The sequence below is a fragment of the Ruditapes philippinarum genome, unplaced genomic scaffold, assembly GCF_026571515.1.
Source record: "Ruditapes philippinarum isolate M1 unplaced genomic scaffold, ASM2657151v2 ctg5415_1_1_1_1, whole genome shotgun sequence".
NCBI lineage: Eukaryota > Metazoa > Mollusca > Bivalvia > Venerida > Veneridae > Ruditapes > Ruditapes philippinarum.
Genome location: NW_026853415.1, coordinates 75,832 through 140,602, shown reverse-complemented (window position 1 = coordinate 140,602; position 64,771 = coordinate 75,832). Strand labels below are relative to the sequence as shown.

General features: G+C 32.3%; 1 protein-coding gene across 1 annotated transcript; it reads right to left on the bottom strand.

Annotated features, from left to right (window-relative positions):
- Positions 1-14,870: 14,870 nt before the first annotated feature.
- Positions 14,871-53,730, bottom strand: LOC132736818 (uncharacterized). The gene is made up of 5 exons (XM_060724033.1): positions 53,709-53,730; positions 25,301-25,875; positions 22,685-22,843; positions 21,908-21,983; positions 14,871-17,997 (listed from the first exon to the last, which is right to left on the bottom strand). Exons 2-5 carry the CDS (start codon positions 25,865-25,867, stop codon positions 15,071-15,073), a joined length of 3,729 nt encoding a protein of 1,242 aa, XP_060580016.1. The 5' UTR covers positions 25,868-25,875; positions 53,709-53,730; the 3' UTR covers positions 14,871-15,070.
- Between the last annotated feature and the right edge of the window lie 11,041 nt (positions 53,731-64,771).

Sequence of the window (64,771 nt, the reverse complement as noted above, 5' to 3'; positions counted from 1 at the left end):
GAAATAAACAATAAATAAGCCTATCTTTTTTTTCCCCCGGGGGAAGCTTGGAAATTAGTCTTTTATGAGGGGGCCAGGGTTTGTTTGGCCTGGCGTTGTTTAATTTAGTTAATTTTTTAAATTAAATAAGCAACTTATAGAATAAAAAAATTTTTGTTTGGTTTGGGCCCCGGGGAAAAAATTTAAGGCCCACATAAAAAGGAATGATGTTTTTCGCTGTTTTCAAGTTAAAAAACTCAAAATGGTTTTTTTAAATAGGGGACAGAAAACGTTTTTAAAAAGGTAAGGTGACTTGAACCTCGTCCCCTTTAAACCCAAAAATACCATTGGGGTCTTTTTACTAAAAGAAATGCATCTGAATTTTTAAATCAAGCCCCCAATGGGGGTTTAATTTTTCTTAATAGGAAACCGTTTTTTGGGTTTACCGGGATAAGGGGGCCCTGAATTTTTGCCAAAAAAGGGTAAAAAGGGGTTATATATTTTGGGAAAAAGAACAATCATGACGAAGTTTGGGGCCAAAGGCCCATGGTTTAGTCTTTTAATTGGATCAGAAACGTTTTTTACTAAAAGGTCAAAGACATGACAAATACCAGTGACTTCAAAAAAATTTCATTTTTGGGGGCCATTTTTTTGGCCAAGCCCAAAAAATTGCCCTTTACAAAGTTTGAGTGTCAAAAGCCTATGGCTTGTAAAATTTAATGATCGGCCCCAAAATTTTTTCCTACAAGGTCTATAAACCTTCCCCCCTTGACCCAAAAAATAAAAAAGGGTCACTCCCTAAAAAAGTACAATGCCCCTTTAAAAAGTTTGAGGGCTAAGCCAATTTTTGTAAGGTAATTGATGGGAAAAGTTTTGAAAAATTTTACTTTACCAAAAAAAATCAATGGGGGGTTTCATCAAACAAGTCATGAGCAATTTTAAAATTTTTTAAACCATCAAGCGTTTTTTTTAAGTTAAAAATCAAAACCCGGTTTTTTACCTACAATGTAAATATGACCTGGGACCTTTGACCCCCTTGACAAGGGCCCAAAAAATCAACGGGGGCCCACCCAATGGTCATAAAAAAAAATCTTTAATAATCTTTTTTGGAAGGTATCCAAATCCTTTAGGGGGTTTTTTAGTTATTGATCAGAAAACAAAAAATTTACCCAAATTAAAATCAAATGGGGGACCTTGCCCATTTTGACTGCCAAAATATTTTTTGGAGTCATATACGGTCAAAAAACAATAAATTAAATTCCCAAATTTTTAAAAGGGGTTCCCTTTGGGAAAAAAGGGTTTTAAAAGTAAATTGTTTCGAAAAACCCGTTTTTACCTAACAAGGTAAATGTGACCTTGGGGCCCTTTTGATCCCATTCCCAAAAAATTGGGGTCATCTATTTGGTCAATAAAACAGTCTAAATTAACAAATTTTTTGATTTTTCCTATCCTAAAAGGGTTCCCTTTAAATTTTTGGGGACCCAGAAAAAATTTTTTTAAACCTAAAAGGGGTAAAATTTGACCGGGAAACCCAAAAATTTAAATTTAGGGCTCATTTTTCTGGTCTTTAAAACAATCATAAAACCAGTTGGGAAGTTTTCTAACCAAAAAGTTCTTAAGTTATAAATTAGAAAAGGGTTTTTACCTTCAAGGTAAAATGAAACCCTTTGCGTTTTGCCCTCCCAAAATTTAAATAGGGTAAGGGTCTTTTGAAAAACCCAATATCCCCCTTTGTTTGAAGTTTCAAAAATCAAAAGAAAAATTTTAAAGGAATTTTTTAAATTTTTGCCCTTATTTGGGTTTGTGGGAAAGGGGGAAAAAAATAATTAAAAAAATGCAGTTCTGTAAAAATTTTTTTTTAAACAAAAAGCCCAAAAAAAAACCCAAACCCAAACTTTCCCAATCCTTAATCAAAAGAAAGCAAACAAATAACCTTTTTTTAAAAAATTTAAAAAGGGAAATTTGGGGAAAATTAAAAATTAAATTTAACATAACCCTTTTGCTTTTTTAAAAGTTTTTTGGTGCCCGGGTCAAATATTAAATATTGTAACAATTTTCTCTAAACCTGATATGATCCCACTTTTTAAAAAAACATTTTAAGTTTAACCTTTAAAATTAATAAAAAAAATTTAAACTTTCTTTACAAATTATGCCAAAAAAACTTACGTTTTATTTTTGGGTTTTCTTTTAAACTCTAAATACAGTGGGGGAAATTTTTAAAAAGTCAAAAATTAAAAAATACCTAAAATTTTTTGGGTTGCCAAGGACATGATACAAAAAATAATCTTTTAAGCCCAATTTCAATGGCTAAAAGGGAAGGGGGGTTTTTTTGGCTAAATTAAAACCCAATATTTCTCCATAACCCTTTATAAATTATCAATTAAAAAGGAAAAACAAATCAAGACACCCCGGTTAAACCCAAATTTAAATTAAAAAATACTTTGAAAATCCCAAAAATGGGGAACTGTTTAATTTCGGGTTTTTAATCAATCTTGTTTTTTGACAAAATTAAACATTTTATAAATTTTTTCTTCCCAAATTCTTCTTTAAAAACAAACTTTTTCTAATAAAAAAACCCAAAGTTCTAAAAAATAAAGAGAAAAAATTTGTGAAACATTTAAAATTTAAAAGTGCTCTCAGACAAGTTTAAAATTTTTGGGAAAAACCAAATTTGTCAAACTTGTCTGGGATATTTTTTAAAAAGTTTATGATTCATTTTTAAACCCAATACACCTCCATTTTTCCCATGGCTAAAAAATTCATGAATTTATTTTTAAGTCTATTTAAATTTAAAAAATTGTTAAATTTTTAAAAACAAGGGAATTTTAATCTTTCATTGACAGGGGGCACCCGAAATTGGGAAAAATAGGGATATCTTTACTAAAAAAAAGTGGCCCTTAAAATTTGGGGCAAAAATTCATTTTTTAATTGCTGAATTTTTTTCTACTTTTTTTTTTTAAGTCTTGGGAAAAAATTTTCCTCAAGGGGTTTGATTTTTTTATAATAATTTGGCCCCATTGGAGTGCGTGAAAGTTTTTTTAAAATTTTAATATTTTGGTGTACTTAAACCCGGAAAAAGTATTCCTTTTAAATTGAACTTATTTTTACCTGTTATATAGAATTGTTTAAGCAAAAAATATGGAAAAATATAGATTATTTTTTAAAAATTAAACTTTGTGAATAAAGGTTAAAAAATTTTTAAAAATAATTTAATCAAATTTCTAAGTAAAAAAAAAAAAACATGTTTGACCCCATTTTGCCAAAATTATTAACATTATCTAAACTAAAAACACCAAAAATATTAAATATAAAAAGTAAAAAAATTTCCCAAAAAATTTAAATTTTCATTTTAAATAAATTTTTTATTTTAACTTAATACTAAAAAAATGAATTTATCCAATATATCCCTTTTAAAGTTTAAAGGCACTTTAAAACCTAAAGAAATGGGGAGAATTTTTGTAAAAAGGAAAAATATATTTTTTTAAAAAAATTAAATTTTTGTTGTAATAATAATTTTTTAAAACATGTTTGGAATTTTAAAAAATATTAAACATGGAAAACCCCCGGGAAAAAATAAATTTGGGCAAAAAAAAAATTGATTAAGGGTATTTTAAAAAAATGAAAAAACAAAAATGGTTTTTTTTAAAAACATCCTTTTAAAATTTTTTTATTCTTTCAAAAACTGTACTAGTTGCTAAAATGCAAAAGAAACAAAAGGATGGTTTCGGGAATTTTAAGGCCCAAAATTTTTAGAAAATTTTTTGCCCAAAAAAATTGATTATTTTTTAAGAAAAAAAAAGGGTAAATTGCTTTTCCCCTTAAAAAGGCTTAATGGGCCTTTTAAAAACCCAAAATTTTAAACAGAAATAAAATTTAAATGTCTATTACATCCACAAAACCCATTTCTTGTTTAAAAAATAAAATTATCTTAATTAAAAATAAAATTTTTGTAAAAAAGCTTGTAATTTTTTCAAAAAAAACCCCATTTTTTTTCATGTAATAAAAAGGGTTTAAACATAGGGTACTAAAATTAAAAAAATTTAAATTCGGGACTTTCAGGGTAACAAAAAAGGACATGGTGTAACATATATTTATATAATAACATTTTATCTAATCCTTGGTATATATTTTTGAGTAAATTTAAATGTAAATATGCTTTTACAATAAAAAATGTAAAATAGCATATCATAGTTAATGTTAACCATCAGCAGAAATATAACTTATGTATGCCTATAATGTTAAATGTTTGGTACTAAATGTGGTACGAATTGGTTTAATTTAAAAAAATCTTATTCCCAACAGTTACAAAAAATATCAACCCCCATCCAATCATGTTCAAAAATCAGAAAATATAATAATTCCAACATGTCAAAAATTCTCAGTGGAGTGCCTTTAACTTACACTTAGAGTATTACTGAACTAACATTAAATTTGTTAACTTTTACCGTTTTTGCATAATTGTAATATTTTATCACTTTTTTAAATCTTAACAATATAAAAACAATCAAAGAAGGAATCTCTTAAATATAACATGTAAATGGTCCTCATCTCAATGAAACAATTTACTTGTCCTCTATATCATCTAACAGGTATTCATATATGAAATTTACCATTCCTCTATAGCATATAATCCTATATATCATATAACAAATAAAAAAAAAATTATTCCACTATACTATAGCTCATATAACTGGTATTCATATACATGTATAAGCAATTCCCTTGTCCTATATATCATATAACTGGTATTTATATATACCAGTTCCTTTGCGTGTTTAACATATAACTGGTATTGATATACTGATAACTTGATATTGCTATGAAACTATACAAAAGGCTTAAATACTCATTACTGATCAAACTTCGCACAAATGTTGACTGGACCATAGCCTTTGTAACGGCATGCTGACTCTTAATTTTCCTGTTACAATGGCAACGATGGGACATCTCAAAATTGCCAAACTGATATTCGAAGTGCTGGCAACTTCTCAATAATAATAATAATAATAATAATAATAATAATAATAATAATATAATAATAATAATAGTAACAATAATAAACATTTTATTTCATGAAGGTAACATAATAAGAAATACCAATGGATTGAAATAAAGTCAAAGGCGTTTCAACGTTGGTAACACATTACCTAAAATCGACCTCAGACCATTTTTAGCCTCTAACAAGTCGAAAAGTTTCTTGATGGGGCGGCGCCGAAAAATGTGATTTTTATAAAACATTCTCAAACGAAAACAAGTGTTTAAGGCAGATATAGAGTATTTTTTTTCACTGAAATGGGGTGACAAAGGGGTGAAAACAACGCGTGTATATGAGTTAATTGGTTAACTAAATAAATCTGTATGATTTTATAGTATCAATTGTTTGTGTTTCAGTCTCAAATAGTATAGCTTGTTATTGGTAAGTTACAGAAATAACAGTAATTATTGGTTGTATATTGAACTTTTTTTATCTTATACTGTAATGCGCATGTCCATATTATCTTCCCGCCACTCATATATACATTGAACAGTCAGTGGTCATAAAACTGTAATAGTGGTCAGGGTCTAATGAGAGTCAATGCTTTTACACGGAGACCAAACGATCACAAATTATAATTGGAGTAAATTATCAGGGCTCAGTAGATTTATAAATAAGTGTCACTATATAAAGATGCAACTAGGAGCCTTGGAGTAGTGGTTTAATTTTTTACCTATATAAATAAAGAAATGTTTTTATAACTTTTCAAATCACATGTCAGATCCCACCATTGAATGCACTCTCACAATATAGACACCTGGATTTAAAAAATGTATTCACCATTGAAATGATCTCTTATCTTCTTTATATGAAACTCCCAATCACACTTGCAACTTCCCGCGTTAATAGGTTTACAAAACTCTTTCTGTTTTTAGTCCGTTTGTATGGCATTTTCTTCGTAAAAATACAGGGTTTAACGCCACGTCAGGACCCCGCCGGAAAAATATGTCCATCTGTGTGGAAAATCATAAAATGGAGAATACAGAGGAAAATCAGAAAGGATATAATTGAATTTCCGATGCTTTTTCTAAAGTGAATTTCACCCAGTTTTTTTAAAAAAAGTTAAAACCTTACCTTACATTTGGGGAGTGTACACATCTGGGATCCAAACAAAATTAAAAAATATTTTCCCTACGAATGTTATTCAATTTTATGATTTCCATCAGATTATGTATTAAAATCTTTATTAATAATTCTAATATCCACATCAATCTGAATCTTCATTGTCTTTCGGATATCTTTCATTGTTATTTCTGATATTTCATTTATCATTCTGCATATTTCAATTCGCATTCTGATATCTTCATTGTCATTCTGATATCTTCATTATCTTCTGATATCTTCAATACTTCTAATATCTTCCATTTCACCATTTCTGATATCTTCATTGTCTTCTTATATATTCCGTTTTGTCATTCTGAATTCTTATTGTCATTCTTGATTATCTTCCTTTTTCTTGATATCATTTAATTGACATTTCTGATATCTTCATTCACATTCTGGGTATCTTCATTGTCACCTATGATATCTTCATTCACCAATCTGAATATCTTCTTTCATTCTGATATCTTCATTGTATTTCTGATATCTTCATTGTCATTCTGATATTCTTTCATTGTTCATTCTGATAATCCATTTTTCATTCCCTGATATCTTCCTTTTGTCAGTTTCAGCAAAATAAAGATATCAGAAGAAATTAGAGATTCAGTTTTAAAGCGGTGAAAATATCAGAAATAACAAAAAATTATTTAGAATGAAATGAATATATCAGATAACAAAAAAGATACTAGAATGGAAAATGAAAAATACAGCCAGATAAGAAAAAAAGATATCATTAAATGACAACTAAGGATATCAAGTTTTAGCAGGAAAATATAGAAAAAACAAAAAAAAATATAATTAGAAATAAAAAAATGATTATAGAATGAAAATTAAATTAATTACAATGATATTCTTTCAGAATGAAAAAGGATGATAAAAGAAGATAAAAACATACCAGAAAAACAATGAAGATTTTCAAAATTGATAATTGAAAGATATTTGTTTTCAAGTTCTGTGTTAGAAACCTACTTTTGTAATATGGTGTTGTTTAAGTTTTTATCCTTCGAGATTATTAAAAATTCAAACATTTTTTTGTGTGTTTGAAAAATTAAAAGTACCGCTAAAGCCGGTGCCAATGGGGGTGAGAGATTTTGGTATTTTCATCATTTCTTGTGTACAACTCAATAAAGACAAACAAAAGGGCCATGAATGGCCATTTGAAATCCTACCTGTAATATTTGCCCCCAGAGGGCCAAATTTTAACCTAGGGCCCCTTATTTGAACCCCAAAAAATTGTAGACACTCATTAGAAATGTTTTCAATGCTAAATATCCTTTAGCTCTAGCCTCTTGATGGTTTTTAAAAGAATCGTTTTTAAGTTTTACATATACTTAAAGGGAAAACCAATCACCCCATGGGGCGGGGCCAATTTTTTTGAAACCCCGAGGGCTTTTATTTGAATAGACGGTAGAACCACTAGAAGATGTTTCATTTTAAGCTAAGCTTTAGCTATTTGGGTTCTTCAAAAGAAGATTTTAAGTTTTTACATACAAATAAAGAAAAAAACTATAAATGACCCACCCTCCCGGCCCGGCGGGGCCAATTTTGAACCCCAGGGGTTTAATTTGAACAAACTTGGTTTAGACACTGGTTCAAATTTGCAAAATATCAATCTCTAGCTCTTTCGGTTTACTAAAAAGAAGAACATTTAAAGTTTTTTCTTTCCCAGTTGCAATTTCAAAAACAAGAAGTTCTGCTGGAATTAAATTCTTTGGATGACTACCTTCGAAATGGAATATTTCATAGTTGAAGTTTGGGATGAAAATTGACTTAGCCAGTTTATGAAAGATGTCGTTTCGTTCTATTTAGTTAGAAGTTTACCGACCTGTCGGACGGGAAAAGCCGATCAACTAAAAGCTTTCAACCATGCATTTGTGACTAAAAATGAGAAACAAAGATCAAGGCAAGGTGACATCCACAGAAACGCAGGCCCCGAACGATTCATACCAGCAAAACCGAGTAAAATTTTCAATTGTTAATTTTTATTTGTTATTTTATGCAAGATTGTCTCAGACTAATTATAAGCACCCGGATCATAGAAAATCAATTTCACCTTTTGTGAATATATACTAATAAGGAGAAAACTAGGATCAATATTTCACATGCAATAACACACGTTTCTACAAAATTGAAATAAATTTGTGTATAAAGTATAAATGTGACATACTTAAATTACTGTAACACCTTGTATATATCAATTTGTTAATTTGCAATTTTTGGTAGACTTGTCGATTGGGGTTTTATTTTACAACGTTATTTCACGAACGTCAATTGTCCCTCTATTCCTAAAGTAACAGTTGCTATATTTTACAAACGGTATTTATCACCAGTCCAATGTCTCTTTCCCTAGTTACAAGTGCATATATTTTTACAAACGTTATTTCACCAACCAATTTGTCTCATTCCCCGTACGCAATAATTTTACAAAACGTTTATTTCAGGTCAATGTTTCTTCCTTAGTTCACAGGTGCCATAATTTTTTACAAAGTTATATCACCAGTCAATGCTCATTTCCTAGTACAGTCAATATATTTTACAAATGTTAATCACCAGTTAATGTCCTCTATTCCCCTAGTTACAGGTGGCAATTATTATTTTACAAACGTTTTATTTCTTCCAGTCTGCAAATGTCTTTCCTAGTACAGTCAATATATTTTACAAACGTTTATCACACAATTCAATGTCTCATTCCCTTAGTACAGTCAATATTTTAAAAACAAACTTATTTATGTACTGGCAGCTTAGTCTTTGCTGGTATAAGGGGAAAGTAAGTGGGAAGTAAATTTTTTAAAAAAAAGTTTTATAAACCGCTCAACTTGTTCTGTAAGAGAGGAAAAACAAATGAATACACAATCAATTTTGTACAATCTTTTATTAAGAAAAAGTCACACCGTTCATGCTATCAAAACCATTCAAAAAACATGTTATCTATTTTAGTACTACATTAATAACAAAAACAGTATAATAACAATTCTGTCTAGAAGCTTCCCATTCGATTCAAGGGATAATTACTGAATATTGTTTTCCAAAAAACATTTCAAGTTTTTAAAACCAGTCGCATGTTTTATTAATGTATATGTCCAAAATTGACATAGTACGGCCCATGAATTAATTTCATTATAATTGTTTCAGGCATTAACCTTGTATCAAAATATAAGTGTTTACATTTCAAGTCATTTAAATTTTAAGAGGTGTTTACAAATGTACTAGACGGATTTAAATCCCATAACAATATTTCATTAAAAACGACATATTTAATATATAGATGTATAATTGACATAAAATCATCTACGCAATGAACTTAAATCTTTAACTTTCATATAGAATTCGATTTAAACATAAACCTTGACAATATAATTTTGTTAATAGTACATTGTAAAATTAATATATGTTTTACAAATATACCGTAGAATATAAAAATCTATATTCCAAGTCACAAACAAACATGTTTGAATTGCATTGTGCCATAAGACAAAAATAACTAAAACAAACAATAAACATAAACTTCAATATATCTAGGTTAACAATTAAAATAAACATCTTAAATGTAATTTATGTTTACTTATATACCAGATGAATTTACCTAATATTAACATTTAAAAATAGTTTAAAGGCACATTTGGCCCCCAGAAAGAATAGATTTTTATTTTTGTGTAAAAGGGGCCAATATGGTGTTTTATTAAAAAAATGTTTAATAAGATATTTTAGAAAAAGAGTACTATTCTTATCACCTGCTAAAAAAAAGTTTGTTAAATAGAGAATTGCAAAATGTAAAAAAAAAATGAATTTGCTGCCTTCCATATATAATTTTACTTATTCACGCAAACTAGTTGCTAAAATGCAAAAGAAACAATCAAAGTTGGCCTTTTAGATATATGCCAATGAAAAAAGTTAAGACAACCAAAAAATATAAAACTTTTGAAAAAAATAAAACATTACTGCATTTTCTAAGCTTAATGGGCCTTTTAATTCAAACATGAATAAATGCAAAGGAAACAAATGATGGCTGTGCTATATGAACAATGACCCTAATCTCTTTGGATACAAAATCAATTAAAAGCTTTTTTGAAAAAATAAAAGGATTGTATTTTTTTCAGGCTTAATGGGGCCTCTAAAAACAAAAAAGTGATAACTGTTTAACTGATTACATTGTCCCAAAATATTTCTTTATATAAAATTAATTGTTATCTTAATTTTCATAAAAAGCATTGCCAAATAGCCAAGTCAACTTAAACAACAAACATGTATATATATGTGATAACATGCTTTACATTATGCACTTGAATTGATTCATTCATTCATTCAGAAAAAAGGCACAAAACATGTGTAACATATGTTTATATATGACATATCTTTAAATCCTGGTACATGTATATATTTACCATATGTACTAGATACATTACATTCATTCATTCAGAATAAGGCACAGACATGTGTAACATATGTTTATATATAATGAAACATATCTTAATCCTGGTACATTGTATATTATTTTACATATGTACTAGATACATTCAATTCATTCAGCTTCATTTCAATTCAGAATAAAGGCACAGACATGTGTAACATATGTTTATATATATGACATATCTTAATCCTGGTACATGTATATATTTACATATGTACTAGATACATTCATTCATTCATTCATTCATTCATTCATTCATTCAGTATAAAGGCACAGACGAGTGTAACATATGTTTATATATGACATATCTTAATCCTGGTACATGTATTTTCTAACATTCAGAAAGCAATAAAAAACTAACTTAGCTTTTTATAAAATGTAGTTATATCTTTACTGTCTGAAAACTTTTAATTTTCAAGTCTTAAACATCATATGAACCCAGAGGTACTGTGCATCACAGAATGAAGTGTTTTTGGTTTATATGCATGGGTTGAAATAAAATACATTTTCTCAGTGCACAATATTTTCAAAAGCTAGGCAATCCTTTGATTGTAAATTTTATGTCAAATTAACAGTACTTAAAATGTCCAAAAATCAAGAAAAAAAAAGAAGACAACATTTAATGCAACATTTTACTAAAGCAATTGAAATAAGCTGAGTAATTATAGTGACTGACAGATATTTCTGTCATAATTGCTTTAATAACACCTTAAAATTTTATCGTAAACATTTACTTAACCATGGTGATAATTAAATTTATAACATGAAACTTTAATTTAAGAGGAAATTGAAATCAGGAGCACTGGTATATCCCCAAGGGGCAGTCATGAACTGGTATATATTTCCTAAGTGTAACCAAAAACTGGTATATATACCCGAGGTGCCACTGAGAACTGGCATATTTCTTCAAAAGGCAGCCGAGTACTGGTACACATGTTGATAACGAAGGGGCTGGTATTTGCCCATGGGGCAGACGAGAACTGGTATATTTCCCACAAGGGTGAGTGAGAAGAAAGACTGGTGAGTGTATATATCCTCCAGAGGGCAGCAACAACCGATACATATCCCAAAAGGCCAATAGCTGAGAATTGCTATATATCCTCAACTTGCAGCATGTAACTGGTAATATATCCTATCCCCAGGATGCACCTTGCTGCAAAATTGTATATATACCAAAGGGGGCGACTGCAGAGATCTGGTAAACATATCCACTATGGGACAAGCAGAGAGGCAAAAAAAGTTTGAAGAGTTTGCAATATGCACTTGCACCTGACAACCATGCGTTAAATTCATTGTAAATATATTTTTTTATTTAAGGATATATAATGGGTAAGTTATAAAAGGATACATAATATTGTATAACAGTATATACTAGTACATCCAAATTAACAGTTTATTCTTTCCTCTAAGGGTTATCTTTACAATTTACAAATAATACACATTTAAAGTTCTGTTAAAGGAGCTCCACTGAGGTCTAAAAGAATAAAAATAGAAAATCTAAAACAGATGAAATTGGGTATTTAACACAAAAACAAAACGGCCATGGTGGCCCTGAAAACGCTCACCTGTATATAGGCCCACGGGCGGGGCCAATTTTACCCCAGGGGCTATTAATTGAGCAAACTTGGTAGACACCCATTTAAAGATGTTTCATGATAAATATGTTAGCTCTAGCACTAAGAATTTTTTTTAAGTTTTTACTATACACATATAGGGGAAATCAATGAGCCTCCCCCCCCCCCCTCTTGGGCAGGACCAAGTTTGTCCCAAGGGCTTTTATTTGAACAAACTTGGTAGACACTCACTAGAAGATATTTTTTAAGTTTTTACTATACATGTACACGTATAAGGAAAATCAATGACCCCCAGGAGAATGCCAATTTTAACCCCATGATCCTTATTTGAACAAAAATGGTAGACACCCATTAGAAAATGTTTCATGCTTAATATCTTAACTCTAGCAATTTGGTTTTTTAAAGAAGATTATTTAAGTTTTTACTTTATACAAATAAGGAAAATCAATGACCCCGGACGGGACCAATATTGACAGCAGGGCTTTCATTTGTACAAACATGGTAGACACTGACTAGACAATTGTTTCGTGCCAAATATTGAAGCTCTAGCTCTTTCGGGTATTTTAAAGAAGATCTTTTCAGTTTTTTTATTTTTTGTTGTCATGGCAACCAGAGTTCTGCATGGAATTAAATTCTTTGAACAGTTTTTAAAATTGACTACCAAAGGAACATTCCTTGTGAAGTTTGGATGAAATATGGGCTCAGCAGTTTATGAGGATATGTCGTTTAAAGTAAAATTTTTACTGACGGACAGACGCCAGACGTAAAGCGATCAACAAATGCTCACCATGTCACTATAAGACAGGTGAGCTAAAAATATAAAAATAATACTAAAGAAAACAATACTCAGAATAAATTGAAATCGATATTCATTAAGCATAATTTTCAAAACAAAGTTAACCTACAAAGATTTTAAACAAAGTTTTTGAACAACAAGAGCTGTCGACAGCAAAGTTGCACTCAAACTATCCACAGTGATGGATATTGCAGAATTTTTAAGCTATAAAAGGGAAATAATTCTGTCAAATATCTATGTGCTCGGACAGTGACTTCCTATTACTCTCATATAGTTTGTGAATCCACTTTTAATACGTTAAGAACTAAACCAAGAATTTCATAATTCGAAAAAGGTGCCATAATTTAAACGAGAAAAAAAATATCAGAGACATGGGATTTGTGTTAGTCCATGTTAAATAATCAAAGTGAACAAGCATGTCATTTTTGCCTTCAGTAGTTTTCAGATACCAACTTGCACACATAAAAGAAACCAAAGTTTGTCGCCAATGCTAAACTTGGGTAAGTACTATAATAGCATTCACTGAATAGTTGAGCTAAAAATGAGTATATTAAAGAACAAGAATGTCAATTGAAATTTTCATTCAGTTGTTTTTTAGATACCAACTTGCACACATAAAAGTAACCTAAGTTTGACGCCAATACGGTAAGTACTATTATAGCATTTTTAAAATATTCATTGAATAGTCGAGCTAAAATGATTACTAGTATTTTGGAAAAACAAAGTGAGCAAATAATATACAAATTTTATACATGAAAAATAATAAATCTTCTACAAATAGTATGAAACCTCAAAAACATAACTCCCATTCTATCATGTCAAAAAAAAAACCAAGAAAATATAATCCTTAGTGGAGTCCCTTTAACTTTACACTTTGAGTAAATACTGACTAACAGTATTAACTTGTACACATTTATTGTTTTCCATAATTACAATTTGTAAATTTTTACAATCTCTACTACTATATAAAACAATCAAAGAAGGATACCATGTATAAAAATATAACATGTAAATGGTCCTCATCTCAATGAAACAATTTACTTGTCCTATATATCATCTAACAGGTATTTATATATACCATTCCATTGTCCTATATATCATATAACTGGTGTTAATATAAATAATTCCATTGTCTAAATATTGTATAACAGGAATTTACATATAACATTCCTTTGCTTTATAGAACATACAACTGGTATTCATTTATACCATTCCATTTTCCTTTACATCTTATAACTGGTATTGATATATACCATTTCCTTTGCATACTTAACATATAATATACATATATGGTATTTTTTATATACCAAACACTTGTCCTATATATCATATAATTGGTATTCATATATATCATTCCATTGTCCCAAATATCATATAACTGGTATTTATATAAACCATTCACTTGTCCTATATACCTAATAACTGGTATTTATATGTACCATTCATATAACTGGTATTGATATATACCATTCTCTTGACATATTTCTCATATAACCGGTATTTACATAGACCATTCCTTTATCCTATCATATATTATATTATTAGTTTTATATAACTGGTATTTATATATACCCGATTCCCTTGTCCTTTATATCATATTACTGGTATTTATATATACTATTCCCCACTTGTCCTTTATATCATATAAATGGTATCAATATATAACATTCCATTGCCATACATATTTATATGACTGGTATTAGCATGTTATCTTATACTTCTTCTAACTTTCCTGACCATGTAAACCATGTAAAAAATAACCTTTACCTTTATCCAGATTAATATATTTTTTTAAATATTACTCTGCATTTATTTCATTTTTTTTTATTGAAATACACATTTGATTATTACTTTCATCAATTTCAATATTACTACAATGATCAGAAATTGATATTTAATGAACTGTTTTTGATGATTGTTATTTATCATATTGTATTATATTCATTAATATGTAACTTTAGTATTTTTATTTCCATGTTTTGCTTATAATGAAAAGTCTAATTTTATATCTTTTATCATGAAATAATTTAGATTCAGCACTATGTTAACTGCATGTATTTTCTCTCACTAAGTTAAAAAATTCGATCTTTTTTATGTCGAAAATGAAAAGCCAAATTCATCATCTCTTTTAACATAAAATAATTTAGTTTAAACACTATGTTTTAACTTCATGTAACCTATATCAATTTTTTTGTTGAAAAGCCAAACTCATAATAACCATCACATTTAACATGAAATAACTCATCCTGGTCTTTTACATATAGTTTAGCATCATTTCCCTTCTCTCCTCTAAGTCCTTGAAATGTAAACATACCATCAGTAAACTCCTTACCATCTTCTGTTATATCACAGCCCCTTACACTCACATCTACAGTATGAGGAACGTGAGGAAGACTATCAACAAACTTCCGCCATGTTGTCAAACTCATTTTGACTTCACCAAGCGTAATGTTCTTTAAACTCTTCATCTCTAAAGGTGACTGTATTATATTGTCAGTTAAACTACAACCCCATAACACAAGCTTTCTGAGATTGTGTAACAATGGTAATACTGTGACAAGTCTATTTGTTATGTTGTTATGATACAATTGAGATTTATTGTAAATATCTCCATGCAATTCCAGTTCTTTTAATTTGTAAGATTTTCTAATACTATCAAATATTTTCCCGTAATTACTATTTTTCAAATAATAAAGTGATAATATTTCAAGGTTTGTAGTATCAACATCTATCACACTAACAGTATAAACCAAATGAAGGTACTGAAGTTGTTGATGTTTTGATAAATTTACATCATGCTGGTTCTCACACTCACATTCAACATTAACAAGATGTATTTGTTCAAGATGACTGGTTCTCTCAAGAAAATTATAAAATGTAGTAGTATCACCATGACTCATTGTTATACCACTCATTCTTATTGCTACAAGATTGATCATACTAGGTAGGTTACTAACAACTGTTTTACACACTGGGTAATACTTGTCATTGTAAGAGACATGAAGAGACAGAGATTTTAATGTTAAAGTGTTTACTTTAATTGTCTCACAAATACAATTGTGTATCTCATCAATCAACTGTTCATTACTCTGTGTACTACTAGTATCACTTTGTGTACTCCTAGTATCCATTTGTGTACTACTAGTATCCATTTGTGTACTTTGTGTACTACTAGTATCCATTTGTGTACTCTGTGTACTACTAGTATCCATTTGTGTACTCTGTGTACTACTAGTATCCATTTGTGTACTCTGTGTACTACTAGTATTCCTTTGTGTACTATGTGTACTACTAGTATCACTTTCATATTCATATTCATATTCATATCTTATTACAATTTTTTCAAGATGGTGAAAAATTGGTAAATATTTTGTAAATTCAACATTTGCCGTGTTGATGCCATCTACATAAATAGACAGAACAGTGTCAGGAACAATTTGATGCTGATCAATACCTGAACAAACAATATCACGAGACTGACCCCGTCTTTCAATGACCAAATCTCCTATATGAAATACAGGATTATTTCCTATACTACATGATGCATTGAATTCTTCCATTGACTCTAACAAAAGCTTTTGAATATCAGTAATACAACGATGGTCCTTATAAATGTCACTCCTGTATTCTTCAACACGAGAGTCTTCTGACACAGTATCATATATGTATTTTGAAACATGTGTTGCTAATCTAGGTTCAAGACCACATAGCATAATGATAACATTTGACTGCTCTAATATGTCATTTACTGTTGAACATTTCTGAAAAACCTCATTAATAAACTTTTTGACTAATTCAACATTTCCTGTACTATCTGACAGACCATTTTTTGCATTGAAATTGATACAAATATTTACTGCAGCCAGAAATTCTTGCATTGATTTGTGAATAAAAGAGAACAATGAGCTTGGTGGTTCTGATACAGATAAACTTGGACATTCATCTTCTGTCATTATTCCAAGTTTCAAGCAATTTTCTCTTACTTCATCTGATATTTCTAGTTCATCAAACATAGAAATGTCAAATGTCAAGGATTTATCCTTCGGACAATTAAATAGTGTCTCATAAGCCAACTTTGACACATAATAAATGAGATGGCTGTTTAATTTGAATATCTTTTTATCAGCTAAGGTTTTAGGAAGATATACTTTCTGAGCACCCTCCATGAGTCGAGTACTTGTTCCTGCAGTTTTCATGTCATTCCATGTAAAGAAAAGTTCTAACATGCCGGTGTAAATGGCACATTTTGAAGTTTTATCAAGTTTACCATCAAACCATAGACAAATCAGTTGCTGCAGCATAATTGGTAGCTGTTTTAAACTTTCAAGGGACTTTTCTCTCAGCTTTTGTTCACAAACTCTGGCATCTTTACTGGCATGCCTGCTGAAATTTAATTGTGAGACTGTTCTATCTACCATTTCCCTTTCACATCTCAAATCAAACCCTTTCAGATTCAGTATTTGTTCAATTTCTGTCTCACTTATTCCCAAGGTGTGAACTTTCCATGGCCGTGATGTAGTTACGATTGTGTAGTCTTTATTAACATCCTGTTTTGGGAGACCCATTGTCTGGAACTGATTGTAGGACTTTCTTTCAGAAGACCATTCATCTAAGCCATCAAGCAATATTATAATCTTTGCAGAGTCCTTTTTGAAAACTGGGCTTGAAATGTCAATATCATACTGATTTTTAATCATATCCTGGACACTGTCTATGTCTTGATTATGTCTTAGAGAGATATAAAACATGAAATCAAATTTGTTCATTTCCTTGACTCCTTCAAACTCATCTTCTACATTTTGTGCATCACTGTGTGCAATACACCAACAGTTGACCAAATATTTACAGAAACTACTCTTACCAGACCCTGCATCTCCAAGAACATATATATGTTTCAAAGGCACGTCATTCTTTATGAAGATATCTGACATTGACTTGACCTCAATCTCCTTTGTCTCCCCTTTCTCTCCTTTTATTTCTCTTGTTATTGTAGGCCTAACATAAATCTCACTGAAGTTACATTTCTGACCTCGTGGTAGTAAAGGCATTGCTGGTACTTTGAGCAAAGTCTTACAGTATGATGCTATCATCTCTTTCTGCCATTCTAAAATTATAATATAGTATAACATTTACATGACAAGCCACCACTAATGAGTGATTTAGATAATTAATGAACACATAATGAATCATTATTTTCAATGTATACTAGTAATAAGTAAGTATTATGAAATTATGAATTAACTAGAAGGGTTTTTGTCACAAAAACATGATTAAGCTTATCTATATTCCTAAAAAAACATGCCTGATTTACCCATTTCATATCCTATATAACATACATTCATGATTAAGCCTTTTTATATTTTTTTCAAATACCTGATTTAGCCTATTAATTTTCCATACCTGATTTATCCTTTTCATATTCTATATAACATACATGATTAACTTAAGCCTTTTCATATTCTATACAACATACAGTTAAACAGTTTTTAACTTTCGGGAAGTCAGTAAACTTTGTTCGCTCGAACTCGGATCGCTCAAATACCGCCCTTCGCTCGAACTCATCACCCAGCCCCGGCAAAATTCCTATATAACATATTATTGTTCTACCTCGGATCGCTCGAACACCCATAGCTCGAACACTCGAACCTGATCTCTGTCTGTTCGGCAGAAAAATATAGTGTAAATCACACCTTTTTGGTCGAACACAAACAGACAACAGAAATTGCGGGTCGACATGTTCTAAATAATTACAGTCAGGTGACACATGTTTTAAACACCTCGTGATCTTGACAAAGGCAATTAAGGTTAATTGATACGAAAAAAAAGGTGTTGTAATCGATTTGTTTCTTATGAATACAATTTTTTATTTGCCGTCTTTAGTAACGATAAAAAGAAAATAACTATGAAATAAGTGAAATGTTCAAGTAATAGATAACGTTTACCGGACGGCTTTAATTACAACCGTGGTTCATGTAATGTGAACTTGTTACAGTGTAATCTATTTATAGAATGATACTTGTTCGTGTGTTTTTTTTGTAAATGACTACAAATAGAGCTGCTGGTAATTTTTATTTTAAATATTTTATTAATTCCAATGCTTAAAGTAAAATTCACCCCATAATAAACATATTGGTAAATATATGTTGAACAATGTTCAACAGTTTGGATAATGATCGGCTCGATTTGACTTCAAAAATTATCAATATAGCAATGAATATAGATTAACACCAGGTGTTCCCGTTATACTGTTTTCAATAGGATATGACATATTCGTCAAACGGATGTACTAACAAACAATTATATTAACGTATTTATTCATTTGACCGATGTAAGTCTGAACAAGCCTTATCCAGACCAATGTTCTATGTAAATAAAATATACGTTCAACCTAGGTTGGCTCGAACTATCCGATCTCCTCGAACAAATTCAGCTCCTCCAAGTTTAGAGCGAGACGAAGTTCGACTGTACTAGATTTAGCATTTTCACAATCTTTTTAACAAACCTGACAGCGCCTTTTCACATTCTGTATAACATTCCAGATTTACCTTTTTCATATTCTATATAACATACCTAAATTAGCTTTTCCATATTCTATGTACCTGATTTAGCCATTATTATATTCTATATGACATATCTGATTTAGCCTTTTCTTTTTCCATATAACATACCTGATTTTGCCTTTTCATATTATATACTACTCAAAAATTTGCAAAGGATCACTTTTTCTACAGTGTGTTAGTTTTGTGAATTTGTAATAAATGTGAAAATTTATTAAAAAGAATTAAATATAATTATACAGTATAATTTCTACGAGACAAACTTCGATAAATTGATTACAGTAATACAAAAATACATGTACAGGTTTAAACAGTCACACATGTCCCGGTTTATCAACCAGAAACAAACAGTAAAACATGTACCAGTATATCAACCAGAAACAAACAGTAATACATGTACCGGTATATCAACTGAAAATAAACAATAACATATGTATCAGTATATCAACCAGAAACAAACAGTAATACATGTTCCGGTATATCAACCAAAAACAAACATTAACATATGTCCCGGTTTATCAACCAGAAACAAACAGTAATACATGTACCAGTATATCAACCAGAAACAAACAGTAATACATGTACAAGTATATCAACCAAAAACAAACAGTTACACATGTACCAGTATATCAACCAGAAACAAACAGTAAAACATGTACCAGTATATCCACTAGAAACAAACAGTTATACATGTACAGTATATCAACCAGAAACAAACAGTTACACATGTACCAGTATATCAACCAGAAAACAAACAGTAAAACATGTACCAGTATATCAACCAGAAACAAACAGTTATACATGTACCAGTATATCAACCAGAAACAAACAGTTATACATGTACCAGTATATCAACCAGAAACAAACAGTTACATATGTACCAGTATATCAACCAGAAACAAAACAGTTATACATGTACCAGTACATCAACAAGAAACAAAACAGTTATACATGTACCAGTACATCAACCAGAAACAAACAGTAATACATGTACCAGTATATCAACCAGAAACAATCAGTAATACATGTACCAGTATATCAACCAGAAACAAACAGTTATACATGTACCAGTATATCAACCAGAAACAAACAGTAATACATGTACCAGTATATCAACCAGAAACAAACAGTTACACATGTACCAGTATACCAGTATACACAAACAGTTATACATGTACCGGTACATCAACCAGAAACAAACAGTAATACATGTACCAGTATATCAACCAGAAACAAACAGTTATACATGTACCAGTATAACAACCAGAAACAATCAGTAATACATGTACCAGTATATTAACAAGAAACAAACAGTTATACATGTACCAGTTTATCAACCAGAAACAAACAGTAATACATGTACCAGTATATCAACCAGAAACAAACAGTAATACATGTACCGGTATATCAACCGGAAACAAACAGTAATACATGTACCAGTATATCAACCAGAAACAAACAGTAATACATGTACCGGTATATCAACCGGAAACAAACAGTAATACATGTACCGGTATATCAACCAGAAACAAAACAGTAAAACATGTACCGGTATATCAACCAGAAAACAAACAGTTATACATGTACCGGTATATCAACCAGAAACAAACAGTAATACATGTACCAGTATATCAACCAGAAACAAACAGTAATACATGTACCGGTATATCAACCAGAAACAAACAGTAATACATGTACCGGTATATCAACCAGAAACAAACAGTAATACATGTACCGGTATATCAACCAGAAACAAACAGTAATACATGTACCAGTATATCAACCAGAAACAAACAGTAATACATGTACCGGTATATCAACCAGAAACAAACAGTCATACATGTACCAGTATATCAACCAGAAACAAACAGTAAATACATGTACTGATATATCAACCAGAAACAAACAGTCATACATTTACCAGTATATCAACCAGAAACAAACAGTAAAACATGTACCAGTATATTCACCAGAAACAAACAGTAATACATGCACCGGTATATCAACCAGAAACAAACAGTAATACATGTACTGCCTGGTATATCAACCAGAAACAAACAGTAATACAATGCACTGGTATATATCAACCAGAAACAAACAGTAATGCAATGCACTGCCGGCTTATCAACCAGAAACAAACAGTAAAACATGTACCTGTATATTCACCAGAAACAAACAGTAATACATGCACCGGTATATCAACCAGGAACAAACAGTAATACATGTACTGCCTGGTATATATCAACCAGAAACAAACAGTAATGCAATGCACTGCCGGCTTATCAACCAGAAACAAACAGTAATACATTGTACTGGTATATCAGATGGAAACAATCAATTGAACACATTCTATCTCTTTCTGCTCTGTCTCAAGAACAGTAAATTTTCTTTTCAACTCTGTACGTTCTTTCTCAGCTTCCAACATCTGTGCTTTTTGTTTGAGCTTCTCATATTCACCTTCAGCATTTTTCTTGATTTGTGTCATAATTCCGTTAACGTTTTCAGTGGTAATAATAAATTTCTTCTTCTTCAGCTTATAACAAGAAACAAATTTTCAAATGTAGCTGCTATGTGATTTATAATATTTATAACATATCATATATAAGGTCAAACTTTCAAAATCATCTCAAGTTTTCTTTAATCTTTACTCTCATACTTTGTTATGACTTCTAAAATCCACTTTTAAGGTAGGATTTGTGGTCAGATTTTTCTATCTTTATTTTACATTTGTTTTCTTGCCTAATACTTACAAATTAAGATATGCATTTTATATATTTACATTTTTGTAGATAGTTTAATCTGATTAATTTTCTATTATCATACAATTTACCATTAATTTAAAGGGACTCCACTGAGGTTTTTGACATGACGGGACTGGAAATAAATTGTTTAGATTATTTCTCCATTTGATAAAGATCTATACTAATAACTTATGTGCAAAATTTCAGATCATTAGCTCGCCCCATTTTTCCAGAATAATTATTATAATAGTAAAAAATGACCCAAAATTGAAACTCAAATCGGACTGAGAATAGCACAAACATATGATTTTAAATGTATTTCTTAGTTATACTTTATTTAATTTTCTGTTTAAAGTGCTCATGTTTATCTATGAGAAAAATTAAAATATCATGTTTTAGGCTTATAAACCTCAGTGGAGTTCCTTTAAAGGTGAGCTTATTTTAATTATTATAACTTAAGATTTCAAACTTATAATTTATCATGTACACTTACATCTTGAAGTTTCACGACAGCTTGTTGTGCATCTTGTCGATGTAAAAGTTCTTTACCATCTTGTAGAACAGCTATCATGTCATCGATATAACAATTAGCCTTGCTCTCCTCTAACTCCATAGAGCTAGAGTGAAAAATTTCGTTTCGATACTGCCGTACCTAATATACAGAAAACAAATAATACAACATTCACATAAATACTGCGTTCAGCAATGAGACTAAACACAACTCCTAAGTTGAGAATTAAAACTGTAAATAAGGAGTTACTTTAAAGTACTTACCATAATAATCATTATTCTTATTGTGTTTAAACTGCATATTATATAAAAGCAAATGGAATAGAAATGGTTTTTGATAAATTTTATAATTATTTTACTGAAGTTATGGTATTTACGTGTTGCATTTACTTATAAAGCACAAATAACCTACTTCTGTACATTTTACAGTGAGGCTTAAAATAGAAATAGTTGTTGTTGCCTTCCCACAAAAATAAGAGCTAGCGAAAAGATTGTATTGCTGAAATATATTTAAGAATACAAATTTATGCGTAACAATTTTGAATCATTATTCATTTGTTGCAAATTGGTTCTCTGGCAAAATTAAACTGCATTAACCTCATAGTTATATATAATTTCATCTTAGTGTGGTAATGGGTAAACGCTTATAAAAATTCAACTAGAACTATCACTAAATGTGATTAATACCCCCGCAAGACTGCTTCGGAAATGAGGATGTTACTAGTAACAGAATACCTTGTAAAACAATTGAAATACATTTATGGTTGTGGACAATTAAAGAGAGTTGTGGTTCTTGTATATTGCATTTCCTTTCAATGTGGTTGGCCATTGATGAAGTTTTATTGAATTACTCTGCAATAAGTCCAGAAAGACAAGGAAAAGGAAAAAAGGGCAATAACTTTATAAATACTGAAGATGGAGTTATGGTTATTGAACACTGCACTTCCTCTCATTGCACTTGACCATTGTATGAAGTTGTATTGAATTCCAACAACAAGTTTTCAAGTTATGCACAGGACAAAAAAGTAACAAAGGGCAATAACTGTAATTAGTCCAAATAGAGTTATGGTTCTTGTGTACTGCACTTCATCTCACTGCCCTTGACCATTGTATGAAGTTTCATTGAATTCCAACCATTAATCTTCAAGTTATGCACTGGACAATAAAAAGTAACAAAGGGCAAATTTTTTTAGATAAGTCCAGAAAGAGTTATGATTTCTGTACACAGTGCTTCCTCTCAATATACTTGACCATTGTCTGAAATAGTATTGAATTCCAACTAGTAGTTTTCAGGTTATGCTCTGGACAAGAAAAAAGCAATGGAAAAGCAACAAAGGGCAATAACTCTATAATTTCTCTGGACAGAGTTATAGTTCTTGTGCATTGCACTTCCTCTTATTGTGCTTGATCATTGTATCAAGTTTTTTTGAATTCCAACCAGTACGTTTTAAGTTATGCTCTGGACAAGGAAAAGTATCAAAGGGCAATAACTCGGTAATTTGTCAACATGGTGTTATGGTTCTTGTGCACTGCACTTCCTTTTAATGTGCTTGACAACTGTATGAAGTTGTACTGAATTCCAACCAGTAGTTTTCAAGTAATGGTCCGGACAAGGAAAAGTAACAAAGGGCAATAACTCTGTAATTAGTCAAGATGAAGTTACGGTTCTTGTGCACTGCACTTCCTCTAACTGTGCTTGACCATTGTATGAAATTATATTGAATTCCAACCATTTGTCTTCAAGTCATGCTCCGGACAAAAAAAGCAATGGAAAAGTAACAAAGAGCAATAACTCTGTAATTAGTCAAGATGAAGTTATGGTTTTTGTGCACTGCACTTTACCTTATTTTGCTTGACAATTGTATGAAGTTGTTTCGAATTCCAACCAGTAGTTTTCAAGTTATGCTCTGGCAGGAAAAGTAACAAAGGGCAGTAACTCTGTAATTAGTCAAGATGGAGTTATGGTTCTTGTGCACTGCACTTCCTCTTAATGTGCTTGACCATTGTATGATGTTATTTTGAATTCCAACCATTAGTCTTCAAGTTATGGTCCGGATAAAAGAAAGCAATAGAAAAGTAACGAAGGGCAATAACTCTGTAATTACTTTAGATACAGTTATGGTTCTTGTGAACTGCACTTCCCCTTATTGTGCTTGACAATTGTATGGAGTTGTTTTGAATTCCAACCAGTAGTTTTTAAGTTATGCTCTGGACAAGGAAAAGTAACAAGGGACAGTAACTCTGTAATTAGTCAAGATGGAGTTATGGTTCTTGTGCACTGCACTTCCTCTCAATGTGCTTGACCATTGTATTTAGTTATATTGACTTCCAACCATTAGTTTTCAAGTTATGCTCTGGACAAGGAAAATGCAACGGACCGCTGGACCGACCAACAAACCGACCACCGGGTGACTCCTATATATATACCCACCAAACTTCGTTTTTGGGGGTATAATAAAGAGTTAACCAATAACTGCTCTAAGGTAAAAATATTATCTTTTGCTTTTATACTTAATTAACAGACTTAATATTACAGTAAAGCTTAATATTCTACAAAATTAAAATAAACATAATAATTATAGTATACAAATCAAGTTACCTTTGAAAAAAGATTGTTTGGTCCTGTAACATTGCATCCAATGTGACTATGAAAGTACTTGTTATTTATGATAACATGAAGCAACCCAATGCAATCAGTGTCGACAGCTGATGTCTTGTCCTTGTACCCAGGAACATTTATAAAACATTTAATGACACTCCAGGGGTCTGTCGACCACTGTTGGACATCACTGTTTTTCCAAAAAGGTGCCGGTGGTATTGATGCATGATACTGTATAATGCTGTCATAGATGGCACCACATATATTGTTCGGACAGGGTCCCTTATTATTTGGAAAACAACAGTTACATTTATCTTGTTTGAGGGGACATATCCCTTTTGAGACTCGGACATGATCTGGCTGGAGAGTTGTTATCTGACAGGCGCCACATGTTATGTTTGGTTGAGGAGTCTTAGTTTGTTGTATTTGGTTTATAATATCTTTGTGCTGCTGTCTTCCTATGCCATCACAAAATGGCGCAAGTCCCTCTTTAAGATAACCCAAGCCTAGGCCAGCCTTAACCCACTGCCGGTATTTGTTGTTCTTTATATGTATCTCATGTGCCATCTTGATTTCTAGAAAGAAAAAAAATATTTTTAGCTACAATTTGTAAGAATCCAAGGAAAACCAACATTAACTATGACTGATCACAAACACTTGTACATGTATGCCCTGAAAGCTGGGTCCAGTTAAGGGACCATGAACTTTGACTTATAATGAAAGCATTGTTACAATCTCTAGAGGGCCATATTGGCCCTGAGATTTGTTGTTAGAAATGTTCATATACAGAAGTAGATATTATTTGGGCCACATTGAGCGGCCAAAATCAATTCAACAATTTCTAGTCACATGGTGGAGTCATGTGGTAGAGTCACATGGTAGTCACGTGGTGAAGTCACATGGTGGAGTCACGTGGTTGAGACACGTGGTGGAGTCACGTGATGGAGTCACGATGTGGAGTCATGTGCTGGTGGTGTCACGTGCTGGTGTCTTGTCCTTAAGTATGTTCTGTTATAATATGAAGTTGATCCCTTCAATAATAGCAAAGTTACAGCCAGTTACAGCAAAAACAATGAAAAGGTAAAGGTCATTAATGAGTGAAGGTCAAGGTCTGTCTGGTTATTTTTAAGTGTTATCCTTGAAGATTATTATGTTCAAGTTTGAAGACAATCCATTCAAAAATAACAAAGTTACAGCCGAATAATAGACAAAAAATGAAAATTTCAAGAATTTGACCTTCATAGTCAAGGTCATTTATGAGTGAATGTCAAGGTGTGTCTAGTTATTTATAAGGGTTATCCTTGAAGATTATTATGTTCAAGTTTGAAGACAATCCATTCAAAGTTACAGCCAATAATAGCCAAAAAAAAATTAAAATTTCAATAATTTGACCTTCAAAGTCAAGGTCATTTATGAGTGAAGGCCATGGTCTGTCGGGTTATTTTTAAGGGATATCCTTGAAGATTATTATGTTCAAGTTTGAAGACAATCCATTCAAACATAACAAAGTTACAGCCAATAACAACATGAACAAGCAAAATTTGGACTTTTAACCTTGAAGGTCAAGGTCATTTATGGATGAAGGTCAAGGTTAGTGTGGTCTACTGAAAGGTCTTGTCCCAAGGGTTGTTGTGGCCAAGTATGAAGACAATACACCGAGAAAAAAAAAGGTATGATCCAGGTACATGTTTGCCGCCGCGACTTAGTAGCAATACCTCTCCTATTTTTTCAAAAAAAAGTCGAGCTAAAAATTGCAGAAAGTATTCATCAAAATGTCAACAAGTAAGAGATCAAATGCAAGATATCAAATACAATTAGTTTGCTTACATTTATAACTGTTTTTTACTGAAGATAAGTTTGCATATTTGATCAATAGTTGCTAAGAGATGTTCTGATAAAACTAGAACTGCCACTATCTTGGCGTGAATACCCCCGCATACCACTTTGTCAGAATCAACAGTGGCCATTTAGAGCGCAAGGACAACCTCCCTGCCAAATCTGAGGTTACTAAGCCAGTGCATTGCTAAGTTATGTATTCTACATGCTTCAAATGTGAAAATGTCAAAATCAATACATTGCAGACAGGACATTCTTTAGCAATTGAGAAGAAAAGCTTTTTTTTTGTCAAGGTCCCTGTGACCTTGAACTTTGACCCAGTGACCTCAAAATCAATAGGGGTCACCTTATAGTCATGATCAACATCCATGCCAAATATGAAGACTGTGGGTCAAAGGAATCTTAAGTTAATGGGTGGACAAACTTTTTGAAGTCAAAGTCCCTATGACCTTGACCTTTGATCCAGTGACCTCAAAATCAAAAGGGGTCATCTACTAATCATGACTAACCTCCATTCCAAATATGAAGACTGTGGGTCATAGGAATCTTAAGTTATTGGACGGACAAACTTTTTGAAGTCAAAGTCCCTGTGACCTTGACCTTTGACCTGGTGACCTCAAAATCAATAGGGGTCATCTACTTATCATGACTCACCTCCATGCCAAATATGACGACTGTAGGTCAAAGGAATCTTAAGTTATTGGGCGGACAAGCTTTTTGAAGTCAAGGCCCCTGTGACCTTGACCTTTGACCTGGTGACCTCAAAATCAATAGGGGTCATCTACTAATCATGACTCACCTCCATGCCAAATATGACGACTGTAGGTCAAAGGAATCTTAAGTTATTGGGCTGACAAGCTTTTTGAAGTCAAGGCCCCGGTGACCTTGACCTTTGACCTGGTGACCTCAAAATCAATAGGGGTCATCTACTAATCATGACTAACCTCCTTGCTTAATATGACGACTGAAGGTCAAAGGAATCTTAAGTTATTGGGCAGACAAGCTTTTTGAAGTCAAGGCCCCTGTGACCTTGACCTTTGACCTAGTGACCTCAAAATCAATAGGGGTCATCTACTAATGATGACTAACCTCCATGCCAAATATGACGACTGTAGGTCAAAGGAATCTTAAGTTATTGGGCGGACAAGCTTTTTGAAGTCAATGCCCCTGTGACCTTGACCTTTGACCTGGTGACCTCAAAATCAATAGGGGTCATCTACTAATCATGACTAACCTCCATGCCAAATATGACGACTGTAGGTCAAAGGAATCTTTAGTTATTGGGCGGACAAGCTTTTTGAAGTCAGGGCCCCTGTGACCTTGACCTTTGACCTAGTGACCTCAAAATCAATAGGGGTCATCTACTAATCATGACTAACCTCCATGCCAAATATGACGACTGTAGGTCAAAGGAATCTTAAGTTATTGGGCGGACAAGCTTATTGAATTCAAGGCCCCTGTGACCTTGACCTTTGACCTGGTGACCTCAAAATCAATAGGGTTCATCTACTAATCATGACTAACCTCCATGCCAAATATGACGACTGTAGGTCAAAGGAATCTTAAGTTATTGGGCGGACAAGCTTTTTGAAGTCAAGGCCCCTGTGACCTTGACCTTTGACCTGGTGACCTCAAAATCAATAGGGGTCATCTGCTAATCATGACTAACCTCCATGCCAAATATGACGGCTGTAGGTCAAAGGAATCTTAAGTTATTGGGCGGACAAGCTTTTTGAAGTCAAGGCCCCTGTGACCTTGACCTTTGACCTAGTGACCTCAAAATCAATAGGGGTCATCTACTAATCATGACTAACCTCCATGCCAAATATGAAGACTAAGGGTCAAAGGAATCTTAAGTTATTGGGCGGACATGAAAAAACCGACGGACGGACGGACGGACAAGCTGATTCCAGTATACCCCCCTTACAACTTTGTTGTGCAGGGGTATAAATATTCGGGCAACCAGTTTTTACTTCGGACAACCAAATTTTCATGAATTGGGTGCCCCAATGACAACAATTATTCAACCCTCATTTCCCAAACTGCCCTTTGATTTCAAATTTGATCCTTAATTATTTCAAATGACCCCCATATTTTAATACAAAGGGCCACAATGACCCTAAAATATTTTAGCCTGGTTGCTTAGATTTTGGTCAGAAAATGATCTGATAATGGTCAGATACTGGTTAAATTTTTAAAGAACCTGGTTAGATTCAGGTCTGAAATAAAGAAAGAAATGTAATTGGTTTATAATTTTGAAGTGGCTAGCCGAACGGGCCAAAAGTTTTAATCATATGTGAGTCACTTTCAACTAGCTAGGACACACTGTATTGGCTAGCCGTACGGCACTTTTCAAAATTATAATGAAAGTCAAATATGCATAATTATGTTCTTTGTGTCTTTAAACCGGGAATTTAACCAAGTACCCGCATATGTCCTTGAGTGTTTCCTTTAATAAAGATGTTCTGCCATTTTGTAAAAAAAGAATGAACAGAAGGTAGGAAATGCAAGCGTTGTTAAATCTTGATAAAAGTGTCAAAGTTTCATGACACATTAGACTTAGTACATGCAAAGTTATATTTATGATTAAATAATTCATTTGTTTGAAAGATGAGTTATTCAATCATTTTTGTTAATTAAGCACATTGAATAAATAATGATAACGGCCAAAGAAGCTTGTTTCATAACGGCATTATCGGAGTGGAATAAATAAATAAAACAATGGCCCTGAGGTCGCTCACCTGTATATAGGCCCCCAGAGCAGGGCCAGTTTAAACCCCAGGGCTTTTACTTGAACAAACTTGGAAGACACCCATATGATGTTAAGTTTTTACTACACACATGTAATGAAAATAATGACCTCCCCCCCCCCCCCTAGCAGGGCCAATTTTAACTCAAGGGCTTTTATTTGAACAGACTTGGTCAACACCAACAAAAAGATGTTTCCTGCTTAAAATCTAACCTCTAGCTCATTGGGTTTTTTAAAAGAAGATTTTTTAAGTTTTTACTATACACATATAGTTAAAAACAATGACACCTCTGGGGTGGGGCCAGTTTTAACCCCAGGGCTTTTATTTGAACAAACTTTGTAGACACTCAGTAGAAGATGTTTCATGCTTAATATCTAAACTCTAGCTATTAATTTTGGGTTTTTGCTATATACATATTAGGAAAATCAATGACCCCCGGGGCGGGGTCAATTTTGACCCCAGGGCTTTAATTTGAACAAACTTGGTAGACACTCATTAGAACATGTTTCATGCTTAATATCTTAGCTCTAGCTCTATGGGTTCTTTAAAAGAAGATTTTTTAAGTTTTTACTATATGCGTATAGAGAAAATCAATGACCCCCTGGGGCAGGGCCAATTTTGATCCCAGGGCTTTTATTTGAACAAACTTGGTAGACACTTCCCGTCCCTAGATTTGCCACTAAAATGCCACCCTTTTCAATGGTGGAGTATTTAGACAATTTTCCACCAATAATGCCACCAAAACGCCACCCAAATCATGAAAATGGTGAAAAATTTGAGCAGGACTGATGTTATATAATTTTCCAGTTAATTCCACCTTTTTTACACTAAATGCCACCAATGAGTGGAAAATTGGTGGAGTATTTAGACAAACTTTCACCATAATGCCACCATTATGCCACCTTAGGGTGGCAAACTCATTTTCCACTAGATGCCACTTGTTTCCACTTATTGCCACCATAATGGTGGAAAATTGGTGGAGTATTTAGACAAATTTCCACCATTATGCCACCATTGAGTGGCAAACTTATTTTCCACCAAATGCCACTTATTTCCACCTTTTGCCACCATAAGGGTGGAAAATTGGTGGAGTATTTAGACACTTTTCCACCATTTTGCCACCAGATAGTGGCAAATTCAGTTTCCACTAAATGCCACCTATTTTCACCCTTTCAGAAATTTTCCACCTTGTGGGTGGCAATAGCTGGAAACTGCTTGAAAGTCACCCTGTACCCTAAATTGGAAACAAACAAATTTTAAAAATAATCCTTTTTAATGTTTCCATATGAAGTTATATATTGTCTCAAAAAATAGCAAAACATTAGTCCATTTATTTTCTTCAGTTTATCTTGCTATTCCTGGATGGTTTGAGTTCAGTCCTTTAGGTTGTCGGCAACTTTTCGAGCGCACAATCTAAAACAAAAAAAATTATGAATGATTAATACAATAATTAACAAGAAACATGGCAATGCCATGAAACCAGGTTTTCAATTATCACCATTGTAGATAAATATGTTGTATTTGAAATACAAATACAAGCAACAAACAATGTAACTATGTGCAATGTAAAACATGAATAATGTAGGAGGAATTGCCACTGAAGAAGTGTTCACTATAATATTATGTATAAGGAAAAAAACAAAGGGCCATAATTAGGTCAAAAACTATCCAATCACAAAACCCCGACAATATGTGCCAGGGTGCTTGATGACAAAGCTTCTGTGAAAGTTTGAACAAAATCCGTTGAGAAATGTAGGACGAGTTCAGCACAGAAGAATTTGTTCACTATAATTATATTGATAATTCTGTATAATGAAAAACAAGTAACAAAGTAGACATGAAATAATATATCATATCTTTTTTAAATTACCTCCAAAGATGATATGACCTTTGACTGCCAAATCAAGTTAAAATCATGTAAACAGGATTTTCAATGTTAATGTCACTGTGACCTTGACCTTTGGAGCCAGCCATGCGGAACATGCGTTCTGCACGTCATCTTGATGTGGTAAACATTTGTCTGAAGTTTCATCAAAATTCTTCAAAGGGTTGAAGAGTTACAGAGCGGACAGGATTTTCAATGTTAATGTCACTATGACCTTGACCTTGGAGCCAGCCATGCGGAACATGCGTTCTGCACGTCATCTTGATGTGGTAAACATTTGTATGAAGTTTCATCAAAATTCTTCAAAGGGTTGAAGAGTTACAGAGCGGACACAATTTCGTTTGACGCCCGAAGTTAAAATCATGTAAACAGGATTTTCAATGTTAATGTCACTGTGACCTTGACCTTGGAGCCAGCCATGCGGAACATGCGTTCTGCACGTCATCTTGATGTGGTAAACATTTGTCTGAAGTTTCATCAAAATTCTTCAAAGGGTTGAAGAGTTACAGAGCGGACAGGATTTTCAATGTTAATGTCACTGTGACCTTGACCTTGGAGCCAGCCATGCGGAACATGCGTTCTGCACGTCATCTTGATGTGGTAAACATTTGTCTGAAGTTTCATCAAAATTCTTCAAAGGGTTGAAGAGTTACAGAGCGGACACAATTTCGTTTGACGCCCGAAGTTAAAATCATGTAAACAGGATTTTCAATGTTAATGTCACTGTGACCTTGACCTTGGAGCCAGCCATGCGGAACATGCGTTCTGCACGTCATCTTGATGTGGTAAACATTTGTCTGAAGTTTCATCAAAAATCTTCAAAGGGTTGAAGAGTTACAGAGCGGACAGGATTTTCAATGTTAATGTCACTGTGACCTTGACCTTGGAGCCAGCCATGCGGAACATGCGTTCTGCACGTCATCTTGATGTGGTAAACATTTGTCTGAAGTTTCATCAAAATTCTTCAAAGGGTTGAAGAGTTACAGAGCGGACACAATTTCGTTTGACGCCCGCCCATCCGCCCATCCGCCCAGCCGCCCATCCGCCCGCCATACCCCAATCTAATAACCAGGATTTTCAAAATTGAAAACCTGGTTAAAAACATAAGCTTACATTTTTATATGACTATTGGATATTTCTATATTCAATTTGAGTGCATAGATATGATTAAAACACTTTAAAAAACAGCACTGCAGACGTGGAAGAATCAGACTTTTCTTATTTCTCCAAGGCAGAAAATATACGCAGAATCAAAAATGATATTTTCATTCAGTTCATTAGTTACCTTCCAAGAACTTAAGTTTTGCCTTGTCTGCACAAGAAGGTCTGGCTTTAGACTCTCTGTTCCCTTTCCTCATACCAAACAATGAGCGGCCTTTAATCTCTTCTATATTGAATAGCATTCTGAAGAGCTTTGCTGTACCTTTCTCTTTTGAGGCATATGGCTTCAGTTCTGCCATCACTTGGTCCTAAAATATGATTAACAATATCAAATAAGTAAAGACAGAAAATGATTATCAATATCTAATATGTAAAGACAGAAAATGAAACACTTTTATAAGACCTTGGTATATGTATACAACTCTAAAATTTTTAAATAAGAAAGAAATAAAGAAATACAACTTAAAATTTTCAAGCTAAAATGTACAAAAACTCTAAAATTTGTAAAACTAGAAATGTGTCATCATGCCACGGATGCCCCCGCATGCAGCCAAAATTTCAAATGTTATAATATTTAGTTCCAAATTTGTTTGCACAAATTATTTTTTTCATTCTAAGTTCAAAGCCCTTAAAACTTTTCAATGTTAACACAAACCATTTTTATACAATGTTCAAGGCACTGAAATTATTCAGTCTTAACCATTTTTATACAATGTTCAAGGCACTGAAATTATTCAGTCTTAACCTTTTAAAAATAGCATATTGCATATTTGTAGCCAACATAATGGCTATATACATTTCCACAAAAGTATGAGTGCTGAAACTGAAAGTTCAAAATTTTTCCAACATTCAGGAAAGATAAGTTTGTCTAAAATCATTGAACCACGACCAAATTCAAACTTAAACTGCTTATTCCTAAGATGTATCTATATTATTTTCAAAGTGAAAGGGACATAACTCTGCCAAAAAATCATCAAACCATGACCAAATTCCAACTTGACCTGCGCATTCCTTTGACATATCCATATGTCAATTTTGAGTTGAATATGTAACACTGTTGGGTTGATAATGAACAGAAACTGTAAATTTCATATCATTTTCAAAGTGAAAGGGGTATTACTCTGCCAAAAATCATTTAACCATGACCAGCTTCGAACTTGGTCTGCGCATTCCAAAAACATATCCATATGTCAAATTTGAGTTGAATGTGTAATATTGTTGGGGAGATAATAAACGGAAACTGAAAATTTCATATTATTTTTAAAGTGAAAGGGGCATAACTCTGCCAAAAATCATAGAACCATGACCAAATTTGAAATTGACCTGCGCATTCCTTTGACGTATCAATATGTCAAATTTGAGTTGAATGTTTAATACTGTTGGGGAGATAATAAACAGAAACTGAAAATTTCATATTATTTTCAAAGTGAAAGGGGCATAACTCTGCCAAAAGTCATTGAACCAAGACCAAATTTGAACTTGACCTGCGCATTCCTTTGACGTATCCATATGTCAAGTTTGAGTTGAATGTGTTGTACCATTGGGGAGTTAATGAATGGAAACTGAAAATTTCATATTATTTTCAAAGTAAAAGGGGCATTACTCTGCCAAAAATCATCGAACCATGACCAAATTTGAACTTGACCTGTATTTTCTCATGACATATCAATATGTCAAGTTTGAGTTGAATGTGTTGTACCGTTGGGGAAATAATGAACGGAAACTGAAAATTTCATATTATTTTCAAAGTAAAAGGGGCATAACTCCGCCAAAAATCATCGAACCATGACCAATTTCAAACTTGACCTGTATTTTCTCATGACATATCCATATGTCAATTTTGAATTGAATGTTTTGAACCGTTTGGGAGATAATGAACGGAAACTGAAAATTTCATATTATTTTCAATGTAAAAGGGGCATAACTCTGCCAAAAATCATTGAACCATGACCAATTTCGAACTTGACCTGTATTTTCTCATGACATATCCATATGTCAAATTTGAGTTCAATATGTGCAAGAGTTATTAAGATAATGAACGGAAACTGATGATGACGGAAGGACGGAAGGACGGAATGACGGAATGACGGAATGACGGAACAGGGTAACACTATATGCCCCTGCCATTATATGGCGGGGGCATAACAAAATGTAAATGCAAATTAAAGTGTCATAAAGAGTTTGAATTAAAGTAGGTTTGTAAATAGTGACTAATAGCTATATTTATCAAGAACTGAAAAGTGTCTAATTGGGTACTGTGACACTTCTTTCCTATTAATTCTAAAATAACTTTGAATTAACAAGATACCTTTGTAAAGCCACTGAAGATCAAATGTGTTGCTCCAGGCTGCTCCTCATTGCTTTGTGTCTGCAAAATAATAATTCTTATTTAATGCTGTTTCTGTTATGAACTGTCACTCTCCTAATAGCATGTTACTCTAGATTGTCTAGTTATGGTTATATAATTATCTACTGCACCATGAAAGCTGAATTACAACAATGAAGGAATGAAACTTACTAATAAATCAGTTACTGTTAATCTGCTCCACATGACTGTGACACACAAGGAAAATTGTTTATAGCATGAAAGTTGTAGTAATAGGTACCTCAGGTTATCTATAGTTTGATTGATGTAATATTGTACATAATGATATTGTACTTACTGATTAATTTCTATAATTTTTTTCTCAAACTTAAAATTTCTAACATATTGTATTAAGAAATGATGAAGATCTCCCTACATTCTTTTTATTCCTACATTCTTTATATGTACATTGTACATGCAACTTTCTTTTTAGTTAAGTTACAAACAAAACAAATATAAAACACAATTTTATACAATACCACTTCATATTTTTACTGTCAAAAAACTAAACAGTTTCTGCATAAATAACAATAATTATTGTATGTAAAAGTTGTTTACCTGAAACTAATTGACTGGGAATGATTCTGCTGTTTATCTTCTTGTCTACACATTCACACTTCAGTTAAAACTTCTCATTTATATTTACCACACTAATAAGACTTTAAATGTTTTCTTTGAGAAATCAAAAATATGCACCCTTACATTTTAAACAAAATATCTCCAGAATTGCTACAATATCAATAATTTCCTTTGTGTTTGCAAGCTTTAACTGACCTCAATTCCTTTGAATTCAAACTTTACAACGTGTAACTGCATGGACAGTCCATTATAATTTTAAATTGTGAGGGGTTTTCCAAAAACCATAGCACCCATCATTTTATTTTTTACATTCATTTGAATGTATAACTATATCTAATACCTAAATTGATTGAGTAGAAATAAGCTTTTGAAAGATAATTTAGCATGCTATTTTAAGACAAATTCTACATAAAAACATGTATAATGTTGCCTCTCCCAAAACAAGAGGGCCATGATGGCCCTGAGGTCGCTCACCTGTATATAGCCCCCCCCCCCCCGGCCCAATTTTTACCCAAGGGCTTTTATTTGTTTATTTGAACAGACTTGGTAGACACCCATAAGAAGATGTTTCATGCAAAACATCTAAGTTCTAGCTCATTGGTTTTTTTAAAAGAAGATTTTTTAAGTTTTTACTATACACATAGAGTAAAAAACAATGACACCCCTCGGGCAGGGCCAGTTTTGACCCCTGGGCTTTTATTTGAACAAACTTTGTAGATATTTACTTAAAGATGTTTCATGCTTAATATCTAAACTCTAGTTATTTGGGTTTTTTCAAAGAAGATTTTTAAGTTTTTGCTATGTATATAAGGAAAATCAATGACCCCCGGGGCGGGGCCAGTTTTGACCCCAGGGCTTTAATTTGAACATACCTGGTAGACACCCATTAGAACATGTCTCATGCTAAATATCTTAGCTCTAGCTCTTTGGGTTCTTTAAAAGAAGATTTTATAAGTTTTTACTATATGCATATAAGGAAAATCAATGACCCCTGGGGAGGGGCCAATTTGGACCCCAGGGGTTTTATTTGAACAAACTTGGTAGACATTCACTAGAAGATGTTTCATGCCAAATATATAAGCTTTAGCTCTTACAGTTCTTTAAAAGAAGATTTTTTAAGTTTTTACTATATGCATATAGGGAAAATCAATGACCCCCTGGGGCGGGGCCAATTTTGACCCCAGGGCTTTTATTTGAACAAACTTGGTAGACATTTACTAGAAGATGTTTTATGCCAAATATCTAAGCTCTAGCTCTTACAGTTCTTTAAAAGAAGATTTTTTAAGTTTAAACTATATGCATATAGGGAAAATCAATTACCCCCCAGGGCGGGGCCAATTTTGACCCCAGGGCTTTTATTTGAACAAACTTGGTAGACATTCACTAGAAGATGTTTCATGCCAAATATCTAAGCTCTAGCTCTTTGGGTTCTTTAAAAGAAGATTTTTTAAGTTTTTACTTTATGCATATAGGGAAAATCAATGACCCCCTGGGGCGGGGCCAATTTTGACCCCAGGGCTTTTATTTGAACAAACTTGGTAGACATTCACTAGAAGATGTTTCATGCCAAATATCTAAGCTCTAGCTCTTACAGTTCTTTAAAGGAAGATTTTTTAAGTGTTTACTATATGCATATAGGGAAAATCAATGACCCCCCGGGGCGGGGCCAATTTTGACCCCAGGGCTTTTATTTGAACAAACTTGGTAGACACTCACTAGAAGATGTTCCATGCCAAAAATCTTAGCTCTAGCTCTTACAGTTCTTTAAAAGAAGATCTTTTAAGTTTTTACTATATGCATATAGGGAAAATCAATGACCCCCCGGGGCGGGGCCAATTTTGACCCCAGGGCTTTTATTTGAACAAACTTGGTAGACACTCATTAGAAGATGTTTCATGCCAAATATCTAAGCTCTAGCTCTTAGGGTTGTTTAAAAGAAGATATTTAAAGATTTTTCTTTCGGTTGCCATGGCAACCAGAGTTCTGCATGGAATTAAATTCTTTGAACAATTTTTAAAGGTGACCACCAAAGGAACATTCCTGTGAAGTTTGGATGAAATTGGCTCAGTGGTTTATGAGGAGATGTCATTTAAAGCAAAAGTTTACGGACGGACGACGGACGGACGACGGACGGACGGACGGACGGACGCCGGACGAAAAGCGATCACAAAAGCTCACCCTGTCACTTTGTGACAGGTGAGCTAATAATCAAATGGAACATTCTGGTCAGCATGAGTAAACTATTAACCCCCATTCATAGATTACTAGATAAGAGGGCAGTAGTTTTATCAGATCTGAGATGTATGCTGTGTTGTTAAATCTTAGAGGATGCAGTATTTACTAGCTAGTATTTACTTATCCTGATTGTAAGAAATTTATCAGACATTATGACTTATTTACTTTTCACACATTAATTTTTACAATAGATTTAAAGCCTCTGAAAGCATAGCACAAAAGATGTTAGAGACAATAATTTTAAACTCCACATATAACTAAATCTCATTTATGAGAAGTTACAATGCCAAGGAACCATAACTTTTTATTGCATGATTTGGGGTTTATTGCCATTTTTTACTTCTCTATGCTTAATTTTTGTCTTGATCATTAAGCTTAAAAAGTACTGGAGATATTAATTTGAAACTTCACAGATATAGATCTTTTTGAGTAATGTGCTGTGTTTAAGAACCATAACTCTTTGCATACTTTTGGAGTTATTGCCCTTTGCATTTTTCACTTTAATTATTGTTAGCATTACATGAAAAGTGTTAGTACTCACCAGATATCAGTTTAAAGTAATATTGAAGAGACAATTTATTATGTCAATTAGAAGAAAAAACAAAAGTCAAACTTTATTCAAGATTGACATTAAATATCATAGAAGAAGCAACAAACTTTATGCAGAGATATGCATTTTCTGGGCATAGAAGAACATTTCAACTATTCAATTAATGTACAGATTATAACTAAAGAACAAAGTACACTTTAAAAGCCGTAATTTTATTTTACAAGCATAGAATGGAACATAAACATTTTGACTTGAAAGTCAAATTTTACATCCCTAAAGAAAAGTACTGCCATAAAAAATGGGAAGTTAAGTAACCCCATACTTTTCTAATTTTTCCTGATCATAATTATATGTGTTTAACTCCTGGAAAAGTGATTTTACGTCCAATTTCTGTGTCTTTTCCTGCTACTTTACAGCTGGAATTATCATACCGTTACTGTGAGGCAGTGACTTTGTATCAGAATTGTGTTCATGGCATTCTAGTATGTTTAAGAAATATGAGTTTCTGATAAAATTTCTAACTGTTCAACTTCAATAGATTATATTTTTGATAAAAAGTTCACTTGATGCTTTGGTAGAGTACAAACTATAAACAGATTTATTTCAGTTTGGAGCTTTGACTTAAATAAATCTTAAACCCTGCAATGCACAATTACTAGATTTCTCAGTTTTATCCACCAATTTTTATACAACCCAGAAAATAGTTAAGAGTTTCCCTTTTCGACTAAAAGTTATTCACAAAATTTTCTAAGTTTTTTTCCACTATTTTGCCACCCAGAAAATAGTTAGAGTTTCACTTTTCCACTAAAAGCCACTCATTTTCCACCTTCAAAATAAACTAAGTTTCATTTTTCACCAATTTCCACCCTTTTGCCACCATAAAAAAAGTCTATGTTCAAATTTCCACTCAATGCCACCTAAATGCCACCAAAGGATAGTGGCATTTGGTGGCAATTTTGCCACTACAGTGGAAAAACAGTGGAATTTTGTCATTTTCCAGTTAATGCCACCTTTTTTACACTTAATGCCACCCTTTTCAGTGGAAATAGCTGGCAAGTAGTGGCAAATCTAGGGACGGGTTATTAGAAGATGTTTCATGCTAAATATCTTAGCTCTAGCTCTATGGGTTCTTTAAAAGATTTTTTTAAAGTTTTTACTATATCGTGGGCTTAGCGCAAAACGGTTGTAACTCACTTTTTTCCACAAAATGACATTTTTAACATTTTCAATGTATTTTGTGGTTATGCATATCCTCAGTGAGTATTTTAAATGAATTATGAAAATTAACAAGTTAAATCAATATTTGTCAAAAGGTTGTATCTCAAATTGCTCTTTATTTTCAGCGCAAAATGGTTGTATCTCAAGTAACAACCTTTTTGCGCTGAAAATTCTGATAGTGCAATGGAAGTAAATAAGTATTCTATTTGTCTTATTTGAATCATCACATGAAAAGAAGGATATAAAGACAGTAGAAAAGATTTTTTGTTTTGATATATGTAAATAAACCTTCAATATTGGTAAAAACTAAATTGTGATTTAATATTATCACATATTATCTTCATGAAATATATTTAAATGTATATTACACTATAGTTTAATCTCATAAATTAATTCAAATAAATGAAAAAGATCCACTGCCACAATCAGCAATTGTTTGATATCAAGTAAATGAAATAACTGTCTAATATTGAAGGACAAATGTCCATATCCCCCCCACCTACCCCAGTAACACATACAGTTTATAAAATGACAAGGTGGAAAAGATTTAGCCCCTTATGGATCGAAAATTAGCGCCACACTTATTTTTACAGGGCAGAAAAACGTTTCCATATTTTGAAAATTAATCATGCAAGTACATGTAGATCTAATTCAGAATATCTTCAGTTTTGCTCATAGTAGCAAAACTGATGGAAGGTATGTCAAGGCCACCTAGCTCAGACCCATAACGCTTCAGAAATGCTTTTATTTTTATTTCTCAAAAGCTTTAAAATTTTAGTGTTCTTATCAAGAAAGTTTAAGGCAAATTACCTGAACAATCTTTTTCATCTTTTGCAATTTTGAAAAAAGTAAAGTTACAGTGAATAAGTATTCTTTGTGGCAGTCAATACTGCCAGTGCTTTGATTACATTTTGCTACTTTTATGACAAATTATATTACATTTATCACCATTTTCTTCATGCTACAAGCATATTACATTCTCAAAAAACATATTATTATTATGAATGGCTTAGAAAACTTATAAAAGTATAATTAAAGATGAAAGAACGGAAGGGGATATGGGACCAAATCGAAGGGAGGGAGGTGGGGGAGGGGTGTAATCTCCATCTATACAGACAAAAGACACACTTTGAAATTCAATGAGGAAAAACTGAGAGGGGGATGGACAAAGTGGCAGGAACCAAGACCATTGTTAAAATCCCCAAACAAACCATTGAAGGAAATGACACCATAGAATGACACTGTCTTGAAACATGAAAATAGCAAAAACATTGCTTAAGAGTTTATAATATGAAGCTTTTTAAAAGCTTCTTTCCACATACAATGTAGAATTTGCCTAAAAGATGCCCATATTAAACTCTACATGTATACATATCACAAATTCAGGGTAAGACCAAATTTAAAGAGGACCATGTTTAAATAATTTAAACATGGTCCTCTTTAAATTTGGTCTTACCCTAAAATATTATAAACATCCAGTTTTAATTCCGGAATTAGTTTGTTATGACAATCTATGAAGTCTTTAACCCTTGACATGCTGGAATAGAAAATGATCAGTTCTTGCCACAAGTATAGATCCAGGCCAGTCTGAACACCTGTGCACTCAGTTCAGGTTCTGTACTTTTAGTACCTGTATATTGATTGATTGATTTAATTGACTTTTCCAAATACACAGGGCACTTTTCATAATTGACCCTTAATAGCCAGAAAATTCGGTAAACTTTTGATCTACTATTTAATCTTTATGAATGTTTATAATACTGCACGTTTGTAACGTCGCTTTTCATTAGATAATTGTAACGTTTATATACATATACACGGCTGCTGTCGATTCATAAAAACATCTTACTTTTTCTCTAAAAAATAATGCTTGCTGTATTATAAATTCGTTATAAAGATTGTTGGCAGGTAATATGGCCGTATATAAACGGCTGTTTGAAATATAACCCTCGCCTAGCAGTTAAGCGCAAGCAGCAAGACATTGCTTCAAGACATTATAGACATTATAAACTCGTAGGTTCGAATCCTGGTTCAGCTGCTTTATTTCTTTTAATTTTAAAATTGCCCTTCTCTAAAAACTTTTTTTGTCATCATTTTTTTGTATGTATACTATCTGTGTACTTTTTTATTAACTACATCTGTAGCGTGTATGTGCTAAAGCATATACGTTCGCATAATGTCACCAAGAAAACCATTGAAAAATATGCGTTGTAGAGAAAAACTTGCGATTGTCCAACCTCCCTATGTCTGAGTACTTACGAAAACATCTTGATAAAAAAAGGAAACACCACCCTACTTAAAAGTTATCCTAAAAGTAGATATATTAAAACAATTTCAAATTAATTCAATTCTTGAAATAATTAAGTAAAAAAACAAAAACACAGGAAGTGTGACTCAAACCAGAGACCTTCAGATCAGTAGCCCGGCATCTATACAAATACATGTATACCTCACCTTACTGACATGTGAAGATAACAAATATATCAATATATTCGTTTGATACAAATGACCTTTATGAAAGTTAATGAGGATGTTGGACAGTATTACCAAACCAAAATATGCCCAGAAGTAAAAGAAAAATATTTTTTGGATATAGAATGTATAACTTCTGCAAATTTAATGTGAACTGGTAGGTGGGCTAAAGTAATTTAAAGGTATTCTAAGATTTTCTTCCTAGAAGGATAAAGTACATGTAATTGATATTATAACTGAAATTGAAAGGTATAACAAGTAGAAATTGATTTATCAGCACCCATCAATTTTAAGCTGCGGTCTCACTCACTCCCGGCAGAGCCCAGGACCAACCCGGTAAGTTACCGGGATGATCTGGGACAATCCGGGGTGAAATTATTGCTGCCGTCACACTGACCCCGGCAGCACTATGGTAATTCCCAACTAACCAACCAGGATGCCCCCAGACCATCCAGGCAGAGCCCAGGTGAAGCTACAGTTCTTGCTGGTGCTTCCCCGGTCGTTTCCGGGTGACACCGGATGAGCCCCGGTTGACCAATGCAGAGCCTCGGTTGATCTAGGCAGAGCCCAGGATGAACCAGACAGACCCCCGATAAATTGAAAACACCCGAAAATGATAACATTGATACTTATTTTTTATTTAATATAATAATTCCAGAACAGTAATTCATGATGATTTTCTGAAAAATCCTTAAGCAAGACTGGATAGAAGGGAAATGGGAAGGGTTTTAATACAAAATAGTGCAATTATCTTAAATTGCTGTGATTCTTTTGAAATGAATTGGGCTTTGCCGGGTCTCTACCGGGATCAACATTAGCTCCATCTTCATCCTCTGGGGCACTGCCCGCATCCTCCAGGGCTCTGCTGGCATTCACTTGGGTTCTGCCAGCATTCACCGGGGCTCTACTGTAGCTCTACTTCTTATATCATACCTCGGATCATCCTCGGTTTATGCCGTCAGTCTCAGCTACGGTACTTCCCCGATGTAACCTCTGTCGTTCCCGGCAGAGGTAAGGATGAAGCCGGCAAAGCTTTCCTTCCAGGATCATCCTGGACCACCCCGGGGTCGAATGCCGGATGTTCCCGGATCATTTCGGTCATTGCCAGCAGAGTTACGGATGTACCCCGGTTGTTCCCAGTAGAGCCCTGGTTGTACCCGGATCACTCCGGACGTCTAACGGTGCTCTGCTGGGATGTCAGTGAGACAGTGGCTTTAAGTCAAGACATATTATGAGGACCTTGTATTCACAGTTGTTATGTTGTCTCTGTCATATTTCCAAACAAAATTTTTTCAAATGTTACAGCTTAAACTCTAAACCTGCTAATGGTGCCACACATTCTAGCACGCATCCAGTAAAGATCAAGGCCAGCGTAATTATCCTTTAAATATTTCGAAATCTTAAAGATTTTGAATGATTTTACTAAAATGAAATACATAATTTCATAATATCAATTTGGGTAAGGATTAAATGCCTAGCACCTTACTTTTAATTTTGAAATGCATGTACATGTCATTTGTGTCTAAGATAGCATTTATACCATTCTATAGAATAGCATTTATAATTACTATCAAAAATAATTTTAGCTTATCCCTACATTTAAATATATTTTTAAATAAAGTGGTATAGGCTATATTATTCTCTATTGAGGACATTCATTCTCTTCAAACTTTCCACTGATTATTCTTACTTTCATTATTTTCATCATTCAAAACATAACTTGCACTTATTTTATAATCTTATTTTATAATGGCTACATATATTTTATGTGATTTAGAAGTAATGTTTTATTTTATCCAATTATTAAATCCTATAAAAAAGATATAAGTTTGAGATACTTCTATTTTGCACAAAGAACATAATTAAATTTGCTCAAAATTTGTGCGGAAAACAGTTGTAACTTGAGATACTACCCTTTTGCACAAAAAATATGTAACAAATTATCAAAATTTTATTTGTAAAACGGTTGTAACTTGAACTTATTCAAATATCTTTTTTTAAAAATAATTTTTGCTTCTTTTTTATTATTTGTTTCTAGTTCCTTAACTAAAATATATATATTTTCCTAAAATAAAAATTTTTTATTCAGTAACAAAAATTTTAAAAAGTTTTTTCATGCTCCTGTAAAATTTGCTAAAATTGAGTTACAACCGTTTTGAGCTAAGCCCGCGATATGCATATATGGAAATCCAATGACCCCCTGGGGCGGGGCCAATTTTGACCCAAAGGCTTTTATTTGAACAAACTTGGTAGACACTTATTAGAAGAAGTTTCATGCTAAATATCTTACCTTTAGCTCTATGGGTTCTTAAAAAGAACATTTTTTAAGTTTGTTCTTTATGCATATAGGGAAAATCAATGACCCCCTTGGGCGGGTCCAATTTTGACCCCAGGGCTTTTATTTGAAAAAACTTGGTAGACACTCACTAGAAGATGTTTCATGCCAAATATCTAAGCTCTAGCTCTTTGGGTTTTTTAAAAGAAGATTTTTTTTTTTCGGTTGCCATGGCAACCAGAGTTCTTCATGGAATTAAATTCTTTGAACAATTTTTTAAAGGTGACCACCAAAGGAACATTCCTGTGAAGTTTGGATGAAATTGGCTTAGTGGTTTATGAGGAGATGTCATTTAAAGTAAAAGTTTACGGACGGACGACAGACGAACGACGGTTCCTACGAATGGGTGCTTCTTTTGTTTAAAGTTACCCAACAAGAGAACATACGAGGTATGTTCAAAAAGTTCGTGGATTTTTGCTGTCATTTTTTACATGGTTCATAAAAACACCCTTAGTGGATATGAATCGAAAGAGTGTCTTTATTTTCAAAAGTAAGATTTACTTTTATTGTTAACTTTTATTTCCTTTACGAGTTATGTGCACTTTAATAACCATGGCAACGCAACATCGGCGCACGCCGAAATTTTCATATAATGTTTAAATATAAACAAATGTTGAAACATGATGATTGTTTTATGCAGTTAAATACAAGTAATCATCTATTAATATTTAAATGACATAAATCTGACTTTTGGCGTCGTTTGGACTTTGAATAGCTGAACAAACACGTTTTGAGCAGCAGTAGACAGACGGGTAAGTTGGGAAGTATAAACCCCGTTTAAAAACTAGAAATTCGCTCTTTTGGAAATATTTACAAATAAATGTGGTATACTCCTTTATATTTTTATAAGTTGATTAAATTAACGAAAAACAATGAGTTGTCGAGCAAGTCTCTTGGTTTCAGGTCGCGCAAATGATTCAAATACGGCAAATACATGCCCACGGACAGAAAGGGCAACGAATAATTTTAGCGGCAAATTGTTTGGACGTTTGTTACGTCAAATGCAAAAGATCTACAGAAGTTCAGGCATTATGACAGTTTTGAGAGATGTCCGACATGTTTAATTTCTGTATCGGGTCTATGCATTCAATTCTGACAAAACAATTTAATTTAATTAAAATAATATTTTATTTCATTCATCAGGATATATGCGTATTTACATTAAATACTTGTAGTTATTATTTGTATTTCCTGTATTTACCCTGGTCCGTTTGATAATTAATGCTAGCCGGTGTTCAGTAGATTTACCGCATAGAATAATTGTCAGTTTATAAAATATTTTCTTTATCATCGATAATCATATTGTTTAAAGATCGGACGAGGGCGGTTTCAAATTGATACTATCAATCAACAATTGAATTAACTTAATAACACTGTCCGTTTAGTGTCTAAATTACTCAAAATCCCGATAAAGAGCGGAAAGTATGTGGCACTCGGACCTTTATACGGAGAATGGAGCGAATAGATGACCACTTTATATCTCGGGTCATCATCGCAAACAGAAAAATGGTTTTGGTATATGATCCGCAGATATTGAACACTAAAAAGAGTTCTTTCAGAAACAATGACGCTAGTAAAATGTTTCATTTATATTGCGACGTCACGAACGTCATTTTGTTTCATCATCAGTGTGCGCCGGATTTTGCACCCCTTGTGATATGTATATGTCACAGAATTTTTATTTGTAAACATATTGTATTGATTTTTTCACTGTTTATTAAGGACATATTTTCATATATGTCTCTTGTAAAATCATATACGCAAATTAAAAGATGTGAACATTAGAGCCGCAGTCCACAAACTTTTTGAACAGCCCTCGTAAGTACCCAACAATACTGACGGAATGAATGAACTAGTGTCCTCTAGTGTGTTGGAGGTTCCCAACAAGTATTCTCTTGTTTGCCCAGACGGACGGACGCCGGACGGACGCCGGACGAAAAGCAATCACAAAAGCTCACCCTGTCACTTTGTGACAGGTGAGCTAAAAATAAACAAAGGGCAATAACTCCAGAATTAGGCAAGGCAGAGTTATGATTCTTGTGCACTGGTAGACACCACAAGAGTAAGTCGACAGAAATCTTACCGTTGAATTTTTGGAAAAATTACCCGACTGAAGTTTATTCGAAATGAATGAGTATTGCGCATGAATGAATATTGTTTTGTATTGCGCATACAAATAATTAGTTTTTAATATAATACAATTTAATTATTATTTGCAATAACTGTTCAATCAAAACATCATACGTAACTATAACAAATAGTTTTTTTCAGAATTGTCAAATTCTCAATTCATACGAACTGACGCAGATTTAACAGATAACTGACAAACTTTCTAATAAATTTGTAAAAATTCTCGTCAAATGTACGTTAGTTCATTTAGATAACCAAACAGTATTAATCAATTGCAAAATGACAGTATCAAAACATCACGTGTGTAATAATCTATGCTAAACATTTGAGTCATTGCCAAGATACCTAGCTCCTGATCTTCAATATTGATTATATAAAATGGCTAAATAAAACTTTTGCACCAAAAACAACGTGCAACAGTTTTTATATTTACAACCACAATACCATTCGGCGAGTTAACAACGATTTCCCGCAGTAAATACTTAATGCTAGTGAGATTTTATCGAAAAGTTTTAGCGGTGTAAAACAAAAAAACGTTGATATGTGTAGGAATTCATAAGCGTTTATGTATTTAAAACATACATTTTTGTGATCAATTTTCTCTAAAATTAATTCTATTTGGAATAAGCTTGCAGGTATGTATTTTTTTCAAGAATTATTTGAGTTTAAATAACTTTTTGAAGCCGTCAAAGTAACGACAAAGATTCTGCTCCCTGGCACATACACATAGAAGGAAAAACTTTCCGCATTGTTTTGAATCATAAGTTGGTTTGTGCAAGAAGGCAACATCGTCTATATAATATTAAAGCCCTAAAGTGCAAAATTTGTTTGGGCTAACCCAGGGACTGAAAATAGAATTTTAGAAATGCGTTTCACAGAACATGCAAACTTTCCTTAAAGATAGACAAACTTCTATTGTGGGTAATTGACGCAATTATCAGAGCTCGACATCAATTATATCCGGTGCTTTTTTTCATTTTTAAAGGTGTTGAAAATTAAACATGTATCATAGTTTGGGTACCTTTCAGTTGAAAATGTGTCAGAGTTAAATCGCATACATATACATGCATAGTGCGTTAACTGGAGTGCAGGACTATTAGTTACCCGCACTCAAGAGCAAGCCCATTGATTGGTTCATTTTTGCTGGGGTTTACATATTGTGACGGCAAAAAAGGGAAAGAGACAGAAATATCATATAGATGTTCGTTTATATTATAGGTTCCTTTTGCCAGGGTTTCCATATTGTGACAACAGGAACGTGTTTTTATGTTTGACTATGATACAAAAGAGAAAGAACATCAAAACACTCAGCAAATCTGATTAATACTCAGGGACTACGCACCCTCGTACAAATCAGATTGCCTCGTGTTTCGATGCTCTTTCTATTACTTATTGAAACAAAATGTATATACATTTGTGGTGCAACCAAACGCTCTAACTTTTCGCCAAAGATAGATATTCATACTTTTGTTACTGTAGACAACTGCTGTTTCTTGGTTAAAATTATTGTTTAAAGACACAAAATAACATGCATTTTCGACTTCCATATAAAATAGTGCCATATGGCTAGCCAATACAGTGTGTCGGGGGTAGTCGTATGTGACTCACGTATGGCTAGAACTTTCCTTCCTTTGAGAATTGGGAAAAAAATCACTTTTACAGGGCTCAAAATTTTAGTGACTTCCTCGCAAAAATTAGGGAGAAGGGAAACAACCCAATGTGTATGCATTAACATGCATGGCTATACATCCTTTAATTATAATATAAACACAATTAACATCACTTATAATATTTCTCCAGTTTATAAATTAATAGTAGATTAATTAGTAGTAGTATTAATTAAATGTAGAATTAATTAGTAGTAGATCTGGCAATGGCATCTAAATGTTTTTGAGCTGCAAATATGAATATAAAAAATTATTTTTGATATCTATTGATCAGCTATATATAAGCTTTCTCTAAATATGTGTTTATATATTTTCATGTACATTTGTTGATAATAATGTGTAAGAAAAGATATGATGATAAAATCAATTTCATATTTTTTCTTTCCTCACTTTTATTAGAAGATGAAGTCACCTTGGATATTGATTAATAAAATCTGTTCTATTCTGTTCTGGTAACAGAAATTTCTTTGAAAGTCCTGATTGTGTGTGTGTATTTGCGTTTATTTATACTCGCCACCGGTTGCCCATATGGGCGAGTCCCCAGAAGAGTATTAGTCATTTTAGATATTTGGAGGAAAGTGCAAATTACAGATACAGAAAAGATGCCCCGATTCCAGAAGCTTATTGTGCCATGTGTTTAAGCACTCCTACACCAAACCTCAATTTAAAGTCTCATCCGAAAGACTGATAAGTAATTTTATTTGGCCAGCCCGGGAATCGAACCCACTATGTCGAGATTACAAGTCTCGCGCTCTAACCGATTGAGCTATGCGGGCTGGCATTTGAGAGTCCTGAATGTTGTAATGTCAGATTTATATGCATATAATTATGCTTATAAAACAATTTTCAAACATCAAAGAGTATGTAAAATATGTACTGCAAACATTTGTGCACATTATATTTGATCACTAAAATTACATATATTCATTTCTTATTGAAAAATTTGACTGAGAAATTGTAGAAAATTAATTTCTAATTACCTCCCTTTATTTTCATGAAATGTTAAATTCGGTAATATATAAATAAATAATGCTTTTTAAAACTTACAATATTGATAAATCTTAATCTGAGCGTCATATTACGACATAAAAACAAATATGTATATTGAAACAATAAGAACTCTTCCAGGGTTCGAATTTAGCAATATTTACTACTAGCTAAAATTAGCTTGTGCATTTTATGCTTACTAGCTAAAATTAGAAGTGACTAGCTGAAATTGAGAACGCAAATTTATTAAAATATGATGTAAAAATCATATCAAGTTCTCGGGCCATATGGAGTTGTAGTTGGCCTCTTCTTTCTCTGACCATTGCATTGGATAAAGTGGTTGTTATAAATGACAACAGTCATAAGCTTTTGAAAAAAAACTGACTTCATTATGAGAGAATAATGCCATGGATCATGTAATGTTGAAATAGAATGTCTATGCTGGTGATAGCCTTCTTAAATAAATATGGTCTTACCCCTCTACTGCTCTAGCCTAGGCAGTTTCTACAACCTAACAAAAAAATGGCGATACCCCTCCCTAGCCTAGGCAGTTTTTATTGCACCCCCACCCACTCCCAAGACCATATAAAAGATTGGACATTACAAGACGAACATAATGGACAGAAAGGGGCAAGACCATATTTTCTTTCCATTCTGGTTAATAAATAGACAGAAAATCTAATTAAATATAAATTCCTTAGTCTAGATACTCTGTCTGCAGGTGCAAACATTTTACATGTTTTGCAGGCCATTTGAGTCACGGTTGATGAATCACCCATAACAATATCCAGGTGAACATTAAGTTCCTACAGTTTTTAAGCTTGCAGTTACTGCCTTCTCAGACGTTTCCTCGATATTTGATATGCAATAGAATCTCCATCAGTTTTGTCCGCCGGCCGTTTCGTCATTAGAAAATTCGTTAAAGACTTTGAGACATTTTGACCTTGTTTATTTCACGTGATAAAGTCAAGCATAACGGACCGCCTATAAGACTGAAATACTGATCGGAAAAGGCGTAAAATGAAACAAACAATCAAACAAGCATAACGGGAGTTGGATTTTCCAGTACATGTCTATTTATAAAGACCAATCAGAGACGGTTACAAAATTATCTACGAATCGCAGTGGCGGGTACCGATTGACGTCATTTTTTCCACGCACATGCCCAAAGAATGGGCAACCCCCTAAAAATCGGATTTCCACAATTGTCTTTATAGCGAAAATGCGCAAGACTGTCTTTATTTTGCGGTGTTTTAAGTTTTGTTTCAAATTTTACACAAACATTTTATTGAAAAGAAGACTTTTATATATTTGCAGGGGTTTTTTTTACTAACAAATTGACACCGATAGTCGGCGTCTTCCCCTCGGTAAATAGCCAAGTTTTTTCCCCCAAAAAATTCTATTTTCCTTTAAACTGGATCAGATTTAATAATTACATGGTTTAAAATATTATTTTTCTTCATTTTATGCAGGATAAACCACCAATTGTTGTCCAAAATAACCAAAAACATTGCAGGAAACTGCAAGTACTGTCTCAACATGGAGGCAGCCATTTTTTTCTTGGCTATATCCCGTACTGAACGGTACTATTTCTGGAAATCAGTTGCTATCAAAATATTGTCATTTTCTTGGTTATTTTAGTAAAGTAATATTATTTTGTACTTCTTATTATGAAAATGACTTATATGGAGCTAAAGTGTGTCACAAATACATCTATTATACCTATACTGTATTAACTTTCATATAAAAATAGAAGTATAAAAACCATTCACCACCATACATATTAAGAAAATATGTTATATACTGCAAAGAATATTTTGCATGATGATAAAGTTTTTAAGGGAAAAAGATATAGTTGTAACTCTCTACTATGTAGTTAAGTATATAGTATAAATAACGTCATAATAAAGTTTCCCCAAATTGACTTTTTTCGTATATTTTTTCCCCTCCCTACCAGCGTCCAGCGTCTTCCCCTTTTCCTAAAAAAAACCCCTGATTTGGGTCCGTTTTTTATTCACTCGCTAATAAATGCGAGTGTCTTTTATTGTTACTCGCTATTCAGAATTTCTACAAGCTATTAGCGTGTTTGCGTGCCTAAATTCGAACCCTGTCTTCTTCTTGACAAATTTTTATTGTAATATACGTTACATGATATACGACCGATATGTAGTTTAGCCAACGTGCGTAAACTGTGTCAAATTTGGCAACAATGCCAAACACCCCCACTGTCTACAACATACCAATCGCAAGATTTTTGCGAAATGGTTTTCTTAAATTTTCGCGTAGGTGTATCAGAATCAGTAACTTTCTTTTACTGCTTGGTTTGGGCATTTCGCCCTGTAGCCATGACGTGAGCAACATAACAATTTTACAGTAAAAATTTGATGTTAACAGACTGACATCATTCAAAACTATGATTAAGTTTTTAATCCCGTCGAAATTTATTATTTTTAATTGACTAACAGTTTTGTGATAGCCGTGAAAAATCCATTGCACATCGCCTTTACAAGGGTTAAAAACCCACCATCGAAGTGCATCGTGTATATCAATTAGGTATGATATGGGAAGATTGCACATGTTTAGATAATCGGGGAAAAAACAATGTATAATTATCGCCAAATCCCGTATTAAACTCGCAAAACTATCACACAATTATACCGTTTCGGGCCGATGCTCTCATTATTTACTGTTTAGAGTAGACGGTCTATCGCTTCGCTTACAGGTAGAAGGGTAGTATAAAGCGACGCTCTGATTGGATAATGATAATTAGCGGTCGTCATATGGGCGGATACAATCTCTGCTCTTTACATCGCTAAGTAATTACTATTTGGGAATTAAGATTTTATCGGCGATGTTGACTTCTCTTTGATCAATCGGAAGAGCGAAATTGGAATATACACGGCAAAGTTTTCGCCTGAATCGCCCTTCCGGATGAGCCCTGTATTATCAGAGACATTTGAATAATAACGATATCCCCATACAATTGGACTAGATGTTACAATTACTAATTAATATAAAGAATTAATATCAGAAACAGATTGATAATTGCTGCTTTTTTAAGATTTGCCTCATGCTCCCAAAAATTTACAAACAAGACTCTTCTTTCTATCCTAGAGTCATTAGTTTTGACGCCCTTAAGCTGTTTAACTAGTGCATTTTTTTATATTAACTTGATCATAAAATAAAATACAATGTAAAGTTACTATGGCATGTTGTTTATCACTGCAAACCTTTTTTATGTTTGTTCAAAATCACTTAAGTTTTGTACTTGAGTAAACAGACCGTGGAGGCATCCATTGTTGTTTACAGTCATATGCAATGAGGCCTTTTCATTGGGTGTTTATTTTTAAAGGATATTTCACTGTAATGCAATATGTACAGCAAAAGAAGTTTTTAAATGAGCAAACCTATAATGTAACAACATTGTGAAAACTTAAATTATATTTTATTTCATATAAAACTGTCCATTATTTAGGAATGCCATACACCCTGACAGTGGTCTTAATAGGTGCACCTGTCTCTTTAAGCTTGAATGTATTTACCAATAAACTTGATTAATAGCATCTGTTTTTTAGCTTACAGAGCTGAAAAATATATCTAAAATGAAAGATGTTGTAAAGATATGTATATGTTGATTAAAGAAATGATTTTTTTTTCTTTCTTTTTTAAACTTTATATACAATAATTGATCCATTATGAATTTTACTCAGTCTATCAATTAAAAACGAATTAACGTTTTCAAACAATATAAGCTGTACACCTTTTGCTACAGTGAATATTTAGGGCATTTTCAAAGTTTTGTCACATGACACTCATTAAACATTTTATAATGGAGGACAGAAACGGAAAAAAGGCTGGTCAAGATTTTTCAAAAGTTGTACTTGCAAAATTAAGGCTTGCATAAACATCGATTGATTTTGCATTAGTAAAAAGATGAAAAAATACAATTAATATGATAAAGGTGAAAGTATTTTTAGTGAAATGTTTCTGTCTTTCCACATGTTTTAGTTATACGTTTGTAAATACATGCTGGCAGTGCAGTCAGCAAATTATGACGTCATACGAGGTCGTTTTCACCAATTCTTAGGTCAAAATAAAACACATATTTTGTAAAAACTTTGTAAAAAATAATTTACCTTTAGCGCATTATTTATTTTTGTGTTATTCTGTTAACATCTCAATTCAGTATATTGATTTAAATTAACTTATTATGGTTACAAACGTCCTAAGATACTTACCGTAATTGCTTCCTATTTTTTGAAAAATAGATGCAACTAGACTGTACTATTTTCCGCCATGATACTTTTCCAACTTTTACAGCGCATGGCGTAAACAGCGTTGAACACTACTAAATTATAAAACGATTTTAGAAACACTAAATGTTTACCTTACGCTTGTGAACAATTGTATCGGAAAGTGTCTCTTTAGCGCAATACCAAAGGAAGGCATTATTTGCAGTTTTCTTAATTAAATGAAGAAAATAATAGCGGGCATACGGTACATTCATCTTCTATATTTCAATTTTAATTGAATTGTATTCCCGTTTGAATGTTGGACATTGACTTATTGAAAAAAGTGTCTTACAGATTATACATAGTTTTTCCCGTAACTACTTTCAACAAAAATTGGTGTACTTTTAATGTTATGTTGTATGGATGATAAAAAGATTCTAACTATTTGTTGTTTTTTTTTTATATTTTTTTTAATTGTGAGTAAACGTTTGGGATATAATATATATTCGATCGCCAGTTTATTCCAGTTCTTTCAGACAAATGCTAGAGTTCGGTAAAGTATCACACTTTTCCCAGCTGGTCTCTCAGTTATTTACAGTATACTGTACATCTTAACTGATTTCTTGGCAAATAATCATTTATTTAATTAAATTCATTATTTTTTTCGAAAAAAATGAATGTTGACCACACCATCTTTTTCGTAGCAAATAGCTTCTAGATATCATCTCTCAAATCTATTTATTAAATTTCATTCAAATTTGTCAGATTAAACAACAATAACTCAAATATATACAAGTTTTGTTTTATAGACAAAAAAATACATTCAATGCTCTTAATATTACATAATCAATTTGAATTTTTTTTTATTTTAATTTTTAACCGTTTTCCCGCAACCAAATTTTAGATACAAAACATACTAAATCTCATTTGCCCATTTTATATGATAAAATATAAAATTTAAAAACCCTTTTCTTCTTTAAACCCCTTTTCTATCATTTTTGTCATGGGGCAGTTTTTTTCATTTTGTAAACATCCCCTTTACCTATATCACCCTCTCAAAAATACCATGCCCTTTGGGTTAAAACATTTCTTTAACAATAAAATGCATGTATCGTATTAAGCAAATTTTTAATTTTTGTAAACCTGCCCTCTACCATCTCTTTTTCCTTTTAGCCCTTTTAAATTAAAATTTAAATTTATAAATTTTCAAACCCAAACGCCTTTTTTTAAAAACCCTTTTTCCCGAGTAAAAATAGAGTGTCGAAAATACCCCGATATTTTCATATTTTTTTACATTTTGGTTACCGGTCTTTATACAATAGACAAAGTTATTATAGATCTACGTAATTTTTTTTAAATGTACAAATTCATAATAATTTATATCGGTATTTTCATTTTATTGAAATAGACTAAAGTTTGCAGACATACAAAAACAACTATATCGAATTTCTACCAAAACTCGTTAAGATAACCTTGTATCATTCATTGTCCGCCTGATAAAGGTTTTTCATAGAGCTGGGACATATTTTACAGTTCATTATCCAATATTCTAACACGACCTGCATTTTTCCCTATTGAACATAGAAGAACCGAAAGTGTGTGTTATTATGCAATAGAGTCACTGTTTGACGTTCTATTTTTAGACATGTGACGTAATCATTATACATGAGACGTAACCACTATAAAATCCGACGCGCTGACAATAAGTACGGAAACAAATCAGGCGCAATTTTGCTTAATAGCAGATACGACAACATTTATTTGTTTATGTCGTGTTAGAATCGAAATAATATATCCAAATCGGTGATTTTATCGCTGGATAACATCACTGTTTGTCGTTCGGATGCGCATCATTATATCACTCGGGCTACGCCCTCGTGATATAATTCCTCGCATCCGAACTCCAAACAGTGATGTTATTGAGCGATAAAATCACAGTTTGGGATATATTATTTCTTAAATAAATAGAGCTTATTCACAAAGATATTTATCGCTGTAGACTCATTGGAAACAGTTAAAAGTTGGCCACCAAACAGAAAACATATATATATTCTATGTAAGTTCCATGTCTGAAACTTCATAATTTAGATTGGCTGCGCCAATAGATTGTGCCAGTCGAATGTATATGTAAATAAAACAGGTTAAAGTTAATATCAAAAATTAACATTAAATAATTCAAAAAGTAAAAACTTATTTGTGGTAATACATATAAGGGACGTAATCAAACAAAATAGTTTATTACATGTATTGTACTTATATCTATCTTTGTTCGAAGTAAAACAGTGACAAGTTAAACAGCGATAATAATTTGAAAAAAAAGTTCAATATATCATAGAAAATTAATGCATTTAAAGAAAATAAATAATTTTTCTTTATTTAATTCTTTTAAATGACATGAAAAATATATATTTAAAACAGATGATAATTTTCATTTAGAATTGAGGTAACTGCATGAGATTAATTTATGAAAGAATGATATTATCTTGATATAACGTTCTTTGATAAGTCTTCTTGCGCGAATATACATGAATGATTTTTATACAAAGGAAATAATTAATATGACATAACTTTAAATGTTGAATAGTTAATTTGATATAAAACCTTGACACAGAAAGGCTATGGCGGTTTTCTAAATTTGTGGTAAGTATTCAATAATAAAATACATTTTTGATACAGTAAGTAAGCATCACCATCCTAAGATAATAAAAAAGCTATAAAACCTCTATTGGCCGATATGTTAACAAGAAAGTTAAACTTCCAAGGGAAAATAAAAAGGAAAAATCAGTCAAACTTTAATGTGATAAAGCAGTTAAACATATTAAGGCAGATATTTAAAATTATCAATGATATGTATGCAAAAGTAGTCAAATATTCGTTGACAAATTAAAATACTTTGTAACCTTTGCAAAATGGCCTACTGTATCGACAAAAACGATTTATAACTTTTTCAAAGTAAAATTTCGAAATGAAATTAACGTCTTTAAAGAAACACGTATCACAACAAATAAATCGGTATATCCGGAAGGGTTTCTGATATGTAACAAGCTGTTCTCGTCAATTATAAATAAGTAGAATCTCTTTTATCATGATTTCTTTTAAGTGAAAAGTCCTAACACTACTCAGAATACCCTTTGCAAGAACAATGTCCGTAGATCTTTTGTATAATTGTGAACAAACGGAGATTTTAACTTCATGAAAAATGTATAAATGAAAAATCGCCAATAATTATTTAAAGCAATAATCTATGTGTATGAATTTGTATGATAATTCTGAAAAAAAATTCTTCTATTCATATAAAAACATCAACTGACTTATATCAATAAATAATATATATATATTATTAGCAATTAATATTTTTCTTACATCAATACTTTTAAGTATTAAACAAATTTTGACTGGTAAGCCTTTGAATATGATGTGATATTCACTATTATAATATAATAAGCAACTGTTTGACAACCGAACCATACACAACAAAACATACAGCAGGTATGAATAAAGGCCGCCTAAGGTACATCAAGCGGTATGTCAACAAAGTCCACCTAAGGCAAACAAAACCATATGCCAACAAAGTCCACCTAAGGAAAACCAAGTGTAAGCAGACCCGCGACAATGAAGAAGTAAAAAATCATGTCAAGTCTACCTTAAAATTGTAAAAATAGGTTAATTCAGTTGTCATCGTATCTACCTTAAAAGTATAAAACACATGTATTTAATATATTTCGTTTATAATGCCATCACTGTTTTACCAAACAGATATTTAATAGATAATAACACTTTTGTCACTTCCTTCTATGATCATAAACAATCAAACATTAAATATAATGAGCTTTCTAGTATGCACATGACATTTTCATTATCACAAAATGTGTATATTAATGAGACTTAATTAATTAAAACTTACCGCAAGTTGTTCTTATGTGTTTAAATGTTTATCCCGGACTTTTTTCGGCCATCTTGACATATCTCCAATGTAATGGCTTATGAAAAGGGTATTTTTTTAAACTTTAGATTTACATTTTTTTGATACACCTTATTGATTATCAATAATGGATTTCAGAACGAATTGAATGTAAAACTACCACGTGACTTTGTTGTATATCAAACGTCCAATCATTTGGGTAGTAGGCAATTGAACAAGTAAAAACATGTGTTTCAGTAAAACATAAATGAGAGGTTTGCTCTACATATATGATCGGTCGATAGATCTTTCCTTCTCAAATAATTTAGGTATTAATTGAATACCATACAAGACAGGTTTTATGTATTGAAGCGAGCTAAATTATAACATGTAAATAGCGCGTCAAATAACACGAAGATATGTAAATGAGGAAGGGTGTGGGTGAGAGATTTATCCGGTGTTGTAATATTCAAAACAAACATATATTGACTTGACCTGATCCTGTTGAAAAGTGTGTCCGTTAAATACCACAATTTGATTTAGGAGTGATCAATAACTTATAAACGATAACAGTATTTAGTTAAACCAATATTCCATCAAAATATAATTTATGATGCATAATGGAATAACAATTCAACACATACTACTATATGATCATAAAATTTAGCTAAATGCTTCGGTTTAACCATGCAGTCCCATATCAGAAATCCTTAAAAAACTATTTAAATAGGAAAAGAATAAACAATTTAAATCATGTTTATATGTGTTTGCTTGTATAATTACATGTTCTTCTATTTATGTTAGTTCAGTATAGATAATATACTTTTTAACAAAAGCAGTTTAAGCAGTTTCAGACCTAAAATATATTGGAAATCATATCTCAACATACTATTAACGATAAATTTGTGATAAAATTTAATGGAGAAAAAAATGATAATTTAAATTATGTCTATGTTCCAACCTAATCATTGTTGAAAGTATTAAAATAAATTTATACAATATTCTTATCAATATTAAAGAACTCCACTGAAAAAGAGCGACAGACCTAAACATATCATTTGAATTTCAGGGCTGGGAATCAAAACTGCGTCGTATCCTACAAAATGTAAACAAACGCCGCCATCTTGGAACGAAAAATGTATGTTTTTGTTTATAACTCTTTTTGTTGGAAATGACTGAAAACTAGATATATGTATTAACACGCTACACTATTTTCCGCTTCGTTCGGTATATGTTGCTTAGACAACTATTTTGTAAAACAAAAGTTATAGCGAACTTGCAACTCGAAGCGGAGCAGAATTTTTATAAAAATGTGTGGATACGACGCAGTTCATATTGCTTTATCTATCGTTTCTCCTTCAAATCAATTATATACTCGTTTTCAGAGTTCACCATAAACTTCAAAACATAATTTTGCATCATTTACTAAATTTCCATTAAAAAGAGATGTTTATTTTCCTAGAAAATAATGATTTTTACGAAATGATACGACGCAGTTGAAAATAAAATATGATACGACGCAGTTGTATTTTCATTGCAGGCTGCATATTGGTTTTAAACTATTTAAATTATGTGCTAGGTATGCTAATAACGTCCAACAACATTTCTTGTTTACAACTTAAGTCAAAAGCAGAGGTCACTCATTGGTTCCATAAAAATGGAAATGTAATACAATTCTATTAAGGCTGCATTTTTCAGTCGCATTTAAGAACCTATCATAAGCATCTACAAATTCCGAAAAGCTGTATCAAATACAATAAACATTGAAACACTTGATCGCACACCCATATGACAACGTGTTCCAGTGTTGCCTTAGCATGCTTCTAAAATTGTTCACGTGAGTTCGAAATGGGAGTGATTACTATTTTTGATTCCAGTGTAACCTCTCCTTGACCCTGTACTAGTATTAATCAGGAATGACCTTTTTAAAAAAGAGAGAAAAAAAAGAAAAAAATACAAAATTTGAAAAGGTCTCTTGCTATCGGAAGAGAGCTATGCGCAAATTGCATGCCTACCTTTGTTACTTGTAATTAGCAATAATTTCCGTCAATATGTCTTTTTACGTGCCGATTTTTTTTGTATTCTTTTTTCTTAATAATCGGTGAGAACAGATGAGCTTTTATCATTTAAAACTGAACATTAAATTTTTTAAAATTATATTTATAAATGGTTAAGCTACAATTTTTGCAAGTAGGTTATGCGTTCCGTTTTCAGCGCCGCGAAACTTTACTTCTGATTTTGTCGTATTGCATTTCTTTATCGCCGATGAGGAAAGGTCTACGGAATGTTTTTTCTATATTTGCACTTTAGTATCATTCTTTTCCATTAAAAAACTTTAAATTTTCAAAATCGAGTTACATATGATACAACTACAGATTATTTTGTAAAGAAGGTGTCCGTTTTGCAAAGGTATTTTACGCTGTGCACCGATAAATTTGATAAGGTATAGGCAGGCATGATCTTTCAACAGTATTAAAGAAGTTTTCACAATATTGAACAGAAAATTTAGGTCAGATTATCGCATCGAATTTTCAACAGACTAGAGACATGGCATCTTAACATACCTTCATACTAAAGTGTGATTTTTATTTGATAATGAATTGCCTGAAAACTTAAACAAAGGTTTTCAGAAAATGACTTTACAGAGGATTACCCCCTGTTTACATTGAAAATTTCTCTGCTAGTCATACCGAAATAAGAAATAAAATGTTATTCTCTTTATAATTAATTCAAATATTTATAATCTTAAAACTTCACGCCAGAAGTTAATAAAAAAGCTGCTTATTTGTACAGCTGACGTGTTAACAAATTTTGTTGAAAAAAAAAATCAGACAGGTGTGTCCGACCGTGGCCGAGCTGTTTATGTTTACTGAATTCAAATCACTTGAACTGAACTGCTATGAATTCGAAAACCACAGGTTCTTTTTATTCTTCCGTGTGGAAAACCTATCAAGCTAGTTTCAAAATGTCGATGGTTCTCTGCAGGTGCAACATTTTGCCTGAAATAATGCACAAAGGCGCACCTAAAGGTCCTCGCCCTTAGTAAAGCTAATGTGTAGAGTGAAAGTTTCGAAAACAAACCACAAAAAAGCAGTCATTACCCAGAACATGCAGAACCACAGTTAACTTAGAGCGTAGCTAGCCAACATGAATTCAAGTTAATAGATTTCTATATTTTTTTTGCGAAAGAATAGGGATAATTTAAACCTACAGGAAAATATAAGAAATTATTTCAGATATTATGATCAATTAGGTAACATGTTCATGTTTAACTGAAAAGTAGCTTCCGCAATGTAAACTTTCAAAAATTAAATGTTATATTGGGACATGACACAAATGTATTCTAAATAATCAAAAGCAACAGAACATTGCTATAAATGATCTGAGTTTTTTTTTATCTAGCGCAAAGTGATTATTCCCATAAAATAGAAATATTTTTGGCCAAAATTATCCCTGTTGAAAAGACTGCCCAAAAATACAACTGCGTCGTATCATATTTTATTTTCAACTGCGTCGTATCATTTCGTAAAAAATCATTATTTTCTAAGAAAATAAACATCTCTTTTTATGAAATTTTTAGTAAATGATGCAAACATTAATTTCGAAGTTTATGGTGAACTCTGAAACAAATAAATAATTGCATTTGAAGGAAAAAACAATAGATAAAGCAATATGAACTGCGTCGTATCCACACATTTTTCAATAAAATTCTGCCCGCTTCGAGATGCAAGTTTCCGGCTATATACTTTTGTTTTACAAAATAGTTGTGGGCAAGCAACATATACCGAACGAAGCGGAAAATTAGTGTAGCGTGTTAAATACATATATCTGGTTTTTCAAGTCATTTCCAACAAAAAAAAGTTATAAACAAAAACATACGTTTTTCGTTCCAAGATGGCGGCGTTTGTTTACATTTTGTAGGATACGACGCAGTTTTGATTCCCAGCCCTGAATTTCTTACAATTATAAAACTGGAACTGTTACAAAAATGTGCTATGCATAAAAAAGGGATCTATCCAGAAATAAATTGAAATCGAACTTGTGCGCTATATATTTTGACCAAGTTTAGTTCGTAGCGTAATTTAAGCGTGTTTTTTTATTCTGTTTGTTATTTTACATTAGAATGTAATGCTACATTAATTGGTGAACAAAATATGAAAAAGTCATATCTGTAAACCTCTACGGAAAAAGCATCAAATATGAATAAAACAAGATCAACAAGGAAAGGCGGCGTTCAATTAACGTAACCGCCATATGACCCAGCAATAAGAACCAGTGGCAAGGAGCCCAGGCGGGAACCCAAAACAAAAACAGGACAAGGGCAAAGACAGAGCACGGACAGGTTAATCATAAATGAATAAATAATTTGTAACTGATTATGAATTCAGAAAAAAACAAATAAAGATTGAATAATATGCCACAAAGGGGAAGGGACAGGAGACCGGGGGAGGGAAAGTGGGGGGTTAATCAAAAAAAAATAAAACTAGAGGTAATGGGGAAGATATCAAAGATGAGATTGTCAATGTGTTTACAGCACGTTAAATGTTAAAAAGAAGCACAATAAGCGAATTTACTTATAGGGTATGTAAGATCTCGTCCATGTAGAACTTGCGAGATTTGATATTTTGCACTTCCGAGTACAAAATCAAATATCAACAACATTGCTTCTCTATATTGGGTAATACTTGTATTGCTGGTGGAAAAGTAAAAATCTTATTACATGGAAAAGCAAATGATATGTGGAAATTTGGGGCAGAGTTTTTTGTTTTGTAACGAAATGCAACTGGTTTTCATCTTGTGAACAAGTATCAATGAAAGACACTTCGTATAATCTTCAGGTGGTGTGTCATTTCAAAAATTCAGTTTATCCCCAATAAATGTTGTAATATTTTCATTTCCATGTAAATTCTAATAGATTTGTTTTTTGATACAACATCATCCGACACATTTGCTGACACCAGAACTGGTGAATTTGATTTTATCAATTTTCTATAGCGCAACCTGGATTATCTTCCTCAGAAGTATTATAATGTTTTAGAAATTTCGGACAGCGCATATTTAGGATAAACGTTTCAATTATGATTATCAGTGGTGTTTTAGTTGAATATATTTTCTTCCAAAACTGAAAATATTATTTATTTATAATTATTATCTTTATAAAGCACAAACAGTCAAGCTGTAATATAACCAATTTATCATAAAATTCAATGATTAAATATTTTGGGCTCCTGTAAGATATTTTGACTGAGGACAGTGGTGTGAGATGAAAGACGTCAGTATCCATTGTAAATACACATGCATCGCTCTGCTGTAAAAATCGTTTTGGTAAGAAAAAATATACTTAAAGCTACTTAAACTACATTAATGAAAAAAAAATATTATTGTAATAGCAATAATGTTCTTGTTTTTTTGTAAATAATTACAGTGTAGCTAAATAAACAAACATATGGCATATGTAGTTAAATTCATGGTTAAATATACTGTTTAAAAAAGTATTTTTTCTCAAGTAAGTGGATCATATTTTTTAGTTAAATCACATGTTCAGTAAATGGTTAAAAGAACTTAGTCACTATCACATTTTTTAAAGATCAGTTGTCAAAGCGCAAATCTACAAAAACTAGGACACCAAGAAGTGTTTTTTCCTTTTCACATTATTTTCTATTCATGACAAATGAAAATGATTGAAATTTATAGCTGACCAATTATTATTGCTTTCAACTCATGATAAATTTTCTTTTATATACAGGTATGGGATTTCATGGTTGGATCTTGAGTACTTGTCATGGCTCTTGATTTATTTTTGGAGTGTTCACCCATCAGATTAGAAATCAAACAGTGATACCACCAGGCATAGTTGAAAGGAAAATGTCCCTACACAGTCTTGGAGTACATAGTGGTAAGAGACATGGCGTCCATTACAGATTTTTGACTGAATTAAAGCTTCTTAAAGCTCCATGTCCTTGTGTAAAGACTGTCTGAACTGAATGTTTGTATTCTAATAAAAACTAAGGTTGAAGACACTTCAAAGATATATGTTCAGTGTAAAAATGTTAAACAAAATATCTGTCTTTGTTAGAGAATAAATAAACTCAGTCTTTATTAGAAATACATAACCTGTCATTTGTAACTTTGTATTAACTTAATTATTCAAAGATAATTTATCTTCTGGCAAATGGCTGCCCAAAACAGTTTCAACCAGGCATCATGTAGTTTCAAAACAGTTAAGATAAATTTGTTATAAAATAGACTTGTAAATTAATAACAGGAAGATGGTAAAAAGATAAATGTTCCAGCTTTAAAATGTTTCTATCTTGATTGAGTTTCATTTTCATATTATCAAACCATGATCACTGCAATTGTAAAAGTAATGTAAATCTTTAACCATTATTTAAATATCATAAAAAATCATCTCAAAGGAAAACTTGTTTCTGAGGCAAGATGTTTTTAAAATTCCTTCCAGTTATAGCCTTTCACTGCTCTTAGAAAAAGCCATGTTTGCATTGTACCATGGCAGGTAGTAAATACCAGAGTAAACAATATTAATTGCAATTCATCTGTGTTTGAGTATTCTTTGGGTTTCAAATTAACCTGTTTTATAATGTATTGAACCTGTTTGACATTTGACCAAAAGTGAATTAAATCTATACAATACATACAAAACTTTAGGGTTTGCACTTGATACAAAACAATTACATCACTGATATATTAATATACCCATTGGAAAACTGTTTCAAAAATTGTCAATGTTTAAAAAAAAAAAAACAAAAAAAAAAACACCACAATGCAATGCCTTTAACTTTCTGTCCATGTACATATGTGTAAATTTAGTCATTGAAGAGCTGTCAAGAATTTTTTATCAATATTATTTAGATAGTGTCTGTTTCGATTTCAGGACAGACAAAATTCAAATGACATGCATAGTAAATTTAATATAGTCAATGCTTGCATATTCAAGCAAATCTAGCCATTGCTGTTAGAGAATTAAAGTACACAGTGACACTTATTTTGCAGATGAACTCTTATGATCAAGCACTGCTATATAATATATGCCAAATAGTAGAACACAAAAAATTATTATTTAATTTAATTAACTTTTTTTTTTAAACCCAATTCATAAGGTGCAATCTGCTTATCATATATATTCACACTTTGGTTTTCCAGGGGAAGG

What these genes read in the sequence shown, in the direction of transcription:
- LOC132736818 (XM_060724033.1), bottom strand. Translation starts at nt 25,867, where the DNA reads ATGGCACATGAGATACATATAAAGAACAACAAATACCGGCAGTGGGTT. An exon ending in CTGTCGTGAAACTTCAAGAT is followed by an intron (nt 21,984 to 22,684) that starts GTAAGTGTACAT and finishes TCTTGTTATAAG; the next exon opens with CTGAAGAAGAAGAAATTTAT. An exon ending in AATCAAGAAAAATGCTGAAG is followed by an intron (nt 17,998 to 21,907) that starts GTGAATATGAGA and finishes TTATAATTTTAG; the next exon opens with AATGGCAGAAAGAGATGATA.